At 44.9% G+C, this 63,970-nt stretch overlaps 2 protein-coding genes across 3 annotated transcripts; both read right to left on the bottom strand.

Annotated features, from left to right (window-relative positions):
* Positions 1–17,957: 17,957 nt before the first annotated feature.
* On the bottom strand, positions 17,958–31,089 carry RNF122 (ring finger protein 122; the record flags this gene model as incomplete). Of its 2 annotated transcripts, none has more annotated exons than XM_084231046.1 (6): positions 17,958–18,072; positions 18,337–18,419; positions 19,583–19,624; positions 19,907–19,952; positions 25,474–25,630; positions 31,065–31,089. In XM_084231046.1, the coding sequence occupies 6 exons, from the start codon at positions 31,087–31,089 to the stop codon at positions 17,958–17,960; spliced, it is 468 nt and encodes a 155-aa protein (XP_084087172.1). The 2 variants fall into 2 exon arrangements, with proteins under 2 accessions (XP_084087172.1, XP_084087173.1); XM_084231047.1 differs by having other exon boundaries at positions 18,337–18,416.
* A 12,814-nt stretch (positions 31,090–43,903) lies between these two features.
* Positions 43,904–46,940, bottom strand: DUSP26 (dual specificity phosphatase 26; the record flags this gene model as incomplete). Its single annotated transcript, XM_084232845.1, has 3 exons — positions 43,904–44,103; positions 45,159–45,373; positions 46,720–46,940. The coding sequence occupies 3 exons, from the start codon at positions 46,938–46,940 to the stop codon at positions 43,904–43,906; spliced, it is 636 nt and encodes a 211-aa protein (XP_084088971.1).
* Positions 46,941–63,970: the final 17,030 nt, after the last annotated feature.

Below are 63,970 nucleotides of genomic sequence, written 5' to 3'. Positions count from 1 at the left end.
ATAAATTCCAGTGATCGTGTGCTAAACATTCAGTACTACTTGTGTTTTCCAGAGAGCATATGATTAATGATTTAGGGTGAAAACCTCTTTATAAGGAAAAACAAAAGTGAGAGAAAGTAAAAAGAAACATTTGCTCCCCTTCATTCTTCTAAGAGTTCAACAACTGATGTGATTATGCCGGTATTCCAGCGACATCTTTCAAGGTTCACATGGTCTAAAAGTGGTTAATAATAGCATCTGGGAACATGCTGTAAGATAATTACTGCTTTCAGCCAAACTACTTTTGTGATTATGGGCCAAATGGAAAAATGATAGTACAATATTTACAACCCTTGAATGCCTGTGGAGAATAGGAGACCGTATATCCTTTCACATAGGAGGTGACATTTTTAGCTTCAGCTGTGAAGGCTGGTTTGAGCTAAATAATATACTAATTATTTTGAAGGTTCGCGTGTTTATAAAATGTGTAGAACAGGCACCAAATGGTTCTTTATGAACTGAAACCTTTTGATTGTGAGAGTTGCAAACAAAAGAATCTTGTAAATATGGAATAGTCATCAAAATAACATTTGACTAGGGCCTCCCTGGTGGCACAGGGGTTAAAAACAACACTGTGAAGCTATCCACAGCCTCTGTAGCACAAGTTCGATCCCTGGCCAGTGAGGGAGCTACCCACATGGCACAGCAGACCTTTCCTGTCTTGCATGCTGCTCTCCTCAGCAATGTATTTGAGTCAGTCTGCCTGCTCTGTTCCCCACTCTGTCTCTGGTGAATCCTCTCACCCCTCCCCCATGCCTCTGGCCTGTACCCCAGTTCTTGTATGCACAAATAAATAAATCTTTAAAAAAAATAACACTTGGGCCTCCCTGGTGGCGCAAGGGGTTAAGACGCAACCTATGAAGGTATCTGCAGCCACTGCAACACGAGTTCGATCCCCAGCCCAGGAGCTACCCACATGGCACAGCAGACCTCTCCTGGCTCACCTGCTGCTCCCTTCTGTCTGTTCTGTTCCGCACTCTGTCTCTGGTGAATCAACTCACCCTCTACACCTCTGGCCTGTACCCCAGTTCTTATATGCATAAATAAATAAATAAACCACTTGACTAAATGAGTTGATTTTCACCAGAATAGGAGTCTACTACATCTCCGAAGCACCTTTCTCACTTCTAAAATTCTAGGGTCACTTAGCCTCCTTTTTTTTTTTTTTAAGATTTATTTGTTTATTTATTTATACAAGCACTGGTTACATTCGGAAGCGCGGGAGGGTGAGAGAATTCACCAGAGCCGGAGCAGGGAGCAGAGCAGGCAGAAGGACCAAAGTACACTGCTGAGGGGAGCAGCGGGCGGCAGGAGAGGTCTGTGCGCCATGCGAGACCCTCCTCTGGTGGCCGGGGAGCAGCCGGGGATCAAACCGGCGCAGCAGAGGCTGCGGGCAGCTTCGCAACCCAGCACTCAACCACTGCGCCACCGGGGAGGCCGACTTAGCCTCCATTTTATATCTGCTGTCAGGTTATTGTTTCTACAAATATTTAAAAATTGTTTCATTGAGGCAACATTGGTTGACAGCCTTGTATATGACATAGGGGTGTAGGATCACCCTTCTGGTGGATATTACCACACCCTACCCACCACCAAGACGCTGAAAGTTCCAGGGGGTGTGTGGGAGAGCAAAGTGGGGAGGGGGCACAAGGTACTATAGTTTAAAAAAAAAAAAATACTAGTATATGATCTAAGATCTGACCCAACTGTTACTCTTCCCAAGGGGGGTGTGGCTTCTGTTGTGTTTTTCCTTGAGACCCTCATTCGAATGGTGTCACCTTTCTAAGCACTTTTACTCCATTATCCCTCTAGTGCTTCAGAAAGTCACTGAATATTCAGATATTCTCCCTGACCACTTCAGCATCCACCCTATTTCTTTGCTCAGCACAATGGTTTTTTGTTGTTGCTTTTTTTAAGATTTATTTATTTATTTATACAAGCACTGGGTACAGTCAGAAGCGGTACAGCCAGAAGCGCGGGAGGGTGAGAGAATTCACCAGAGCCAGAGCAGGGAGCAGAACAGGCAGAAGGACCGAAGTACATTGCTGAGGGGAGCAGCGGGCGGCCATGTGGGACCCTGGCTGGTGGCCGGGGATCGAACCGGCGCTGCAGAGGCTGCAGGCAGCTTCGCAGCCCAGCGCTCAACTGCTGCGCCACCAGGGGAGGCCCTCAGCACAATGTTTTAAAACAAAATATAGAACACAGTGTGCACAGTTCTTCAATACCCCACCTATCATTCACTTAGAATTTGTCTTATTTTGGAAAGCTTCCACCTGGTTATGTGTGTTATGTTTTTTCAACTTTATAATAGCCACCCTGTCATTTTTTAGGAAAAATAAACAAACCAAAAACAAGACCATTTGTCCTGGAAAAGGACTGAAATTCTGGATTTGGCAGTTCCTGCTCCTTAATGTCATTTAATTTATTCTTTGTTCTCCTCAGCTTTCTGTAGGGAGCCAGGGAGAGCCAGAGGCAGCATATATCAAGGATCAGTCTTGCTGGATGGGACTGTGAACTTCTCTGTCACTGGAGGATGTGATGTCCCACTTTTATTGATGATAAGACAGAGGGATCTGTTATAAGTTGCTCGTCAGTTTTTCCCCCAGGGGCTTTAACAGTCATAGATAATGATTCTTTATTCTGTAACTTCATTAGGAGTTAAAAAATGCCAATTTTCTAACTCTATTATTTCCTATTGCATTTCCTACCTGGAATTCTGCTTTAAGTAGAAGTTCCTTCCACAGCTAGTTATACAATCAAGCTCAAATGCAGGATAGATAAAGCAGGATAAATGCTTGATTTCCTCCCTCTATTTACCAACTTTTAGAATGAGTTTAGTGCCCTAGCAATGTTCAATGAATATCTGATATTTTGTTGTTCTCATTAGTTTCAGATGATCTCAAGGAATTTTATAGATTTGGTGAGGTGTTTTCTATAAAAGGGCACCAGGAGAGAAATGATCTGTGTCTTAACAGTAACAATTTGAATATTGAATGTGACCCTATACTATAGTTTTTCAAATTTACTCCAAACTCTCTGTATTATTTCTTTTGTGTGTGTGTGTGTGTGTGTGTGTGTATCTCCATAATTATCTTAGTATAAAATGTTTAATTTGAAAACATTCAACCCATTTCTACACACAATCTCAATACCCAGGGCAAGGTGTCTACATTGAAATTTGATTTCCTAGAGTGAAAAATACCGGAGACTGAATCATTCAGTTGGTGAAAAAAATAATTCTTTGGTCATCAGACCCTGTGTGCTAGACTTAGACCTAGGACCAACACCTGGATGATGTAGAAATGGGAAGACCCAGGCTTTGTTTTTTGGGATTTAATAGTACAGCTCGGAAGAGAGGGCACACCACTGGCACTCAGTACACTGCATTGAAATGGATTGTTTTGGTGTCTCTCTTTCCTACTAGAATGTGAACTTTGAAAATTTTTACTAATTTTCTATTGAATGACACATATGATGACATTATATAAGTTTCAGGTGTGCATCTGTATATATTACATTAAATTCACCACTGAAAGTCCAGGTCTATCCTTCACCATGCAATTCACCCCTCTGACCTAAATGACCTTCCCACACCTGTTCCCCTTTCTCTTCAGGTAACCACTAATTAGGTCTTCTTGTCTAAAACTTGTTTTTGTTTTATTTAGTTCATTCAATTGTTTGGTTTCTATATGAATTGAAATCACATATCATAGTAAGCTTAACAATGCACTTTAGATCTATCCATGTTGTTGCAAATGGTAGGATTTCATCAATTTAACAGGTGAGTATATATACCAAATGTTCTTTATCCAATCAACTGTCCTTGGGCACTTAGGTTGTTCCCAGCTCTTGGCTATTGTAAATCATGTGGCAGTAAACATGGGGCATATATCTCTTGAATTAGTGCTTTTGTAGTCCTCAGGTAAATATCGAGAAGTTTGATAACTGGGATCATGTGGAATGTCTATATTTAATTTTTTGAGCAATCTCCATACTGTTTTCTACTATGGCTGCACCAATTTATGTAGAATGTGAACTTTTTTTTTTTTTTAAGATTTAGTTATTTTATGCATACAAGAGCTGGGTGCAGACCAGAGGTGTGTGTGTGTGAGGGGGGGGGGGTGTCGAGAGGAATCACCAGGGACAGAGTGGGGAGCAGAACAAGCAGATTGACTGAAATACACTGCTGAGGGGAGCAGCAGGTGAGACAGGAGAGGTCTGCTGCACCATGTGGATCAGCAACTGGGACCAGGATCAAACTCTGTGCTGCAGTAGCTGCAGATAGCTTCATAGAGCTGACATTTAACCACTTGTGCCACCAGGGAGGCCCCGAAAGTGAACTTCTTGAGGGAAGAACCTGGATTTATTTTCGTCCCCTCAATTCAACTCACACCACATCCCAGTTATAAGAATACCCCGCATTTCTGAAGGTGCTCTGTTCTCTCTCTTTCAATGTTCTCCTGTAAGGGGGTGTGCACCATTCTTCTTCTCACTACCTGACCAACTTCCCCTTAGGCTTCCATTCCTCCATGAATCTTCCCGGATCCTATGAGTGCCTCTGCCTCCCATGGCACCATGAGTGTAACTTGTCACAAAATGTCACATTTACGTGTGTGACTGTTTGCACTTTCTCCCTTCCTCCCTTTGTGGGCCCTCTGCTGCACTGGACAAAGCAGTAGGTGTTTATTAAATATTTGCTGGCTGAATGAATGTGGGCCCTCACTTCTAGGGTTTTCACTATTTATTATGAGACACAGACACTCATTCTGAGGGTGGGTGGTGCTGGTGGCGTGGCCTGGGTGGTCTCTATAGTGGGAGAGAACTGAGTTGCAACTCAGGAATCAATTGCCTCTGGCAAGGATCCAGGGACCCTGAATTCTAGTTCCATCTCCACCCCTGGCTTGGTGATTATAGGCAGAGTTAAGCCCAACTCTCCCACTCCCCAGAGATTCCAATCTCTTAATTCCTGGAGCTTCTGACTATGTCACTTTATATGACAAAGGGACTTAGCAACTGTGACTATGTTAAGGATAAAATGGAGAGATAATCCTGGAATTTTTGGATGGAGCCAATCTAATTACATGGGTCCTTTAAATTGGAAAACATTTCCCACGAGAGCTGGTACTCTCTCCGAAGAATGGCGAGAGACATAACCTTGCCAAATTTGTTGAGTTTTATTCCATTGTCATTCTTTTCATACTAAAATTGCCCTATTTTTTACCAAGGGTATCTTAAAAATTTCTTTAGTATACTTTGTTTTTTAGAGTAATTTTAGGTTCATTGCAAATGAGTGGAAAGGTACAGAGATTTCCCTTATGTTTCCTGCCCCCACACATGCATGGCTCAATGGGAGTCTTCTTGTTTTGGCTCCTGTATCTTTTGACTTGGCTCGGTAGACTTGGATTGCTTCCTTGCTTTCTAGAATGGCAAGGCTGAATCAGCCACTTCTCCCAAATGCCTCTGTTCCATCTAAGGGTATATGCTATTTAAAGGCTACAATCCAAACAATGGGATGCCATTGCTCCTGAGTTTGTATTGATTTTAGACTTGTAGGTTCAATAGGAACATCTAGGAAATATGTGTTCTTTAGAAGGAGAAAATGAACCATGAACTAATTTCATTTCCTATTCAAAAGTAAGGTTTTAAACTTTTACTACTTTTTTGAGACATATTGAGACATACCTTTCTTTCATTGAACATCTTGATTTTTTTTTTAAAGATTTATTTATTTATTTATACGAGCAGAAGCACAGGAGGGTGAGAGGATTCACCAGAGAGAGAGCTGGGAACAGAACAGGCAGACTGACGAAATACACTGCTGAGGGGAGCAGCAGGCGGTGCAGGAGAGGTCTGCGCACCATGTGGGACACTCTCCGGAGATCGAACCGGTGCTGCAGAGGCTGTGGGCAGCTTTGCAGCCCAGCACTCAACCACTGCGCCACCAGGGGAGGCCCTGAACATCTTGATCTTAACAACATGAACATGATTACCTATTTGCTTTATCTGAAATATACACGTAAAGGTTTTAAAATAACAATAGTGTCATTACTAAATATTAAGATTGTTGAACACAACTTAAGATTTCGTCACCATTATTATTATATATATTTTTGGTCTTTAGGATATACCTAGAAAATAATCACAATGAAAAACTTACACTTCAAGTAACTTGAAGTAACTTTTTCTATGTGACCAGCTTGATATACCTTTAGACTCATTATTTTTTTTATTTTGTTTTGAAGGAATGATTTCTTTCTTTTGTCTCATTTGCTCCACAACATACTCAACTCTGCCTCCACAATACCAAGCCAGCAAAATTACTTTTTTTGGCCACCAAGAGCCCCGTCAGTGCCAAGGTCAGTGGACACTTTCATATTCTTCTTGCATGATCTCTAAGGAACATTTGACTCTTGATCTTTCTTGCCTTATAACTTCTTTGGGCCTCCCTGTGGTGCAGGCAGTTGAGCGCTGCACTGTGAAGCTGTCCACGGCCTCTGCAGCATGGGTTCGATCCCGGCCGGCCGGCAAGAATCCTACATGGCACAGCAGACCTCTCCTGTCTCACCTGCTGCTCCCCTCAGCAGTGTATTTTATCAGTCTGCCTGTTCTGTTCCTGGCTCTCTCTCTGGTGAATCCTGTCACCCTCCTGAGCATCTGGCCTATACCCTGGTTCTTGTATAAATAAATAAATCTTAAAAAAAAAACCTTTCTGTTCTCAGGCCTCCCTGGTGGTGCAAGGGGTTAAGACACAACCTATGAACTGTCCATAGCCACTGCAGCACAAGTTCGATCCCCGGCCAGGATCTACCCACATGGTGCAGCAGACCTCTCCTGACTCACCCGCAGCTCCCCTCAGCAGTGTATTTCAGTCAGTCTGCCTGTTCTGTTCCTCACTCTATCTTTGGTGAATCCTTTCACCGCCCCCCCCCCCCACTTCTGGCCTATACCCCAGTTCTTGTATGCATAAATAAATAAACCTTGAAAAAAAAGACCCTTCTCTTCTCTTGTATGAGATGACTATACCCTTTCTTTTCTCCTTCTACTTCTAACACTTCCATTTTCAGAGCCTCTGCTTTCTCTTGGACTTGGTAACTTGTCATGGATCCTTTCCTCATTGTGAGCCTTCTCACTGGAGGTGATTACTTGCCTTCATGGCCTTTAATACCATTGATGTTCTACTCCCTACAGTGGATGCTGAGCCCTTGACCACTTTTGAGCTTCAGAATCATACATTCAAAGTCCCACCTAATGTCTCCTTTTACACGTCACCTGGACTAAATTTAATATTTCTAAGCTGAAATTTGAATCTTCCCCTCCACAACCTTTCTACCTGTAATCTCAGCTTTTTTTTTTAATAAATAAATAAATAAATAAATAAATAAATATTTATTTATTTATTTATTTATTTATTTATTTATTTATTTATACAAGCACTGGGTATAGTTAGAACTGTGGGAGGGTGAGAGAATTCACTAGAGCTAGAGCGGGGAGCAGAACAGGCAGACTGATGAAGTACACTGCTGAGGGGAGCAGCAGGCAGCAGGAGAGGTCTGCGCGCCATGTGGGACCCTCCTCCGGTGGCCGGGGAGCAGCCGGGGATCAAAGCGGCGCTGCAGAGGTTGCAGGCAGCTTTGCAGCCCAGCACTCAACCACTGCGCCACCACCGGGGAGGCCCTGTAATCTCAGTCTTATTGAATAACCCTTCTGCCCACCAAGTCATTTAGCTAGAACTTACTAATTCCCTCTCTCCGCATACAATCTGTTAGCAAAGTCTATTGATTTTATCTCCACACATATCTCGAATCTTTCTTTGCCGCCACTATCAACAACTCAGTATTCCAAACCCGTTTTACCGTCACCACCACCGTAGCCTCATTTTAAAACTTGTTTTTTTTTTTTTTTTTTTATCATGGTTACATTGGTTAACAACACTGTATCTCATTAGGGGGAAAGATTTACACCCCTTCTGATGTGTTACCACCCCATGCCCACCACCAAAGCACCAGTAAGCCTCCACCAATTAGCCTCTTACTTCCATTCTTGTCTACCATCCTGTCTCCATTGAACATTTAACTCGGGTAATGTCACTTCACTTCTGAAATTTAAAACACTTTACTATAACAACTAGGTCCTACCCCACCTGACCCTGTGTCCCTTCAATATCATCTTGGATCTTGTTCCTCTTCTTTCACTGACTGCAGCCACATTAGATTTGTACAACAATCCAAGCTCTATTTTGCCTCAAAGTTCTCAGATATGCCTTTCTATTTGGTCTTTTCCCTTCATTCTTTTGGTCCTGTTTTAAATGCCTCTCCTTGGAAAGACCTTTCCTACCTGCACTCAGCCTTCACCCCACCCATTTCATTTAGGTGGGAACTGGTACTCTGCTATGGTCGGTCCATAGATATTTGTTTAGCATCTCTCCCCTTCTACTAAGGGCAATTTTGGATTATGTTCATTGGCTCAGTAGGCACTTAACATATATTGGTTGATGAGTATATTCTAAAATTTTAAAATATGTATTCTTCAAGGTTTGACTCTAAATATACTTCCCCGCATCAGGCTTCTCTATGAAAGGCAGGTTCAGTGGCTCTCAGCTCCACCTAGTGATGTAAAGCACACCCTGAGTCACCACCTGGGACACAGCAGGGTGCTCTGCTGCAGGAAGACAGGAAGCTGCTGCGCTCCTAAGGAGCATGAGGGGGAACACAGACACTTTCTTATTTCTTATAGACTTTTCATTTAATCCCCTTAGTTGAGGGACTAAATCCCTATGACTTTATTTTATTTTTTTTAAATATTTATTTATTTATGCATACAAGAACTGGTTATAGGCCAGAGCTGTGGGAGGGAGAGAGGATTCACCAGAGAGAGTGGGGAACAGAACGGGCAGACTGACTGAAATACACTGCTGAGGGGAGCAGCGGGCGAGGCAGGAGAGGTCTGCTGCACCATGTGGGTAGCTCCCTGGCTGGCCAGGGATCAAACTTGGGCTGCAGAGTCTGAGGATAGCTTCGCAGTGCTGTGCTTAACCCCTAGCGCCACCAGGGAGGCCCAATCCCTATGACTTTAGAAGCAAAAATAACTTATATTTGAATATGACTTTGAGTCTTATACATTTATTTATGTGCTCCTCTTAACCACACTGTGATGCAATTACTATGGTCTCCATTCTACAGAGAAAACAAGTGAGACTTGTAGAGTAAGGAAGAAGGCCAGGGTCTCCTAGCTAATGAGAGGCAGAGCTGGGCTTAAAATTCATTCTTTAGATTCCAGTGCCAGTTTTGTTTATTCCACTATACAAATTAATCTCATCATGAGGAGCAGAAGGGGAAGGATGGTGATTTCCTAAAACACAGACACATTCATTGTTGACTCTTGCCAGACACCCTTTTGTTTCTCAAATACTGAGCCTTTCTCCCTTTCAGAACTAATAACTACGAATCAAAACCATTCATTAAAAATTGCTCTTTCTTCATCTGTGTTAGCTTCATGTATTTCTCTCTATAAAGGAGACTTTAAAGGAATTACTTCTAATTGTTTTTTTTCTACAGGAATGTCTCACTTTAAGAAAAACTTATTTTATAGGAAATTGCAGTGTTTCAAAATACATAAATTAAAAAGTGAAAAAGTTCTTAGATCCCACTTGAAAGACTTCTTTAGTCATAAAAAAAACACAGAATTCCTTTAAATAATGAAGTCGCCTGGCACATTTGAGGCAATTATTCAATTCAATGTGCATAATTGCCAGAACACATAAAGCAGGGTGCCTGTAATACATTGCCTGTTTCTTGATCCGAATATATATGCTTTTAATCATACAGGCCTGTAATGAATTTGCTGGATTACAGTCTTTGCTGCATCCTCAGCATATAACAAAGGAGGAATCTGCTTCTTTGCAGAATAATAAGGGTGAGGACATTGCATTCTAACCACAGAGAAATGCAGATTTCCCCCTCCTTGATATTCTTCCTTTCAAAAAGGTTGCTTAAAGTGGTGCTTAAAAGATAATTCTAGCTTGCTAAATTTAGGGTGTGGAAAAAGTCCAAAATGAGAATATTCCATGGGTAATGGTGCAAGAAATGTTAATATGTGCAGTAAGGGGAGGATGTCCTATATTCTTTGTGCCTTTCTCTCTCAACCTCTCTCTCTCTCTTACTCACTTCAGCAAGGTCACAAGAGATGACCTCAGGCAGCAAAGAATCTTACCACCATTACTACATTTCAAATATAAAATGATTTCAATATCCAAGCTCTTTCTAAAATCACACTGAAGTCAGAGCCCCTCTTCAAAATTATCAGCAAGTTATCAGAAAATACTAATATTCTTTGTATTCAAGGCAGATTTCTATTCACTGGCAAAAAAAAAAAAGAAGTTAATTGTAAAATTTGATATAAGAAGTATACTGGTATCTGAAGCTTGTTTTGAAATGCATTGAAAATACACTTATTATGCATGGATGGATGGATATAGGATAAAACAAGTAGAGCAAACGTTTGTCAGAGAATGCAAGTGGTCCACTCTGCAAGCCTGCAACTTGACAAAAAACCTTGGGCCGGTCCCAAGGGTTGTTGAAGACCTGCACCTTAGTTCTCAAGTAGTACCCAGTGCTTTGAGGGACATGAACAAGCACTATAGGCCCCTTAGTGAGCTTGCCACATTCCAGTGATGTGCCCGCTCCGGAGCCCAGAGAACAGACAGTTCAGTGAAAAACCAAGGTGAACAGAAAGAAGGGGAGAAGGTTGATCTGTGTAAGACTGCCACTCATGAATAATTCTGGAGGAAAGAAGACTGCAGATAGGAAAAAAGTTGGTGGCTAAGGGATAAAAGCAATTTAAAGGTAAGAAAACACTGTGTGGAATGCCTGTGTTTGTGATGGAGATTCATGCTTACAACATTACATTAAAGAGCACTGCTAAGTTGCTTGCCACGTAGTGTTTATCCATCCAGATTTAAAACACTCCATTTTCATACTGCTTAGCTCTCAAAAAAGATGAACTCTTGGCATTTGTGACAATATGGATGGAACTGGAGGGGATTATGCTAAGTGAAATAAGTCAGAGGAGAAAGACAAATATCAGATGATTTCACTCACGTGGAATACAGAGAAGACAGTCAAACAACAACAATGAAACCTCAAAGGAACTGACAAAATGAAACCAAAATAAACCCTAAAAATATAACCACAGAATTGAGGATACTAGAGGGCGAGGGAGGGTGGGGTGGGACAAAGGTGAAAGGGGACACACTGGTTTCTGGACTAATGGGTGCTTGGATAGAGGGGGGTGGGTGGTAGGATGCATGAGATGAAGTGTGAGCCTATTACCCTAAACCATGTACAGTGCTATAAACCCATGGCACCTCAATAAAGGAAAAACAAGTAAATGAATAATCCATTTTCTTCCTCCCGGGACTGTCTACAATATTCCTGTTTTTCTGTTGACTAAAATAATCCAGTAGAGAATGGTTGATAGTGAAGAAGGCAGAGAGTATGAGTACAGTCCTGCTGTCACATTAGGATTTCTTTGCATTTTTTTTCTGACTTTTGCCCAACTCGACATCCACTATTCTTCCAGGTTAATTTCCCCCACACTGAAGAAAATCTCATTTTTCCTTCTTTGGAGTTTCGACTTATTGGCCTCTCTCACTTGGCTTCATGCCTTTAAGGTATTGAAGTCACCATGGATTCCATTCCTGTCTTGAAAGATAAGCAGCCAACTTTTAAGATTTAAAGAACATATACAATATTAAACAGTTTAAAACTTGGCTGGTCCCTGAAGGAGCCTACACCATGGTCTCACACCCTTAGTAACTGGTGTAGCTGTTGAACCATTAATGACAATGGCTTGGGTGTTCTCCATAATATAATAGCCTGGGAGGAAGAAAGAAAAGCATAAAGAAAGATAAGAAAGAAGAATAAGAAACGTGATGATGAATAAGAAAAATGTGCTGAGATTTATCTCCGGTGGAGCAGTGGTGAAGATTGTGAAGAGCTAGCAGGAGCTATCAAAAACATCTTCTTGTTCCTCCTGGTGCCATTAAGCTTCCCTTTCACCTCGAGAGCACAGGCTCTGGTTTGTTGTTGACATTGTCACAGAGGGACAGAACTAGAAGCCATGCCCAAGCACAAAGGTGACATTGGTCCTGCCTCCCTGTCTACATAATCTGCCCATTCATCAGAGATGGAAATAAACAGGCATGCATTTTTTGATAAGATCAGTAAGAATCCAATGTTGATGAGTGAAGAAACTAAGTAAGTGTGGTGAACAGCTTGGTTTTTTTCCATAAATGGCATTTGTTGTGCAAGCCTGCACGACTGGTCATCAGTTTGTCTTTCTTGTCTCCAGTTTGATCACATCTGACCCTCTGAATCTGAGCATGTGGCTTTAATAGCAGATTCACCTGTGCATGAGCGAGAGCTATGGTCAAGAGCACCCAGAATTTGTTCTGACATACAGAGGACAGATGGGGTATAAAAATGAAGAGGTCTGGTTGGGTGTAGGGAGGGACACGTGGCAAACTTGGGGAGGCATAACAGGCTCTAGTGAGAATGAGAAAACCCCTGAGAGAATGGGTGACTTCAAGTTGGAAGTGGAAGAACTGATGGGAGAAAAGGGGGAATGAGAGGACACACATCTTCAAGGCACCATTGTCCCAATCTATCCACGTCAGTGATTTTCAAAATCTGCTTTTTCTCACCTTTGTTTCAATTGTGTGTTTTTGTTTCTCTTTTTAAATATATATTTTTTAATTTCCCCCTTTAGATCCCCTTGACCCTTCCTACTCTCTTCCTCTTAACCTTAGAAACTCCACTTCATTTATTAGGATCTCCCAATTTTTATAAGAACTGTACTTTGTTGAACCATCTGCTATAGGTCTAATATGTCTTTGTCATTCTGACTTCCCTTACTATGCCTGATTCCCTCAAACTTCTTCCATTTTGCTGTAAATGGTAGTATTTTTATGACTGTATAGTATTCCTAGAGTGGATTTGCCACTGCTTGATCTACTCTTCTATTGAGAGACATTTAGGTTGTTTCTATGTCTAGTTATTGTAGACAGCTGGTTCTGGTTCCATGTTCTTTGGATAGAAGCCTACGAATGGGTTTGTGGGTCAGGCGGTGTTTCTATTTTTCGTTTTTTAAGGTAAATTCAGATTGTTTGCCACAAAGTCTGCTCCAGTTTATAGCCCCACAAATTGTCTAATAGAGGTCCTCTCTCACCACACCCGCCAGCACTTGTTTTTGTGGGACTTCTTAAAATGAGCCCTTCTTGTGGGTGTGAGGTGATAGCTCATTGTGGTTTTAACCTGCATCTCTCTTATTGGAAGGGATGATGAACGCTTTTCCACTATCTATTGGCTTTCTGGCTATCTTCTTCAGTGAGTTGTCTGTTTAGATCTGCTGCCCATTTATTTTCTGGGTTGCTTGTTTTTCTGTGGTTGAATTGTATACTTTTTTATATATCTTGGTATTATTGCTTTGTCAGTTATGTAACATGTAGACATCCTACCAAAAGGTAGACTGTCTTTTAAATCTACTTATATTTTACTTTGCCCTGTAAAAACTTTTTTTGTGGTAATGCCAATTGTTTGTTTTTGCTTGTATTTCCTTGCTGTAGAGGTAAAGTCTCCAAAATAATCTTTATTGTTGATGCCATGGAACATACCACCACTGTTTTCTTCTATCTATCAGGTTGTTGCAGGTCTTATCTCTAAATAAATCTTAAATCTGTTTGGAATTTATGTTTTTATGTGGGAATAGAGAGTCATCCAACTGCATTCTTTGAAACATAGCCTTCCAATTACCCATTTTGTAAATGGTGGGTCCACATATGGTTTCTTTGAAAGACATAATCCACTGTGGAGTTTTAAAAATCAGCTCTTGTATGCATAAGTAACTAAATCTTTTTTTAAAAAAAATCTAGTCCTAGATAGTGGCAAGCATACAAATCATTTGACAGTTACCTTGGCTAGCTTCCTTGTTACTTTGAACATCTTCTCGAAGAGGACTCAATCTCCAAAACTAAGTGAGGCAGCGAAGGCAACATTGAGCTCAGATCGCTATGACCTGAGTTTGTGCCTTATTGTCTGGGTAATTATGGGTAAGCCGTTCATTTACTTTTCTCAGTACTCTTTCCCTAATCTCAAACATAGAGGGGAATATACAAAAAGGAAAGCAAAATGTATTGTGTGAAAGAACTTGGTAGTAAAAGCTCATTATCTCTTGATTGAATGGTGTTTGGTTGCCATAGAGAAGATCATGTGTGTTGGAATCCGGGCATGTATGCTGATTACCCCTCTTCCTTTTACATTTTACGAATTCTTTTTCAGTAATGGAGTAATGCTTAATACACTATAGTTGCCCATGGGTATTTCATGCACAGAGAAGAAACATAATTGGCTTAGCAGCTAAATGTTACCCAGATTTTTTAAAAAGCTAATTGAGAGAAACCTCAGGATTCTCACTTTATCAAGTCCCAGGCATTTGGTATTGCACAGGGCTGTCTTGCTCCCACCTTCCCAACTCCATATGGAATTTTTTGGGCTCTCTGGCTCCCAGCTTGGCCTTGCCCGTGTCTCAGCTCAGGAATTCTTTTTTTTTTTTTTTAAAGATTTATCTAAGAACTGAGGTGTAAGCCAGAGGTACAGGGGGTGAGGTGATTCACCAGAGACAGAATGGGGAGCAGAACAGGCAGATGTACTGAAAGACACTGCTGAGGGGAGCAGCAGGCGAGACAGGAGAGGTCTGCTGCGCCATGTGGGTTGCTACCTGGCTGACCAGGGTGCGAACTCATGCTGTAGTGGCTGGTGATAGTGTGATAGCACTGTCTTTAACCCCTGTGCCACCAAGGAGGACCAAGCTCAGGTATCCTTGCAGACACCCCGGCTGTCACTTCAACCATGTTGAGATAGGGGTCTCTGCCCTGCAAGTCTACTCAAGCAAAATACAATGTGCTTCTGCCCTTTCCCAAGGGCGGACTTGGGACTATTTAACTTGTGATCGGCTTCTGTCAGTTCATCTGATCAGCGAAAAAGTATCCAGTTTCCTTTCTCAGTGTTCTGTAGTGCCATTTTTTTTTTTTTTTTTTAAATTTATACAAGCACTGGGTACAGTCAGAAGTGCGGAGGGTGAGAGAATTCACCAGAGCCAGAGCAGGGAGCAGAACAGGCAGACCGACGAAACACACTGCTGAGGGGAGCAGCAGGCGCGGCAGGAGAGGTCTGAGTGCCATGTGGGACCCTCGCAGGCGGCCGGGGATCAAACTGGCGCTGCAGAGGCTGTGGGCAGCTTTGCAGCCCAGTGCTCAACCACTGCGCCACAAGGGAGGCCCTCTACCTAACTGTATTGGAGCAGTATTTTTACCCAGTCATTTTGATTTCAGGGCATTGCGATTCAAATTTGCAAACACAGACATTTTGGTGCCTCGATTTAGTCAGACTATGTCAACAGTGATAACTTTTCTTTGAGAAGGGAAGAAGGTGAGATAGGAGCATGTAGATGGTGAACCCAACCTAGACCACCTGTTTGCCTCACTGCCTCTCTGGCACGCATCCCACGTGAGGCCTCAGCAGGAGCTACAAGGCTGGCTTTGTGTCTTGCTCAGAAAATGCATTTTACTCTCCCATAGTACAGCTAGCTAGTGGCACTAGAGGAAGAAGTGGTGCCCCCAATGAGGCAAGTTACAGCACTGGAGGGCTGGCAGCAGCAAGCTCAAGGTAGAGGCTTTAAGGAGGAACGGGGTGAAAGAGGTAGCAAAACTGGGGCACCCGTGAGCCATGAGCCCCACCAGGACAAATGGCGCCATTGTCACTCAGACCACCCAGTGCTGTCAGCTCCTCGGGTCAATCCACCATGAACCCCAACTGTGCTGACAGCCTCATGGCGGGAGGACAACGCACTTCCCCTTTAGTGCTCCTGTGGCTGTATGGGCACTTCCCATACATCTGCACCCGCCACCACACTATACTTTGCTCAACCAACGTTCCTCCAGGCTCCCTGGGCTTCTCCATCCAATAGGGGCAGGCACAGCCCAGCTGCTCTAGGCTTATGATAGCCAAGAGAATTGTTTCTAACATTCTCAGCCCACTTTGTTTACCTTTAACTAACTCAGCACCCCCTTGAGTCACTGACAGAATAAAGTTAAAGGGTGCGGGTATAAGATGACTTATAGGTATAGGCCAAATATGCCAGGGTATAAAATGTCAATCAACAGGGCCTCCCTGGTGGCGCAGCAGTTGAGCGCAGCGCTGTGAAGCTGTCCTCAGCCTCTGCAGTGCAGGTTCGATTCCTGGCTGGCCAGGGAGAAACCCACATGGCATGGCAGATCTCTCCTGTCTTGCCCTCTGCTCCCCTCAGCAGTGTTTTCTGTCATCTGCCTGTTCTGCTCCCCGGTCTGTTTCGGGTGAATTCTCTCACCCTCCTGCGTCTCTGGCCTGTACCCAAGTTCTTGCATAAATAAATAAATCTTAAAAAAAATTAAAAAAATAGCTTTAAAATGTCAATCAACACTTACCAACGTGACACAGGAGGGTAGCACTGACCGTCAGCTAGCAGGTAAGAAAAAATAAGGGAAAAAAGATCAAGCCTTGATGGGCAACAATCACACCTTTTCCACTGTGCTAAGAGTACAATTGATAGCATTACAGTAGAATTCTATTAATTTCAAGTCTCACATTGATGAAATGCTATGGTGTCAAATAGTGCCTTTCTTTAGACATATTCCAGAAATCAGACAAATAGCCTGGCTCTGATAGTCTAAAAGCACTTGACTTGGGTCCTGACCCAAGTCCTGACCTGTGTAGTCCAGGTTATACTATAACATCAATTTTTCTTTGAAAAGATCAGAATTTTTGGGTGTGCTTGTGTTTGTGTTGAGTTTAGGGAAGAAGAGGTAGGTAGAGAACTTTGCTCTGTTGGCAGAAAAGGGCCAACAGACACAGGCCACAACCACAGGCAAAAAGTTAGAGAAACCTGTTATTAAATTTAATTTTCTTTAAATACATAGTTTCCCCCCACCCTCACCCCCACATGGGGAGGGACAGAAAACCTCCACCCACTCTGTTTGGGGATCCCATGTATAAAGCCTGAGATGGTGGGGATGCAGTATAAAAATACTATTTACAAAGGGAAAGGTATCTGTTGCTACATTAACCTTCAGATACTCCCCAACCCCAGGCCCCTCTTGCTTCTTTAGAGAATGGCCCTGGGAATCCATGTAAGTGTCTATCCTTCCTTTAGAGGGAACTGGACCCCATGGAATAGGAAGCTCTGGGATTAACTGAGGAAGAGAATGAATGGATAGCACCTCAAACCCTAGCAGGGAGAAGGGCTTGCCCTTCATCACCCCATAGTCAGCAGGCCGGCTGGCCAGTCTTTTTTTCCTTAGTTCCCTGTAAACACTGGCTTTCCTTTCATATGTCCCCACTCTTGCTGACTTCCCAGAGAGCCTCCCTCACTTCCACTGGAGGCACTTGGTTCTTCAATCTTTCCTTCCTCCCTTCTAGACTTCCCATGGAAGGAGCGGGGAGTAGAGGAAAGGTTGTAGGTGGGATGGAACCCATCTTATCCCTTCCTCATTGTCAAGGTAGCTTGTCCTCCTAAGGGGGTCCCTCCAGGGGTAGACCCCAAGTTCTTGAACAGGTAGGGGTGGCTTTCCTTCCCTAGAGCAGGGATAAGGCAGGTACATAGTCCAGTACCACATACAGTGGTCTTGATGGCTGAGTCACAAGGAGGAAGGCCTCAGGAGGCAGAAAGGTGGGGAGTCTGGTCTCCCCCTGAAGGTGGTAGGCCAGCCCTGCATTGTGTCCCCTCCAGGTGAGCATGGCCATCACCACCCAACAGTCTGGTTCACTGTAGCTGTGCAGAGGGACCAGGCAGCCCCAGGACTTCTCCAGGCCTGGGTATGGCAGCAGCACTCACACCAGTTCATCCAGGAGGATCCCGATGCTCTGGGTGGCCTCCGAGGGGCCGGCAATGGGCTTGTTACACATCGGACACACACAGCGCACTTCCAGCCACTTCACAAGACACCTGAGGGCAGAAGGAGACTTGGTTTTCCCTAAGAAGATACTCCAAGCTGCTCTACTTATCTCTATTCATGGGGCCCATCTGCCGTTAGAACAAAAACATCACTGTCCTTATCCCAATACACCCGTCCAGCTTGCCTGGTGTATGGAGATGATACAGGGCAGGGGGTGGGTGGGACGTACAGGGACTGGAGGTTCTAGAAGATGCTCCCTGCTTATTTCTTCCAAAAGGCACCCCTGGACATGCATCCCCACCATGAACACTTACTTCCGGTGGAAGGCATGTTGGCATGGAAGCACGCCTAACTCATCCTTGCCCTTGAAGTCTTCCAGACAGACTGCACAGGTCTGCTGTGGAAAGGAATGGGGCAGCGTGAAAGGAGAGCAGGGAAGAATCTCATACCCATCCATGAAGACTGAGTTCCTCCAGTCTTCTCATCAGCCTAAGAAACTTCAGTCATCATCCCAAAACTGCACTGACAGTTCAGTTGCCATTAACCACATGCGACTGTTTAACCCAAATAAGATGAAATTAACAATTTATTTCCTCTGCTTCACTAGCCGTGTTTCAAGTGCTCCACAGCCACATGTGGCTAGTGGCTCCCACATGTTCAGTGCAGATAATAGAAACTTCCTTCGGACACTGCTATTCTGGAGAACTGGCTTTCAATCCTTTCCAGTCAGTACATCTGGCAAGGGTTAAGGATGGGGGACGATGTATGTGGTCAGCTATATTCTCACACCCCTGCTCCTTACCGGCTAGCCCCTTTGATCTCAGTTGATTTGCTCTTTTAGGGCAGGCATTAGGAAACATCTGAACTTGCTGAGATGTAATAGCAGACATCAAAAATAAGGATGAAACGAGGCCTTGTCTGGGGCTGCCTATGTCTGGTAATAGTGGTGATTCTATTCCTTTTCCTCTCACTCCCAGACAAGCACACATATATTCTGCGTAGGAGCGTGTGGGCATGGAAGGAGGCTTTGGGAAATGAGTTAGGTGGCCTCAAAGGCATAGGTGAGAAAGGAACAGGAAGTGGCCTATTTCTCAGAGTCAGGGTGGGGAAAGGCATGGAGGAGTGACAGGAAAGTACCACAGGAATAATGACTCAGTCAGATCCAGGCCTGTAAGACAATGTAGATGCCAGAGCAAAGCTAGGACATGGGGTCTGAACATGCAGAAAGTTAAAAGCTGGATCGTGCTTATGGCATCAACTAGGATGACCACTCTTCCCTTCAAGATTATGTAGCCCCATCTCTCTGGGGCCACGAGTCACTGCTTACTCAAACCCTTATGTGATTGATCCCTTTATAAAGTTTTCTCCTTGGCTCCAGATGTGAGTTCCACATATTGATTACCTGCTGGGTAATCAATGGCCCTGCTGGGTCTTCTTGGCCCAAGAAGACACAAAAGAGGGGACTAAAAGGTCCCTTAGAGGGTCCAAGCTGTGTGCCAGTGAGGACGCCTTGGGCCTTACCCACTGGGGCCCTCCCTTGTGCTGCTCCATTACACTCACCCCATATAATTGTGACTTCTTGGCGTCGCCTTTGAGTACCACCTGGAAAGAAATGAGAAGGCAAGGCTTCAGAAGGAAACAAGCCCAGGGACTGGAGTATCAACCCACAAAGGGATCCCTAGTCCTTCACAGTGGTACCCCCTTCTTCATGCCTCCCTATGCAGGGCTGAGCTTTGGGCACTGACTGGGCTCTGCAGACAGAGAAAGGTGTCAGAAAAGGGCAAGAGGGGAGGCCTGGGGGATTCCAGGCTTACGCTTGCTCTCCTCCCCTGTCTAGCAGGACAAACATGGAGAAGGTGTCTCAGGAAAAGCCGTGCACGTTACCTCCTTATATCCATATCGTTCACTCTGTGCCTGGTTCCGGAGTTTGCTGGGGGAGAAAGCAGGAGGGGAAAGGTTACCAGGGCTTTGCACAGGGCCTTTCAAAATTGGGAGGATGGGCTGGCTGCTTGGGCATTCTTCTGGGGTGGGGAGGGATGCTCCCCACTGGAGTGTCCCACCCCATAGACATCATGGGGTACGGTTGGACCAATCAGGTCACAGAGAATGGATTAAAGACTCAGCTCCTTACTCAGGCTCGATCACTTTGAAACTTACTGTCAGGTCCCAGAGATTAGAGAATTCTCACAGTGCATCCTGAATAGCTCTCCCTGCTGTCTCCCTAAAGTTGGTCAATTCCTTCAGACTCCCAAAATATATAGATCAGCAATCTGCCTACTGAGTACAGAGAAGTAAGATGCTGTTTAAAAGTTATTTTCATTAAGCCAGGGTGGCAGGATAAATAAATCGCTGTTGACCCTGGGGAATTTTCCATCTGGGGAACACAAGTATTCTGGAACCAAAGCACACTCTTCACTTCCCAATGCCAAGCAAATACAAACTACTCCTTTTTGTTCCTTCTTTTTCTCTCAAGCTAGTGGCCTATATACAGCCCAAGTCTCAATGCTCAAAACACAGGATGCTGTTACTTACGGCAATAGCATACTGGTTATTGAGGATTTGCTCTGCACTTCGATCCTTAAACATTCATCTATGTTCTTATTGATTCCCAACAACTTTAAAAGGAAGATACTTTTTTCTTTATAGTTGAGGAAAATGAAGTTCAAAGAAGTCAAAAAACTTGCCCAAATTTGCAAGGTGATTGGCAGATGAGTCTGAGTTTAGTCAAAGTCTATCTGAATACAGAGCCCAAACTCTAACACACAATGTGGCCTGTTTCACCTACTAGGTGAGCCACATCATAATTCTGAGAACATGATTTAGTCTTTGGAAATTGCCTTCCAATCACCAAGCCTACAACTCTCAAATGGCTTACTATGTGAATGACTGGGGCCATGATTATGCCCACACACACACACACACACACACACACACACACACACACACACTTTGTCATTTTATTTTCAGTGAGGAGACCCTGAATTCTTCAGGCAGCTCTATGGATTTCTATATATGGGAGTCAGATGTTTCCCCACTGATCATTTCTCTGTAGGTCTAGGTTATTTCTCCTCCCTCGCCAGTGGTCTGGTTATCAGAAATCCACCAAGAGTAGGAGCAGCAAACTATGGTCTGAGCACCAAATCCAGTTTACCACTTGATCAGGCCTTTGAGCCAAGAATGACATTTTTCCTTAGGTGGTTGAAAGTAGAAATCAAAAGAATATTTCATATTAAAATTATTAGAAACTCAAACACCAGCATCCATATAATTTTATTAGAAACTCAAATACCAGCATCCATATAATTTTGTTGGAACATAGTCATGCTTACACTTCACACATTGTCTATGGCTGCTTTTGCAGAGTGGGGTTGGAGAGTTGAGAGAGACAGCATATAACCGGCAAAACCTCGAATACCTGACCTTTTGTAGAAAAAGTTTGAGAACTGAGTTAGAAGCAGAGAATCTCAAGTCATGAGCCTCAATCAAATGGGGGTGAGATAAGGTGCTGCACACGCACTACAGAGAAGGTCAAACTGCTTACAAAGTGGGAGAGGAGGTGGGGGCAGAGCCACATCCCAAGCACAATCAGGAAGCAGAAAAGATCAGGCTGCCTACCACCTCACCATCCCTATCAGGAAGTCAGGGTCACAGTAGGTGGTGTGTGCCTGGAGCCTTAGGAACTCCAAGCCAGCTGGATTCCTGCCATGAGGTTGAGGCCTGGGACAGTTCGTCCATTCCCTCTCCCTCTTCCCTATTTGAGGGTTTCTAGTCATTGGTGGGTTGTGGGGCTACAGACCTAACCCAGGACTCTCACATTTCTATCCTTAACTTTGCATACAACTTCTTGGTCCAGAAAAGACTTTCATATCTGTATATATATATGTATGTTTGTATTATACATACATGCATTTCTGTCCCAACTTCCAAATGAGAGGGCAGGGGAGGATATATGGAAAGCTTCAATGAACTGCTGTTAGCAGACTGACAACAAGCTATGCTAGGAAGGAAGTGTTCTGATTGCCAGGGCACAGCTCAACCACCTTCCGAGGAGACGCTGTTGCTGCTACCAGATACACACAGTAAATAAGGAAGTGGTAAGAGTCTGCTTTTTATTTCTGGGAGAACGAGGGAACGTGCACGTCTTTGTGCCTCACTCCCTCACCGGCACCATGGCTATGATTATGCAGTGTGGTCTGTGCCTTCCTGCTTGCTGAGTTCGGGGATCATGGGCTATATCCTCCTTCGCCACCCTCATGCCTTTTGTCCTCCTGACTCCCTTGAATGGTCTTACCCAAGTGTAGGATAAATGGTTTTCAGGCTTTTCTGCCCTCCCACCATTAGGATTGCACTGCCTGATGGGGCACCTGCAGTTGTTACATTGTTGTAAGCTGTGTTTTTTAACTTCTGTGGGCCATGGCTCAGTATAGAGATATTCACAAGGGAGGTAGAGGCAGCAGAGAGAGAGAAGGGGAGAAAGAAGGCCAGAGAAGCCAAGAGTGAGGACTTGTCAGGGGGCTTGGAGGCCTGCTGGCTTCCTGCCCACCCCCACCCCGGCACCCCTGCCTGCTGTGTACCTGGTTGCTGCACTCCATGTAAAAGCTCACTAAAAGCCTGAGAAAGCCACCGAGGGCTACAGGACTCTCCTTTACCCGTCTGCTCAGATCATGGAAAATCAGCCCTGTGACCATCCTGCTCCTACACCAAAGATCGTCTGGAAGTCTGGCCCTGCGCCCAGGACTAGCTGAACAGTGAAGCGCCTCAGTGCTGCATGCAGGTTTCCAGATCAGGAAGGTATAGACGGTGATGAAATGGGCCCAAAAGGTTGCAAGGGAAACAAAGCAAAAAGCAAAACCCTGAACCATCCCAGTGGGAGAGGTAAAGCCACCAACTCTGGACAGGTGGCCTTCTCAGCTGTTGGATGAGCAAAGGAACTAAAAATACCCTCATTTTAATAAGACCATTTCTAGCCACTGCCAGCGGGCTCTCCTTTGCTTTTCTCTTTTGGAACAAACAATGCAGTCAGGCCCTGAAAATAATTATTCCTTTCCTGCCTATTTATGCTTCACTGGCCCCTCCATCCTGTGTAGGGCAGAGGTCAGCTCTTGGGAGGCTGGGGAGGAGGAGCGAGGGGGAGCTGGGAGTGGGGGTTGGCCTTGGCGGATGAGCTCACCATGTAGGGAGCAGCAGTCGTGGGCTTATTTTGGCTGAAGAGGAAACCAAGAAGCGGGGAGAGGAAGTGGCCTCTATGCTTGTGTGTCTTTCTATATATAGATATCCACAGGCTGCCACACTGGCAAGCCTCTGGAACCATGAAACTCCAGGGTCAACTGCCTCCAGGCAGCCTGCACAGCAGAGGGTGCGGTGATGGAGGCCAGATTACTGCAGGAGGGACAGGTGGTGTCACAGAGTGCCACCGTGGGGGAAGCTTTTGGTTTCATGTGGTTACTGCCCTGCACTTTCTCCAGCCAAAGAAAAGTAAGTCAGCCGTACACAGCCCCATAGCTTGTTTTCAGAGTCCCGATCACTAGCTGCAAAGGGTGGTCACATATGCCACAGTGCCACAGGTGCCCCCCACTTCCACCCGAGGAAGAAGACTCACAAAAAAATATGTAATAAGAGAAACGCAAATTACAAAACAATTAATAAAGGCACATACATGCGGAATCTGGAAAACTAGAGAATCATCACCAGACTAGCCCACCGCCCTGTCTTTGATGCACGGCCTTAGGTAGAGAGCTTTAACTGAACATGAATTTCCTCATTTATCAAGTGGTATTAGCCCTCCGAAACTGGAGAGATGTCCGAGAATTGAGTTAGACCACACTTGGCACACAAAAACCACTTGGTAAAGGGAAGCTAAAAACCCAAGTTCACGCCTTTTAGTGGCAGAATTAAGAAATGAATGCTGGTCACCCATTTATTGGCCCAGAGTGCTTTTCTGTGTTTTCTCCCTTTGACCACATTTTCATCTTGGCACATGTGTGCATTGGTGTGCATGTGAAGGAACCAAATATAGTTGGTTTTACAGACTCCTCCTAGCATCATAAATAAATCTTTGGTATTTAGTATGGCTCCATCTTTAGTCTCTGGGGAATTGCGTAAATTGCTTGGTATGGGGGGTGGGTGGGTTGTGGTCAGGCAGACAGTCTTTCAGGGGAAAAAAACTCAGGCCTGAGGAATGGGGAAGGGGTGTAGGCATACCAGAAATCTATCCTCATCCCACTCAATCATTAGACAGCAATATTAGACTCAGTTGCACAAGAGGGGAGATAATCCACCATCTCCTCTGCATAGATTTTCAAATGGAAAATTCCATTCAAATTAAAATTCTGAGAAAGAAGAGGCCCAAGGTACCAACTGCGAATAGTGAGGAGCAGGGCCTGGAGCACTTCACCTTCATACAGGGGCTCCTCTGGCTTCGGGATGTGGACAAGCCTCTGCCTTCCCCCTAATTTCCTTCCAGGCAAAGCACTCAAATACACCCAGACACTTCAGGAAAAGGGGCCAGAACTCCCTTTTCCTGCATCTTAATTTAATCTGCTTAGATGCTTTGATCAGATAGTAGCTTAGAACCCAGTTGCTATCTATCCAGGCAGGTGGTGATGTGTGTGTTTTGGGAATAGGGAAGAGCTGGAAACTGGTTATCTCAATGACTATAAGGACACTAGCATGTTCCAGGGTTCAGGGATATGCACTGTTAACCAATTTACAGCATAGTTTTGTACAATGAGGAATACTTAATGCCAATAACACACCCTACTCAGAAACGCTCACTTAATTCCTACTCTAAATACTTGTCATGCCCAAAATTTTTGGTAGAAAATAGTCACCAGTTTCTCTATCTTTTAATAGGAGGGAGGAAACAGTTCCTGGAGCTTGGCTAGCCTTTCCAAACTCAAGTCTTCCCTGGGTCCCTAGCACAATTAAGAATAAGCGACATTTTCAGTTTTTATACTCTCAAAAATCAAGAGTTTACAAGGCAGAATAGGCTAGTGGCTCTCCAGATAGCAACTTGTTAATAGTAGCATCTGGAGGGTTGACATTAGGATTTCCCAGGAGAGCAGAGGAACATGCCACTGATATAACTGATGCCCACCTAATCCTGGTCACCCAGAGGGTGTGGGTGAGGAGCAGAGAGACAGAGAAGAGACCACCAGTGGTATTACTTGGTCAGATAGTAATTCTAGACAACCTTAGAATAACTGGCCAACAGGCATCTGGAACACAGCCCAATTCATGGTGACCTTATATGCTCTGGGACAACCTGATAGGCTGATGTAAATAGAAACACCAGGTCTCAGGGGCCTGGAAAGGGCAGGCTAAGCCCTCTCCTGAAAGCAGGTCCCAGCAGGAGGCAAGGGAGTCTGCACTGGGAGTCTGGTTCAGCTAGCCCTACCCCAGGCCTCCTCCTCCTTGACTCCCTGTCCCAGGTCAGCCAGGGTGTCACTCACCTGATAAAATAGCAACAGAAGATGAGGCTCAGCATGAAGACAAAGATGCCCGTGCCAAAGATGACCATGTAGATGTTGAGAGGGAGGTCTTGGAAACTGATGGGTGGCATCGAACAGGACTTGTTGGTACTGACCAGTCCCAGGCCACAGAAACACCCTGCCAAGGAAGGGGGGAGGAAAAATATTATTATAGTTGGAAACTTACCAGAGAGCTCACACTACTCTGTGGCAGCAAGGCTGGAGAGAGAGAGAGATGGCAGACTCTGGGCTCCTAACTCTGATTTTATATCAGAGGGCTTTAGGTTTATATTGGAGCTCTAACATTTACTAGATATGTAATCTTGGGTAAACTATTTAGCAAATCTATGAAATGAGACAGTGCACATAGCACTTAAAACAGGATCCGTGCAGGGGAATCAAGGAATCTGGCAATGGGCAGAAAATGCAAAAATCCATTCTATCAGGCAGAAGCCCATATAATGCATGAGTGAAATGAAGGGTCAGGGGTGAGAAAATGTTTATTTGGGTTCCAACTCTGCCTTCTCCCTAGATATGTGACCTAAGCTTCAGTTTGTCATATGGGAACAAGAGAAAATAACACAAGGCCCCAAAATAATGGTATATGAAATATGCTTTGTAAATTGTGAAGTGCAAATGCAAAGGTCATTTGTCATATATTAAGCCACCTGCTCCAGGACCAGAATAGCAATTGTTCACTGAAAGGCTGGGCCGGCATTCCAGAAAGTGGTGGGGGACAGATGCAGGGGAGTTTGCAGCTTACTTTACTGGCTGCCTTCCCCATTTCCTGCTCAAAGACTCTGAGTACAGTCCCACCATGGCAGTGGCAACCTCCATCCCCCAATCAAGCTTGTTAGAAATGCAGACTCTCGGGTCCACCCCAGAGGAAGTGAATCAGAACCAACATTTTAACAAGTTCCCTAGGAGATGCGTCTGCATATTCAGTGTGGGGAGCATTGACTAGCCACTAAATGTTTCTCCCCCTTGCCACATAATTCAGGCAGGGGTAAACCATGGCAGTCACTTCCCCATGCCAGGGTTTGGTGTTGAGGTAGGTATGTGACTGAGTTCTGGCCTCAGAAACAAGGAGGTGGTGTGCTGGAAAAGGAAAAATTTTTCTTTCCATACCATCTCCCCAAAATACCTGGAATGGTGCAGCCAATTTGCAGCTGGAAGCAGAATAGTTTGATTTAAAGCCAATAAGAGCTGAAGGGGGCAGGAAGGACAAAGAGGAAGAATCTTCAGTTCAGCTGAGTCACTGGGTACAAATCCTAGCACCACTCTGCTATCTTAGACTACTGGTTCTGAGTACAATTTCTGTACTTTTTAACCATAAAGGGGAAAAATATAGGCTATAAATAATAACACTCGGTTGGATGTTTTTTCCTGCTTGTGGGTAAAAATCTTATGGATCCAAAAAGTAAGCAACACCACTTGGATTTCAGAAAGCGATGAGACAAAAAAACTAAAGTTTACCACATACCTGCTTCTCCCCTGGTACATGTTCATGCTATCAGCTTAACCTTTGTAATATCAAAATACAGAATGAATTTCCCCGTCGATGGGAAACTTTATAAAATCATAAAGTCATAAAATCATATCCTGTCTACAAACAGCTAAGAAGGCTCCACTCCATACACCTCTCTTCTCAAACCTCCAAAACATTAGGCACTTTTCTGACATCATGGTGCACAGCCAGAACCCTTCAAATGCTTCAGAATTCTACATGATGGTCACCAAAGTCACCACAACTCAGCAGAAGATTGACTTGAAAGACAGGAAATCATCTTTGACATTGTACATACATTGCACATATCATGGACCTTCATTCTTTACATCAATCTAGTGACCAAATAATGAGTGTCTCTTCAAACCTTTCAGACTCTGTGCCTAATGCTATTGCCAAATCCCTACCCCAAAACAGATTTTGTGCCCAATTCTATTCCAAGTCCTATTCCAGACTTCTAATTGATGTCTGGTCCCTCATCTAATTTAGCCCACATGTCTGACATATCCTCCCACTTGGTTTTTACTCTGCATTTCCCAAACTCATGACTGGCTTCAAGTCCTCCCACATATGTATGAGCTAGGTCCCCTCTCAACCACCCCTTCAGTGTCTTGCAGCTTCACCTCATGTGATCTGGTCATCTCACTATTTTTTTTTAAGATTTATTTATTTATGTACACTAGAACTGGGGTACAGGCCAGAGGTACAGGGGGTGAAAGGATTCACCAGAGACAGAGTGGGGAACAAAACAGGCAGATTGACGGAAATACACCACTGAGGGGAGCAGCCAGTAAGTCAGGAGAGGTCTGTGGCACCATGTGGGTAGTTCCCTGGCCGGGGATTGAACTCATGCTGCAGTGGCTGCAGATAGCTTCATAGGTTGCATCTTAACCCCCAGCGCCACCAGGGAGGCCCCTCACTATTTCTTGTCCCATCTTGTCCACAGCTGCATCCTTGCTTTTGTTCATGTAGCTTTCCCTGTCTGAGACAGTGACAATCTTCCTCCACCCTTTCCCGCAGTCCACCACGCCTGATCCTTGTGGAGTCCAATCCCCTCACCCCGATGCTACAGTACTCACAGTCCAAGTCACAGGGTCTGGCCTGTTCACACTTACTAATAGCCTTACATTCACAATTGTTCCTAGAATCAATTTAACTCATGCATTGAAGCATTGTTCATATGAACAAGTCCCATGATAGACAGTGAAGATTAAAAAAAAGCTAAATAAGAATGACTAGATGATTTTATCTTATGTGGAAGAAGAGAGACACAAAGTTTTTCCATACAAAGTGAAGCACCGTGGTGCAGTGTGACCATGAGCCTGACACACCTGAAAGCTTTCTGGGCCACAGACTGTGACTTGACGTGTATTCCTCTCCCCCAGGCTCGTGTTTGGCTTGTTCTCAGCAACTGGTGAAGAGGTAAATAAATCCCAGTTTTCACAAACAACATGGTATCCTTGGCAAAAACTCCTACTTCTAAGTAGGGAGACTGACATTTGGGAAAATTGCCCAGAAACTGCCCTCAGCTAATGGATGACCAGTCAACCAACAAGTATTGTTGAGGGTCTGATTTATGCACCGACCTGGCATTGTCGGGAAACAAAAGCAAAAGAAGTAGTTTTTGTGCTGAAAGATTTGCTGATCAAGTTGAAAAAATTAAGTAATTGCAGACTAAACTTTGCTGCGTCCAAAAAGAAAGTCCTTGCTTCTAGGTTCAACAGGGGTTAGAAGGAAAGTCATTTTCACCACCCCTCCGGCCTCCATTCAAATATTTTCTCTCTGTGGGCCAAAAGAGATCAATTTCTCATGAAGTCATGGACTTTCAATCTGCCCTGGAAAAGAGATCTAAGGAATCTCCTTGCAGGCAATTATGTTCTTTTTTTTTTTTTTTTTTTTGGTGGGACCCTCGCTGGTGGCCGGTAATGAACCGGCCCTGCAGAGGCTGCGGGCAGCCTTGCAGCCCAGCGCTCAACCGCTGCGCCACTAGGGGAGGCCCAGGGAACTATGTTCTTAATATCAAGGAGACCTACCTCCCCTGCAGCGGCATCAATGGCCCACCCCTGCCTCAGCATATTGATGCCATCACAGACTCTAATCCTGTGGCTCTCCCATGCACCTCTATGAGCTGAATCCAGGTATCTTTAGAGTGCCAAAGAACCTGATGTGGTTTCCTGGAAACCTGCCAAGCAGTGGTTGCAGCAGAGGGTGTGTGCAAGCATTTGGCCCCAGCAGTGCCCTCCATCAGTTATCTTGACCATCTTGTCAGACAGCAGCTTGCCTTGGGCCTCTAGGACTGAGTCAGTGAGCTTGGGGGCTTTGCATGTTAAAAAGGTGGGTGAGAATAGCTTCTGGGCCAGAAGAGATGGTCCATTTGCAAATATTAAGATTTTTTTTTTAAAAAGAAAAAAACATATACTGGCTAAAAGCTGACACGGAGTAAGTAGTTTGTCCTCTAAAACTCACAAGGGCAGGATACCAATCCTAGGAAAGAAGGGTGGAGAGAGGGATTTGCTTCTTTGCTTCTTAGTCACTTTAAGAAGCGAAAAAATAAATGAGCAATCCTCTGCTAGACCACACCTCCCGTGAGAGGGCTGCCCCCCCAAAAGCCTAGGAATACTTAAAGTCCCCTTGGTTCTTCTCTCGAAGTCTCTGTTCCATTGTCTTGGCCCACCTATGGCTGTCTTGACATCAGAATGTCTCATCTCCCTTACCAGACTGGGAGCAGGAATGACGTCAAGAGAAGGGCTGGCCGAGAAAGACCAGTGGGTCTGGGAAATGCTTCTTCCCAGCCACCGGGAATCTTTCCCAGATGCTGTGATGCACTGTTCTCTCCTCAACCCCCTTCCTCCACCCCCTATCTGGCAATGCCCGCCTATCACACACAGCTTCGTTCATTTTCAGGAAATTAGATCCTACTAGCAAGAGGAAGAGGGGGGTGGGGGACACTCATACACATGCTGCCCAAGCCCTGCCTTAAAACAAAAGACTCTTGAAATAATTAATCCAAGATCTGGCAGGAGTCTGCTCTCAGGGATGAATCTTTTTTTTTTTCTCCTACTAGCCAGCCTGCCATACTCAGAGATAAGGCCAGCTGCTCTCCTGCCCCCACCTCCCAAGCCCCGCCCTTCTCCAGAAACTCTCAAGTGTTAGAACAAGGCAGTCAAAACCCTCGGGCCATTGGAGGATATTGTATCTGAACTGACCTACTTTTCAGAAAGACCCTCTTTTATGGTCGTTTGGGTGAGGGTTCCGACCCAAGCTCTGGACCACATGAACCGCTGGGGGCGGGGGTGACAAACCTCAGGTGAGATGACTACAGCATCCCCCACACCAGGAAGCCGGTAGGGAGTAGGAGGGGTGACAGGGTCCGGAGGTGCAGTTACCACCAAGGCTCACGAGCTAGTGCCTCAGTCCAGCCTTGGCGCCAGAAGACACGGCTCCCGCCAGGTTAGCTCAGCACCCAAGGGTATCCAGGCGCCGAGATATCTGCCAGGCTTTATTAATTCCATACCGCCACGCTTTCATCCGGCGTCTTCCACAAGCACAAAGCACCCCCCTAGCAGCCGGGGGGGGGGGGGACCCCACAGAGACAGAGGCTGCTGCCCCCGCGTCCAGTCCCGCACGCTGCCTTGTATACATATTTAAAATAGCCTGCAAAGTTTCGGGCCGGGAACTTGAGCTCCCTCTAGGAGATCCCAGCCCGTGCGCGGATTTAATTCTCCTCCGACAACCACAACAAAGGACAGAGTTCGAGCGCACAAAGGCTAGGGAAGGGGGTAGAAGAGCGCAGCCGCCACACAAAGCCAGGGAACCCCTCGACTCTCACGCCCCCCGCCCGCCAAAGGTTCAGGCACCCTTCCTGACCCTCGAGTTAAACCTGGATTTTTTTTTTTTTTTTCCAAATTCCGCGCTCGGCAGAGCAGAGTTGGGCGTCTGGACGCCTCCTGGACCGTCCGATCTCATGAGAAACTTGGCTCAAGAGGGCGAGAGCGCCCTCGGTGGGATCTTTAGCCTTGCGCCCCCTCCACGTCTCTCGCCCAGCCAGCGTCCGCTCGGGACTCACCGTTACACCACTGGAAAGGGTGCATCAATGAATTCTTGGCTGGCTTCCTCGAGCGAACGAGCGCAGGCGGCGGGTATGGCTGGCGAGGTGGGCGCAGCCGGCGGGCGTGCAGGGGAGGCCGGTGCGGTCGGTCCGCGGCACCGCCTTGCTCCAAAAGTCGAACTTCCTCCGGGGTGGGGGGGCTTCGGCGAAAAACCGGTTTTAGAGCAACAAAGAGAAAAGCGGAGAAAACAAGCAAACAGAAAGTGTCCTGTATCAAAGCACCACAGAAGAAATGTAGGAAGGGCCTCGGGGCTGGGGAGGATGTGGGGCCACAGAAAGGGGCGGGAGGACCCAGAGATTCTCGGCTCGGAGAGGAGGGAAAATCATTAGGTGGAGGAGAGGCGCAGGTCCGGGGCGCGGAGGTGAGCAGAGGGGGACTAGGAAACTGACACCGGCTGCGCACACCCCCTCCCATTTACTCCCTCCCGGGAAACCCCGCCCTCACCCCCGTCACCCGCCCTCCGGCCAATTAGAAGCATCCTCCTGGCCCCCGGGGTTCTGTGCAGGCCCGCCCGCAAGGGGGGGTGGTGGGGGTTCTTGGCATTGAGGGCTCCGCCCCCTTCACCTTCCCAATCTTGAGGAAACTTATGTGCAAAGAAGCCAGCGGCGGGGTGCCAGCCACCTCCGTCTGGACCTCAAGGAAAAGGAATAATTAGTGCCACGTTGTTTTCTGCCTTCAGATCTGTTGCTATTTAGCATTTCTATAGCTCTTTGAGAAGCCAGTTCTTGGAAAGTGGTTCCCTGTCTCTGAGGTGGGCATGGACTTGGTCCTGGGTGGCGGCTAACACGTTCCTTTGATCCCTGCAAAAGGGGAAACCCAGCAAGAGGAGAGGGTAAAGCAGATGGATCACAACAGCGAGATCTGGATGAACTCTAGAAGAGAGATCTCATTTTTGGCCAACTCTTCAGCCAAGGCCTGTAGCATAGCTTTAAGGTAGATGCGTCAGGATTGCACGCTCCAGAGTGTAGAATCAAACCTGCAAATCGACCTTGCAATATGCTTTCTTTTCCTGACACTGCCGTGACTTTCTTTCTCTTTTGGGGTCTGATTTCTTTTGTCTTTCAATTATTCAGCATTTAGGGAGACTCTCCAATGGTTGTTGAGTCTGCGAGGTTTCTGCTCTCTTGGATTTGCAGTGAATGAGGGGACAGACAATAAACAAGCAAGCAAACAAATAGGAATGACTTGGTCTAATCTTCCTATTAATTTGTTAATTGAAGGTGATAAATACTTTCCCTAACTGGAGAATTTGTGACACTCAAATAAGATTATGTATATGAGTGCTTTATCATTTAAAAGTATGATGACTTAGGCATCATGTGACTTGGCCAAGCTCACACAGCAGTCTGCAGCAAATAGTTTAGCACTTAATTACCTAATTATCTTAAAACAATTTTTTTTCTTATGAGTTAGTCTGGAGCGGCATCAGGTACAGATCCAACTCATTTTATCTCATAATTGGACAATTGCAAAAGCTCCTTAATTTGCTTCTGGGGCTCTAGTCTATGAAAGACCATAGAGCCCGCCAGAATCACTGTGGAGATGTTACATATGCAGACTGCCAGGCCATAAGCCCAAAGATTCTGACAGAATATGAATAAAGGGAGGGCCCAGAAATGCTCATTTAACGTGTATTGTCCCATGAATTCACTCAGTTAGGCCGAGAGATAAAAAACAAATCTTTTCCCCAAACCCGTTCTCTCCACGGACCCCAGAGTTACCTTTCTAAAACATAACTCTGATCAGTTCCTTCTCTTAATAGCTTTTGTGAGTCCCTGGCACTGAAGGGATAAAGTAAAATTTTAGACTGTGCATGCAAGGCAGTCCAGTCTGTCCTCTGTTTTCATTACACCAAATGCACCATCTTCCCCACACACTCTTCATCAGCCACGAAGTGTCTGAACTGTTCCTTCAATGCAGTGCATTCTTTCTTGACTGCAATCTTGTACACAGCATTGCTTATATTTGGAAGGCCCTTTTCTTTCTGTGCTTCACAAACATTCTGTAAGATTTAGCTAAAAATTCACCTCTCCTGGGACTGATCATTGTCTCTTTTTTCCTCTGCATCTTTATCAACACTCTTCACCTACAGTGCAGTGTATTGTGCGACTATGAGAATGAATATGTGATTTCCTGAGTTTGAGCCCTTCAGGAGGCCTTCTTGTAAGAAAATTTTCAGGGCATGCCCCACTCTGCTGGTTCCAGCACCTGGTTCAATAAATATTCTTGGAATGGATATGTGTCCGCTCATGTGTATAAATTTTCATGCAAACAATTTAAGCCATGTTCTAGGTACAGGACAGAGATTAGAAAACACAGATAATTGCTACTTATCTAATAGTTCTTTCTATTCATTAGCTCAGGGGAAAGGTGTTGATAGGTGTGCTTAATTGCATTAAGGAGTTCCTGCTAGATGCCTCCAGGGCACAACTGTGAAGGAGGGCAAGACTTTGAAGGGAAAATCAAGACTGGAAGTGAGTAGCATCTCCCTCCTAGATTGAAGAGTGTGCCCAGGTGGGAAGACACTTGGAAGATAGGACAGAGGAAGTTCTTGTGGAGATAGACCTGGTCTGTCAGCACAGTGTACATGTCCATCACCACCACATGGACCTCAGATGAGCACAGCCATCAGAAAGAATGGTCTGCGGGCCTCTCTGGTGGCGCAGGCGGTTGAGCGCAGCGCTGTGGAGGTTCGATCCCTGCCTGCCGTGGAGCAACCCACGTGGAGGGGCAGACCTCTCCTGTCTTGCCTGCTGTTCCCCTCAGCAGTGTGTTTCAGTCTGCCTGTTGTGTTCCCCGCTCTGTCTCCGGTGAATCCTCTCACCCTCCCACACATCTGGCCTGTACCCAGGTTCTTGTATAAATAAGTAAATCTTTAAAAAAGAAAGAAAGAAAGAATGGTCTTTAACTGGGCTTAGATTTAAAAATTGTCTCCAAATTTCAGCTGTGTTGGGACAGCCTGGAACCTGCCAAATGGGGTCTTTCTGGCTTTAGAGTTTTTTCTTAGTTCTAAAACCATTTGTTCCCCAAATGACTATGACTTGTACTAAAAAGTTAAGACTACACAATTGCTATGAAAGGAATGATGTTGGGTTGGCCAATAAATGCTGACCCCCCATACATACATTGGATGATCAGGTTGTAGAATGTTATTTTATGCTGAATTTTTCTAAGCTTTTTATTTGTTTTTGAATAAAAAGAGCTAAGGTGTTACAGGGCAAACCCCGATATAAAATGGAGTTGCCTGACTGTGGGTCCTCACCCGCGGGCTTAAAGGGGACTTATTAATGCTAAACTGCAGATGTACACAAAGGTTGATAAAAGGTTTATTTACAAGGGAAGGGGAAATGGGAAATGAATAACTCAGGGAGAAATAGAGGGAGATAAGTTCATAAATGCGTCCTACCTCTTCCGACGACCTGGAATCCCACTGACCTGCCCCAGCGAGCAAAAAGAACCTAGCACACCTGGTGGCCAAGCCCGCAACTCCCCCAGCCCCCAACGCAGCCAGTTAAATACCCAAACCAAGAGCCTAGTTGCTTAACTTCACCCTCAGGTTCTCGCAACCCTCCCTTTGGCGATCATGGGATTTGTAGTTCCCAGTGTCATGGGGGTGGAGTCCACAAAGCCTGTATGGAGTTTGCTCAGGACATCCTCTCCCCCATTACCCCCAATCAGATGATAGTTCATAGCCCTGCTTTTATTAGCCTGGGAGATGTCTGGTTATTTTACCGAGGAAGGAACTGAAGCAGCAAAGAAGGCGATGGATCTTACATTCGAAGCCACTTGAGAAATCTGAAGTAGAATTATGTTTCCAAATCTCTCATAGAAAGAGGGAAAGGAAAGGCTAAGCCTCCAGAAAAATGCCTAAGGCGTGAAGGGCTCTCTTGGTCCATTGCCCCACTCTAGTATCCGTCTCCTCCCCAACATGAACCCCCTCACTTTAAGGCCTTGCAAGCACTAGAGAAACACTTTGGAAGAGAGACAGCTAATTCTGTGGAGGAGCACAGGACCAGAAAACTTAATCATCTCATTTCACCTTTAGAAAGAGACTTTCTTCCATGGACTTCAGAGACTAGCCCTAAAATATAAAAGAAAATGCTCACTGAATGGCACATATTAAAAAAACTAGCAACAACAAATGTTGGCGAGGGTGTGGAGAAAAAGGAACTCTTCTGCACTGTTGGTGGGAGTGCAAACTGGTCCAACCACTGTGGAGAGCTGTGTGGAGATTTCTGGACCTACTAAACATAGAGCTTCCATATGATCCAGCAATTCCACTCCTAGGTATTTACACAAAGGACACAGAAACATCAATTCCAAAGAGCACCTGCACCCCTATGTTTATAGCAGCACTATTTACAATAGCTAAGCTTTGGAAACAACCCAAATGCCCAAAAATAGATGAGTGGATCAAGAAGATGTGGTACATATACACCATGGAATATTACTCAGCATTCAAAAAAGATAAACACATGCAATTTGCAGCAACATGGATGGCGCTGGAAGGGATCATGCTCAGCGAAATAAGCCAAAAAGAAAAAGAAAAATACCGGATGGTCTCACTCATAGCAGGAATCTAGAAAACTTAAATAAGGGACCAGGAAAATGAATATAAGAAAGTGAAAATCAAAATCAACAAAAAACTATGAACCAGAGACACTTTTTGGGGGGTGGGGGGCGGGAGGGGAAGGATTGGGGTCAGAATGGGGCGTTTGCAATTGTATGGGGGAATATAAAAATAAAATTTATTATTTAAAAAAAAAAAAAAGAAAATGCTCACTGTGGTGATTATGAAGAAAATATAACTGGCCCCACATAAGCATGTCCTGTTTCAAAATTAGACAAACAGTACAACATTTTAATTTCTGATGAGAAGAGTTTGCAGGAGAGGAACATGAAACTCTTTGAAAGGGTGGAGAGTTCATTTCATATGTGGGGAAATGAGGTGCTTTCCTTATTTTGTTCTTAAAAGAGCTGACTTTCTCCTGTCCAGATGCCCTGGAGTGTCAGTGCCAAGAAAACTTTAGGCGATTGATGCAACTCAAGATTCATAGTCTTCCCAGCTATACCCTAGGTGACCCTCTCCTCTCCTCCTGCCCTTTCTCCCTACCTCTCCCTCTCTCTGATCACTTGCTCTGGGGGAAGTCAGTAGTCAGGTCACAAAAACACTCACCAGTGGAGAAGTCATGTCACGCGCTTTGGTCAAACCAAAGAAAAGAAGTCACGAGGAACAGAAGGTCTCTGGTAAAAGCCATGGGAAGGAGCTTGGACATGGGTATTTCAGTCTCCGTGAAACCTCACAGAATGGCAGGCCCTGCCACCACCCTGGTGGCCACGTGTTGAGAGACTTGGCGAAACTACATAGTGAGGCTGCTCTGGAATTTCTGACCCCCATAAACCCTCATAAACAAGCAGTGTTTGTTGCTTAAAGTCACTGCTTTTTGGGGTAATTTGTTACTTAGCAATAGATAAATAATATAGCTGTAAGGAGACATAAAAACATGGAGGCTGCTTTATTTCTGCTTTGTAAATATTCCAAAGAAAAGAGGGGCCAGGTGAGGAGGTGGTCCTGCTTTGTGAAACCATTCAGAGACCCGGGTTCTTTTCTTCGGCAGCCTGGCCTGGTTGTTGGTATATAGAAGCCGGTTTACCACCCTAAGTTCTGACCCCCAAGGGAGGGTGGAAAGCAAAGAAGGCCAGCTTATTCTTCGGAAGCACTAGAGCATGACTCTTGTCCCCATTCCACTGGTGAGAGCCAAAACAGTGTCACACCCTCTCGCTAGGAAGCTGGAGAGTGGAGTCTCAAGCTAGGCAGTCTCAGCTTTCGGTTGAAGCTCAGGGCTGTTCTATTAATAACAGGAAGAAATGGAGAATGGAATCTGGCAGATGCCGAGCAACCTCCCCCTACCTGAGGCATGGTGTGGGTGCCTGCTCTGTGACTTAGGCTCAGGTCTCTCCCTTGCAGAATGATTATAAAGTGAAGGGCTGGATAAGATTGGTAGTTTTCAGACCATTTGTTTTCAAAGAAGTAGAATCTTTTTATTAAGAAATATTTAAAAAGAGAAACTATGTACGAAAGTAGAAAGAAATGATCTCTCTGAATCCTGGTGGGGTTTCTCTCCACACCCTGCTTCATATGAGTGTCTCTACTAGACCTCTGTGTAAGTTCTCCAGGATTCCTACCAGTTGTGGGATTTTGGAGGTTGTGCTTATCTGACTATGTGCCCTCAGCCAGGTTGGATGACAGCCTCGTCTTGTTCAGTGGCTAGCAGCTTTCTGTCCTCAAATATTGGCAGAGCATAATGGAACCAGTTTTTGCTCTGTGTGTCCAGCCTCATCTCCTTGCTTTTCACCTCTTCCTGACCTGGTGACATCTCTGCCCCCTCCTAATATAAACGCACCGGGGCCAAGGTTCTGGCCCTGGAACTAGGAAGGAGCATAGGAGTTGGCCTGTGTAGTTTAGACTCATGCTCCACCTTTGGGTGGAGATGTGCAGATTTCTGGAGCAGACTGTCTCCCTCCCCAAGTTAATATTTTCACTAAATTTTTGTCTCCTCCTGGCTTTAGTGGCCTGAGCTGGTATGAGGAACTCAGACTCTGTCAAGGATAAATGGAGAAAGCAGACTTGCTCAGCCCTGATCCTATTTGAGGGTGAAACTCCAGGGACTAGGGAGTAGGCGCATCTCTCTGATTTTTCCTTTGTAAATTAATCACAGAATTCTCAAGGATGCAAACTGCTGCAGGAAAGTCGCCCTCCAGGGCGGGAGGAGGGTTCCTTTCTTTTAGTCTGCAGACCATCAGAAGCTGGCTCATGTGCTGATAAACATCCCCTCCCTGCTTCCCAAGGACAGGGCTGGGTCTCTTTCCACTTGCTTCCAAGGTTCCTTCCTGACAGACTGGTGGTGCCAGCCACCTTCTCCTAGTCCAGCTCCAGATGCTAAATGGGAATTTGGCATTTAAAGGATAATCCCAGGCCATTATGAAGTTCAGTGGCCACTGCCCATGAATGGAGAAAGTTCCAGAATGGCTGGGGATAGGAGGGGATTAGGAGGAGAGGTAAGGTGGGCTGCTCTGAGCTTTTCAGGATGAGAAATGTTTTCAATTTCTGGGTCGGACATTAGGAAATAGTGTAGGGGGTTGATTTTCCCCCAGGAGTAGGCAAATGATCTTGAGTGATGCAGGCTGAATAGAAGAAAATACATAATGATGAGCAGTGATTCACTGGGAAGCAGGTATTATCTTGTTGAAAGGACCACACCTACTCAGACTATTGTCATGGGCAAATGTGGGTCACCATCCCTTTCAACTTTTTAAAGAGAAATTGGAAGTCCAAATTTTGTGTAAGCTTTTCCAGTTTCTGAGATGTTGCAGGTTGAAACATGGTGCCCTCTGCTGATGCGTTTCGTCTCAGGGGGTCAGGGTCCCACTCCTGACGCAGTAAGCCCTTGCCAAGTGAATCTTCCTCCCTGTACTCCTGTGTCCTTAGTTCTCAAGTTTTAAAACAGTGTCAGAGAGGAATCCTGGTCTTTTTAACCAGTGGTTTGATGTTCACGGCAACAAAGCAACAAAGTCATGGTGGCAAGACAAGGGGCCTGTGATAGCTTACTAAAGCTATTGTAACAAATCACCACACAATAGCTTAAACAATGCAAATTTACTATCTTCCAGTTTTGTAGATCAGAAGCCTGATGCAGTTCTTTCTAGGTTAACATCAAAGTGTCAGCGGGATTGGGCTCCTTTCTGGAGGAGAACTCATTTCCTTGCCTTTCTTGCCTCCAGTGCATCCCTATTCCTTAGTTCATGGCCCCCTTCCAGTCCTCATAGCCAGCAACCGGCCCAGTCTTTTTTTTTTTTTTTTTTTATAATTTTATTTATATATGTATACAAGAGCTGGGGTGTAGGCCAGAGGTGAGGGGGTGGAAAGGGGTTAAGAGGATTCACCAGAGACAGAGTGGGGAGCAGAACAGGTGGACTGACTGAAATCTACTGCTGAGGGGGGCAGCAGGTGAGATAGGAGAGGTCTGCTGCGCCATGTGGGTCATCTCCCTGGCTGGGGATCGAACTTGTGCTGCAGTGGTTGCAGATCACTTCCTAGTGCTGACACTTAACCCCTTGTGCCACCAGGGAGAAACGGGCCCAGTCTTGGGCCCTACAGATAATCCAGTGTACTCTCCTGATCTCAAGGCTGTCCTTTTAACCACATCTGCAAAGTCCTGTTTGCAGTAGGAAAGAACAGGTTCAAGAATTAGAGTATGAACAAGGCTCTTTTCTAAACTCCTGGATCTTTTGCTCCTTGAAAATAAGTTTTGATAAACTTAGATAAACAGGGTTTATCTTTCATTATAACCTGGCCCACCCTTCCTCCATTCAGGCTTCCTTTTCTTTGCAGGAACTTCCCTAGGAGGGGCCCTTTGGTACGGCCCTCCTCCCCAGTATAACCCTCTTCTGTTCTTCCTTGGGGCTCAGAAACAGCGATTTTTCTTATCTGCCTCTCCCTGTGGAACTTCTCAGCTGGACTCAGTTGCAAGGTGAAGGATGGAGCAAGCACTCCCCACCTCCTGAGGCAACTAAGGCTGCCACCAGGATTTGAGCTGGACATGACAGTGGTGTTCAGCTGTGACAAGGACCAAGGAGCAGGGCAGGATGATAAGAACTTGGGTCAGGTGAGTCTCAGCTCTCAAGGGGTGCGGCTTAGCCATCTGGAAGCACAGGCTGAATCTAACAACAGCTAATTTATTTCAGTTGGTTTTCAAGTCCTTTGGTTGAGTTCAGATGGTCAACTGCCCAAGAACAGGCTCAATGAGATTACACTCTTAACCTGGGATTTTGTAGGTGGGAGTGAGCCCTTCCTGTGATAGGTGTAACCCCCCAGTCCCTTGGAGGAGAGGACTGATTCTATCTGATATAACCCGATGCTGGACTCCTCTTCTTGAACCACATGGGCCACACACCCACTCACGTGCGCGCGCACGTGCGCACACACACACACACACGCACACACAACCTTTACTGGAGGTACTTAAAGGAAAGCAAGGCATAGCAGTATGATGAGACACATAGATTCTGAAGACGGATCACCCAGGTTCAAATCCTTGTCCTACTTATTCTTCGTGGGAGTAACTCTTAGGGAAAATTACTTACCTCAATTTCCCTGTTCTTTAGCAATTACACCTACTTTATAGGGTTTTTATGAGGGCTAAGTGAGTTAATATCTATAAGATAGAAAGTATCTTGGGCTTAGGCACTTTAAAGTTAAATAATAAAAATACGTAATCTGCTCTGTGAAGCTTGATCTTTGGTCAAATATACTTAAGTAGTTATACTTCCTCACTAGAGGTTAGAATTAAAATTTCAAATTATTCAATTTGAGGAGTCTAGAGGGCTTAGCTGAGGCATACTCAGACTCACACATAAGGTTGTGGTAATAGGTGACATTAGCAGCAATATATTTCTAGACTAGACAAAGTAAGCTATAGTTCTGTTCTAGACTGGAAGAGCAGAGTGATAGTTTCTGTGTGAGTTGCAGTTATTTTAGGCTTATTTTTAAATTATACTTATATCCTTTGCCCACGGTTCTGAGAGGGGATCAGCGCATTTTCCTCAGAGCCAACATTCCTAATGAAGGCCTTCCTGTATCCCTCAAGTAAACTTGCCTTTCAATAGTATGAGACTGCAGCCATCTGCCCACCTGTGCCCACGCAGGTTGCTCTTTTAGCAAACCTGTCCCTTTCTGGGGCAGCTTTTTCTGCTCACTTGTGTCTATGCAAGTGTCCTTATTGTCTCCCTTTTTATAATAAACCTGCCCTTTTAGATGTAAAACAAAAAAGGTGATGAGCCATAGATCTTGCTGGCCTCCCAGCTAGGAGGGCTAGCTTGAAACATTGGGACCTGTTCTAGATGCCAGTACTGGAAAGGTGGGGAGAGATAAATTGAAACATAAGTGCAGATTCTTGGAAATAATCGGGGTTTTAGGCTAGAAATGGGAGGGGGCACAGGAGACCCCACGAGAGCTGACTCCACACCTTGGGAAGGATGGAGGGAGATGAAGAACACTGATTAAATACTGACTTGCAGGGGAGAGACAAGCACAAGGGACCATGGTGATGGTTCATGGCTGAATTGGTGGTGGGAATTTTACAGGGACTACACAATGATGTAAGAGATATAAATTAAAAAAAAATTAAAAAGATACTGACTTGCTTGGGACTTTATGTCCCATATCTCGTTAAATTCCCATGGCAACCCTGTGGAAATACACAGAAGCAGCACTGCATGTAACCAGGTGGGGAGGGAGATAAAATCCCTAATTGCCGTGTGATTGCCACGTACCCTAAAAGCTATCAGGTCCTTCAGCTTCATCTCACTACCACTGGTGTGTGTGTGTGTGTGTGTGTGTGTGTTTGTTTGTGTGTGTGTGTGTGTGTGTGTGTGTGTGTGAGAGAGAGAGAGAGAGAAAGAAAGAGATTAGAACCTTCTAATATTGAGAGATGGTAAAATGGTATGGGGATTAAGTAGTGGCTCCTGCTTTCAGAAATATCCAAGCAAATGCTTCAGGACTGTTGTCAAAGTCAGTGACAAATTTGGAGAGTAGATGTGGATCACCCACCAAGGCACCTTCCAGCTTTGAGATTCTGAGTTTCTATGCTTTGGGGAAGGATATATAGTTTGGATAAATATTAAGTGTTTTCCCTCTGTGTTTCTCCCTCTTTCTTTCATCCTATTGGGACCGGTATTTCTTTCTGGGTACATTGTTTTTTTTTTTTTTTTTAAGATTTATTTATTTATTTATGCATACAAGAACAGGGATACAGGCCAGAGGTATGGGGAGGTGAGAGGATTCACCATAGACAAGGTGGGGACCAAAACAGGTGGACTGACTGAAGCACACTGCTGAGGGGAGCAGCAGGAGAGATAGGAGAGGTCTGCTGTGCCATGTGGGTAGCTCCCTGGCCAGCTGGGGGATTGAACTCGTGCTGCAGTGGCTGTGGTTAGCTTCGTAGGTTGCATCTTAACTCCTTGCGCCACCAGGGAGGTCCCATATTGCTTTTTTTTTATGTGAGCTTTTTTTTTTTTTTTTAATTTTCTAGAGGCATGTCTTATTTATTTATTTATTTATTATTTGTTTGTTTGTTTGGTTTATACATGCACTGGGTACAGTCAGAAGCGCAGGAGGGTGAGAGAATTCACCAGAGCCAGAGCGGGGAGCAGAGCAGGCAGAAGGACCGAAGTACACTGCTGAGGGGAGCAGCGGGCAGCAGGAGAGGTCTGCTCGCCATGTGGGACACTCCTCCGGTGGCCGGGGAGCAGCCGGGGATCGAACCGGCTGCAGAGGCTGCAGGCAGCTTCGCAACCCAGCGCTCAACCGCTGCGCCACCGGGGAGGCCCCCATATTGCTTTTTTTTTAAAGGAGGGATTTGGTAGCCTGCGATCTGGCAGTTGGGATAAATAGAAAGATCATAATATTCTCTCTGGTTGTTGAATCTGATTTTTGACTAAGTTAACAGATGAGATTGTGCTATACTCCTCTGAGGTAAACCCTGAGAGATCAGAAGAAGAGAAGCAATTATATCACCTCCTTTCCTCCCTTTCAACTATTTGGTACCAGGTAACACCCAAACTCTGAATGTAAGATTTAGTACTGGGATTCATTTTAGAAAATGTTCTACTATCCCAACAGAATGGGGACCGAATATAGAAATCAGACTGACTTTTTGAAAATAAGGTTCTATATCTTACACACCTGAGCTTGTGAACAGAGACCTATTTTAAGCCTGGGAGTTGGAGGGTGGGTTGAGGGGTGTCACACAAATGACTGCCAACCAGAAGTTTTTGGTCCTCTGCTGCCCCTATGTGGACGTAGTTGGAAATGACAGTTAAAGATTTTACCTGCAGCCAGAGTGCCCAATAGGACTCAGGAGAAACCGTCCCTTAAAAGCTCCAAAGTTTCAAAAGTTGGGGTGGGGTTAGGGGAGGGGGTTGGCAGGGAGGGGTCTGACCCATATGAAGGAATTAGCAGCTGTTGCTCTCCCCAGCAAGGTTGGGGTTCTCAAGAGAGGTGTGGGGAAATCATTTAAGCTGTCAATGATTCAAGAGAACGTCTTGTCTACAATCTTTATTTTTCCTTGAGACACTGGGATCCAGTCAGCAGTGATCATACAAAGACTTCCAGTCATGCACCTCTGCAGTTTTTGGCCTCACCCGGCACCCACAGGCACAGTGCCAACTTACACGCCTCTTCTTCCTGTGTTTGGAGTAACACGTCTGTGGGTTTTCCCCTCCAGTTTCGCAGCTTTCACACCATCTCCTCACCGTCTGTCTCTACGCTGCCATCCCCACGCAGCTCTGCCCTAGCACATCCAGGCTTGCCGCACCCCAACTTATCTGCACTGCCACAGGACAGAGATGGTCCTTTTGTGTTGATAAGTGAGAGAGAGGAACACTTTAGCACAAAGAGGGGGAGGGACTGGAATCACGGGGGCACACTGGCTGGAACCTAGGGGTGTTGGCATTGCAGGGCCGACTTCAACCTATAGCCCAGCTGCTTCCTTTCCTAGCCAGGAAAGCTGCCCACCACTCTGCCCAACCTCACCTCCACCCCCTCCCGACAAACAGCAACAGGGCCCTGGGGTCACTCCAGCCCTTTCACTCTCCCCCCTACAGGAGAGGATGGGTTGGTTATCTGGGCCTCTGCTCCCTCTACCTGGACCACCTCTCTCAGCTGGGAGCCAGGGACCCAGCGCCTGGCCTGGCCTGGTCTAGCCTGACTGCCCTCCTCCTGCTCCTCCTTCTCCCCTCACGCCTCCAGACCCTGCCGCAGCCTGCGATCCAGGGCCAGGAGCTGCCTCAGGAAGCCCCGGTTGGGGATAATGCCTCGTTGGTCCTTGACCTTCTTGATGGCCTGCACAAGGGTGAAGTGGTGATACAGCATGAGGTAGGCCAGCACCAGGGTGGCGGATCGGCTCACCCCCACTGCACAGTGCACCAGGATCTTCCCTGTGAGGACAGAAACAGAGACAGCTGTGGGGTTTTTTGCTTGGGCCAGAGGAAGCTAGGGAGAGGGCCACAGTGACAGGTGCAGAGGAGGACAGGTAAGTAGATGCACATGGAAGCAGGACTGGTGGTGGGAAGAATGCAGAGCCTTGGCAAATGGTGTGCATTGGGGCTGCAGGTGGAGGGGGATTGGAGGGAGGAGAAAGAAGGAGCTAAACAGAATGAGATGGAGAACATGTAGCAGCTCAGGCCCCATGAACCAGAACAGGGCACAACGGTAGAGACTCATCACTCATGTAAAACCGAGATTCACTGTGGAGCAGGGACTCTGGTTATTCCTGAAGCATCAGTGGAAAGCACCCAGGGTCTGACCGGCTACATCTTCTGTCTTTCCACCCTTGTATCTTGCTATTTCTCTCTCTCATTTTTTTTAAGGATTTATTTACTTATTTATTTATACAAGCACTGGGTACAGTCCGAAGCGCGGAAGGGTGAGAGAATTCACCAGAGCCAGAGCGGGGAGCAGAATAGACAGATTGACGAAACACACTGCTGAGGGGAGCAGCGGGCGTGGCAGGAAAGGTCTGCGCCATGTGGGACCCTCGCCTGGGGATCAAACCGGTGCTGCGGAGGCTTCAGGCAGCTTCGCAGGCCAGCGCTCAACTGCTGTGCCACTGGGGAGGCCCTATCTTGCTATTTCTAGCAACTATTTTTTTGAGGGATGTTTACTAAATTTTAAATTATATATTTACTTTTTCTGATCACTAGAGAAAGATATGCTCAAGGTAAAAATAACTGGAAAATGTAGACATATGTAAAGGAAGCAATTTAAAAATGATTTCACCCATATTATGGGCCCTCCCCCAGCAATTTGCTAACTTCTTGGATGATTTCCTCCTTGTCTTTTAATATTTTGCTTTTTAAAGTGGCAAACAGATTATTTTTCTCTTCTGAGCATTTGTCATGTCATTAAAATCTGTCTCTCCATAGGTGACCCCTTCGGTTTTTCTTGACCTCAGCATCTGAGTCTGTCCTTCCTGCCTGCTTTCCCCTCTTACCTCCTGGCTGGCTCAGTGCCCGGTGGATGAAGTCGGCAGCCGTTTGGAAGTGGATGCTCATGTCAAAGGCTGGCGAATCGTGGGCCTCGACCCCCAAGTAGCGAATGCCCAGTCCTTCATACGCTTCGGGGGTGCCTCGCCACCTGCTGTGTGACGCATTGAGGACGTGGGTGATACCCAGGCGACGGAGTTCACGGCGGTTGTTAGCTATGTCCCTGCAGTGAGTAGAGATTAGGAGGCTGAGGAATCTGTGGGCCAGAAGTCCTTGTCCATACCTGACTGCTGCCTACATGTTTTCCCTCTCACTCCATTCCCACTCACGGCATTAGCTGCAGGTCTCTGCTTACTGAGGACCCAGCAGGGAAGACCCAGGATGGCCAGCCCTGGAGTCTTGTCCTTGAGTAATGGTTGACAGTATTGGGGATGTGTTGCCTAGAGAGGAGACTAGGGAGTTGGGTGAACAATGGCCACAGTAAAATACTGAGAGTGCTCAGAGGCAGGAGACTGTGCTTCATCTGTAAAAGGATTTATTGCATCTGCCTGTCATGTATGAAAGTACAACCCATTAGTAGAATCTAGCTGAGGGAAGGTTGGAACACTGGACGAGAATGTTTTTCCTGTCAGCAGGGGTATTCCAGCAGAGAGGCATGTGGTCAGAGATGCAGCAGAAGAGATGTGAACACCATATATTAACTTCCTGGGCAAGTTTGAAATGATATGATACTGATGTTTGCTCTCATATCTCACTCCCCCATTACTTTATACTCCCTTTGATGCAGAATCTCATGTTTTGCCATTTATTCCGTGCTCAGGCCATGTTTTCTGAAGTCACCTTCAGCTGTTCACGTGGCCCATACCTTCAGATAACAAGGTCATATCTCGGTGCAAAGGTCCTGTCCAGTGCAAACTCAAGGAGAAAGAGCACTGAACTGGAACCTCAAGTGCCCATGTGACCTTGGGCACGTCTCTGAGCTTCAGTTTCCTCATCTCTAACTTGGGGATCGTGGTACCCACCTCACAAGGCTGTTGTGAAGATTAAGAGAGAAAATGCATGTGAAAAACTCTCCATAGACTATGAAACCCTTGGGAGACAGAAGTGGCGATTTCTCTATCCTGGGGCTTTTCTCTCAAGAGCCCCATCTGGCAGGGCCTCTGTATACACTGCAGTGTGGCTTGATCAGCCCTTCAGCTTCCTACCCACTGTGCTGGCTCCCAATGTCGGCCTTTTTTCAGAGTCATACCACAATGGAGGAGAGGTCAGAGAAGGCATCTAGAGCACTGGCATACGGCAATAAATATTTGCTAAATGAATGACATTTTTACTTGAATATACTCTTTCTGGCCAGAGTTGTGTATATCAATAATACAAACTCCCCAATCCCTACCCTGCTCCCTTTCCAGCCTCCCTGCCCATGCATAGCCCCTTAATCTGCATCTTGGAGACAGCAGTGCCACCCACTGCCTCTCTGCCTCTTTCCTCCGTGTGCACGCACACGCACACATGCACACATTTACACTCACACACTCACTCAACTGTGTGCCCAGCCTGCCATATACTTACTGATCTCCAAGGTAGAGGCCTGGCCAGACCTCGTCGGCATGGTTACAGGCCGTCTTGCCTGTGTAGAGGAGCCTCTCCAACTCAAAGACATTGAGGAAGGGATGTTGAACGGTTGGCATCTCCTCCAGGGCGCCTCTAGTGCGGACAGGAGACCGGGAGCTACTCCGGGAGAAGCGGGCCATGAAAGTCATGGAGGCCCAGAGCCAGTTACCAGGGCACATCTTCAAGGTGGCAGGAATGGGGCAGCTGCAGAGTGGCTGTAGTGATGATGGGGTGAGTCTCTAGGTAGCTGTTGCTGGAAGAGGAAGGGATGTAAGACACACCCAAGTACAGGAACAGCCACTCCCCTTCCCGCCAACTGGGTTGGGCCCTGGGGAGAAGAGTCTCCAGGGAGGGAGGTGAAGTCTGGCCTTGGTAGGACCTCCGGCACTAACCTCTCCTTCAAGCTGCAGCAGCTCCTTCCTCTCTGCTCTTTGGCTCTGTCACGCAAGGAGGTGGGAGAGTCACATGTCCTTGTTTACGGGGAGAGGGAGCTGCCCAGTGGCTGGTTTCATCTCTACCACCCCACCCCCACCACACACACACACACACTCACACACACATATACACACACATTTAGTATTTGGGCAGCACTGTCCACAGCTAGAGCTCTGGCCAGTCCAAATCTGGGTCTCATCTGTTTGGGGCTATAGGCAGAGGCTAGGGAGCTGGAATGGGGGTGGGGATGGCTCTGGACCCATCCATAGAGAATTAACAGGAAGATAATAGCAGCTGAGGCCACAACATATGCCAAGCCTGCCTCTTCAGTGCCGGAGAGATGGGCTGCCTTAACCTATTCCTGCCCTGTCATTGCCTCAGAGATAGGCCTGCTGTGGGACATGTATGTCAGGAGATTGGTGAATAACAATGACAAAGAAATGTAAGGTTTTGAAAAATACTTGCCGAATACATGAGCTCATGGAAAGAAGGTGCCAGTCTGGCTGCACAATAGGCAAACCAGCCTCCTTTGACCAGAATAGAGATGATTGATTCAAACCTCATCTTTAATATGAGAATTTCTGAGTTGCAGCAGCAAAGCTGGAGTATTGTTTCTGGGTGTGTGTGGGCCGATGGGTGGAAGGGCTGGAGAGAGGGGGAGGAACGAGCAGAGTGAGGATCCTGCCAGGTGTAGGGGCTCAGAGCCTAGATTACCAGCCATATTGCTGCTGGAGTCAAGCCCTGCACCTGGGGGGCCAGTAGGGGCTTAGCAGGTGTGCTTCTGGGGACAGCAGGCCCTTCCAGAAGTGGGTCCACACCTTGAGCTGCAGACCTGGCAAAGACCAGTGTTTGAGACTTGCCCTAGGAACTTAAGGCAGAAGGGCTCCTATGCAGAGCTCCTCTCTGACAACGGTTCTGCAGGTCTGAAAAGGTGGGCTGCCCCAAAGAATCCCCTTCCCACTCCCTCCCTGTCTTGTGCGCTTGGGACCTCAACCAGAAGGCCAGCAGTGAGAGGCCATCTTGCTCCATGTCCAGCCCAGCTCAAAGCCAGGGCTAGCTCCCCTTCCCCCCAGGCCAGAGGAGACAAGCTTTTACAGGGCAGAGGAGCAAGGGTTTTAGGATCAAGACTGGGGAGGACTGGATCATAGAGTGTTTGGGGACAGCTTTTTTTCCCCCAATACAATCCTGGGTCGAAGGAGCACAGAAACATCAGCATAGCCATCCCATAGTCACCCACCACCATCACCTCCTCATCTGCCTCTCCTCCCCAGGCCCACAGACCCCGCCACTCTATTCCTGAGCAGCCTTTCCTGGAAACAGATTCTGCTGCCCGTGTGAAGCTGATAGTCAAAGGAAGCAGGAAAAAGACCAGGTGTAGGAAGGAGCTCGGCGGGACTTGTCTCCTCTGGGTGCAGAAGCCCCGTTCGGTCCAGGCTGCACCCCTCAGCAACCCCATCAGCTTTCAGGGGCCCTTGTCCGAGGCCCCCTCCTGCAGTCTGCTGTCGCGGTTGTAACAGGTTCATGGCTGTCGCCCCGGCTCCTGCCAGCCCAGACAGCCTGGCGCTGAAGGTGGAGGGAGGGAGCCCAGGAGCGCGCGGCTGGCTGGCTTCCCAAGTCCCCCTCCGGTCCCCTTCCTCCCTGCAGTCCGGAGCTGTGCACCCGTACCCCGCTAGGCAGGCTGCCCGCCCCCCTCCGCACCCCTCTACCTCTCCGAGCGCGGCGCGGGGTCTCAGTCCCCGAGGCGGATCGCGGGCGCAGGCGGCCCCACGGCCATGACTCTCCCCTGCAGGCGCGGCTGCCGCTGCGAGACGATTTGACGGATTAGCATCTATTTTTAAGCCGTGACACGCACGTCGAAGCGGGGTTCGCAGGCGTGTGTGTGCGGGTGACACGCCGGGGGGACACGGTCTCGCGCCCAGCGAGCCGAGCGGACACGCCGCGTGGGCGCGCCCGCACCCCGCGAGCCCGCGGGTGTTTACAGACCAGACCCGGGCCACGCAGCCCGCAGCTCCGCCTGCCTCGCACACTCGCTGTGTGCATGTGTTTGTCGGAGCTGCGCCAATTACGAGGCGTTTTGCCTAAAGATGACATTATGCAAGTCGTCCCAGACAGTGTCTTATGCACACACGCCCCTCCCAGACAGCATTCATTAATTGCACAGACTGGATGGTGCAGGCTCACGTTCCTCACGCTCAGGAGCACTGCGTGGTAAATAATGATAGTGGAACCCTTATGAGTATGTGCTCGTTTTAGCCTCACCGCAGTCCATGAGCTAAGTTTTATTGTTACTCGCTCCATTTCGGGGAGGAGGGAACCGAGGCAGAGCGAGGCGAAGTAATTTCCAGAATCACTCTGTAGTCACAAGCAGAGCTGGGCTCAAAACCCTGGCAGGGGGGTCTGCGCTGGCTGTGTCCTTAGCCACCTTCCACCAGTGACCCACCTCCCACGCCTCGGAGAAGACACGACGATTTCTGTCAGGAAGAGCTTTCCACCAGCTCAGCTCATAGAGAACTCCATTTTCTTGGAACTCCAGAAGAAATTCATGTTCTTACCAGTGCTACCTTTTAGTGATGCTTAGCTTCACTTGCTTTTCTTTTTAAACCACTTGTGGTTGTTTGTTTTATTGAAATAACATGCATAATGACATTACATAAGTTTCAGATGTGCATGATTAGAAACCAACATCTGTACAAACTGCTGTAAACTCACCACTAAAAGTCTAATCCTATCCTTGACCACACAATCCTCTCCTTTTACCCAGTTTACCCATCTCCCTTCCCCTCTTCCTTCTGGTAACCACTAAATTGGTCTTATGGTTTAAAAGTCTGTTTTTGTTTTATTTAGTTCATTCTTTTGTTTTATTTCTCTATGTACCAATGAGTGAAATCATCCAGTGTTTGTCTTTCTTCATCTGACTTATTTCACTAACAGTCATACCCTCAGGTCCATTCGCTTGCTCTCTCCTGTAAACATCTTGTTTATGCCAAGACTGTAAATTCTTGGATGGCAGGGACTATGCTGTGGCCCTCAGTGCCTGGCTCACTGTTTAATGGGGGAGGAAGGGGGCCCAGTGGGAAGTGGGGGTGATAATGAAAGTTATCAGATGATGCTGGAGAACCAGGCAGATTGGACTCCAGGTGAGTAAGCTCCCAGGAGCAAGGCAGGAAGTAGATAAGGTCAGGCTGGATCTGGCTGAACATCAGGATTGACTGCATTCCCTGCAGGGGTAGCAGAGCAGGCTTTGATCTCTGGGTCAGAGAAAATACTGACACCATTTCCACATCAGTTTGTGATAAAGAGAAGGTTCCATCACAAGCTGCCATGGAAGATTATTTTTCCTCCTAGCTTTTTCTTCTCTAGAGAAACACTCAGTTCCTTCCCATTTTTCATACCTCTTGGTATGACAGTTTACATAAAGAAATGAAATCATCATTTCAGACAAAGAACTGACCTGGGAAATTTGAAATATTAAATTTTAGATCCAGGAACACTGATCAAAAAATGACCACAAGTCAGATGTGAAAAAGCACATATTATCACCACAATCCTGATTTTAAGTAATGAGTCTTTAGGGTGAGGAGCTATTGGAGATGGACTTGACCTCAACCTTTAGTAAGACTTCTGCTTCCACCCTACCTTCCACGTTTTCAAAAGACTGGGAAAATATGCTTTAAAGTATATTGAGAACAATATGGGCAAATATTTATGGGTAATCACAGAAATTGTCCATGGGTTGACATTTTCATGACTGTTTTAAACTAATGCCTGTACCTCAAACCACCACAGTACACCAAAGAAAACTAACAGTAATAGATAAAACACAGCAAGTCCTACTGTTTTCCAGGCATTTAGCAGAAGTTACATTACTGTCTCACAAGAGACATGAGGAAGGCATTCTCCAGGACCCTGTCCTGCCAGCTGTGCATGGGTCAGAGGTTGAGAGCTTCAGCCTTTCAGTCTTGGAGCGTCCCCTGCTGCTCTGTGACTCTTCCCCAGAAGTAGGTAGAACTGAGCCAACCACACTGAGCTGAAAGTACCTCCATGTCCATTTTTCTTGGACTGAGCTGGAAGTTTAAATACTGCTTTCACCTAATGGCTCAAGAAGCAGAGATCAGAGCCTCCCGGATGGCGCAGCAGTTGAGCTCTGGGTTGCAAAGCTGCCCGCAGCCTCTACAGCGCCAGTTCATTCCCAGGCAGCCGGGTGAGGGTCCCACATGGCGCGCAGACCTCTCCTGCCGCCTGCTGCTCCCCTCAGCAGTGTCCTTCAGTCTGCCTGTTCTCTGGCTCTGGTGGATTCTCTCACCCTCCCGCGCTTCTGACTGTACCCAGTGCTTGTATAAACAAACAAACAAACAAACAAATAAATAAGCAAACAAACAGACAAATAAAAAAATAAATCTTAAAAAAAAAGAAGCAGAGATCACATGGTTGTGACTTTATTTAAGGATGGGAATATGGTGAGGGCAGGACAGGCAGAGAAACTTGAGGTCCACTGTTGCAGTGTTGGGGCTGATTTAGACTTCCTAATCTCCTTCTTTCCAGTTGCTGTGCTGCTCTGGTGCCTTCTGCGGCCCATATTTAGCATCTTATCTCCCCTAGGTCCAGGTCCAGACTGGTGATTCCTGTCCTTGTCCTCACAGGTGTCCACCAGGAATTTACTTGGGTGTTCATAGGAATTTACCTGCCGGGGACTGTTCAGGTCCTGAATCCTATGGGAAGGCCTTGGGTCCTTTGCACAGAGTGGAAATCTGTTGTTTTTAATTTATTTATTTATGCATACAAGAACTGGGGTGTAAGCCAGAGGTGTGGGGTGAGAGGATTCACCAGAGAAAGAGTGGGGAGCAGAACAGGTAGATCTACTGAAAAACACTGCGGAAGGGAGCAGCAGTGTATCTGGAGCAGCCAGAAAGGAGAGGTCTGCTTTGCATGGGGGTAGCTCCTGGCTGTCCAGGGATCGAACTTGTGCTGTAGTGGCTGGTGACAGCTTGATAGCACTGTGTCTTCAACCCCTGCACCACCAGGGAGGCCCTGGAAATCTGTTTTTTTGCTTCAACTCTATTCCCTTCCCTCTAATCCCTCTGCCTCTTCACCAAAGCATTTCATTTTCCCCGATTTACCTAGGGGTAAAGACTTACCATTGTGAATTTAATTTCCTTCTAAGAACCAGACATTATTGCAAGAAGCAGATATTAGCCTGACTTTGAAATGAAAAACACTCTGGGGAGACTGGTGTTCCTATAGAGACAACGTACCAGGATCATTATTTGCAAATAAACAAGATACAAAGGGAATACACAGTAAATCTCATTATTTCAAACAACAACAAAAAAGAAAAACATATATTAATACACATTTTGAAAAAGACTGAAATATAATACGCCAAATATTATGAATTAAGCTATAGCCAGAGTGGGATTACATATAATTTTTATATTTGTGCTTTAAATTGTCTACATTTCCCAAGTTTTCTTCAGTCAATATGAATTCGCTTAAATGTCAGTTTTTTAAAAATTGGTTGAAACTCCCTTAGTGGCTTTCTATGTGGTCAATTTTAGTAAATGTCCAACCTTGCTAGAAGATAATACCCCATCTCTGTTTTGGGATGCAAATTTCTACATTCTATGTCCCTTGCATAAAAGTGCTTACAATATTCAAAAATCTTTATTTTGGGATCTTATTTTACCAGCATTTGAGAGCAGTATTAAAATCTCCTATATGTCTGTGGGTTTGCTAATTTCTTCTAATTTTGTCTATTTTTGATTGGGATAGGACCAGGGCATGTTGTCAGGTACATAAAGTTAATGGGTCTTTAAACAAATATTATTTAAAAAAAATTTTAGTCAATAGGTAATATCGTCAAGACTCTTAATACTTTTTGTTTTAAATTGTGTACTATATTTAATATTAAAATATTAATATTGTATCACTTGCTTTTTGTTGTTGGTATTTATCTTGTATTAAAAAATTGCTCTATCTCTGGTTAAAAAATACAAACCTATATATTTCAATTATATTTATAAATGTAATATAAAATATAATATGTACACATATCATATATTTCATATCATATTTAATTTTTCTATTTTAAATGTAACTTTTATAAGCTTTATAGGTAGATTAAAAATCAATCTATATTTTAAAGAATGAGTCACTTTATTTTTATATTACTGGTATATTTAAAATAATTTCTGCCATCTTATTTTGTATTTTCTATTTATTGTACTTACTTTTTTCTCCTTTCCGTTCTGTGTTTTGGGTTTATCTCTTTATTGAGCTCTATTGATTTGCAAGTTAAAGTCGAAATTTAATTGGTATCTTTATACTCTTTCTGAGTAAGATATTTTAATTTCCATCAAAAATACTTTCTCTCTCATGTTGGTTAATATTATTAGCCAGCACTTTGAACCAAGCTTTAAAAACAGTAATCACATAACACCCATAATTTACAGAATCAATGCATTCTGCAATAGTTATAAAATTCGTAATCCTCTGCCCACAGTCCTCCATCTATGTCTCTCCTACCTTCTCTCACCCCCTATCAGCCCCTCATGCTCTACCCCCTGGTGGTGAAAGAAACATATTGAATAATTAACAATTTAAGGTATTTCTTTAATTTCATATATCTCACCAAAATACTTACATTGCTATTTCTGATTTTTTTCAGATTTAGGCATTATCTATTTATTTCTCACAACGTATGATGAGGGTTTATTTCTCTTTTATCCCATTCCCCAGGACATATTAAACATACCCTCTCTATGCATTTTCTTATCCATGATTTTTTTTATGTAGGTTTTTAGTATCTAAGATATTAAAACTGTATCATTACTGTTCACAATCAAACAGCATGCATACTATGATTACTTGCCCTTTTATGTGTGACTTTCTGTTTTCCCATCCATTAATTATTTTTGTTTGTTTGGTTGCATAATTTTCAATAGATAATCTCACTCATTCAGCCCCACACTTTTCTCCATTTGCAGACATCTCCTCTTGGTAAACATATTAGTTGTTCTTTCAGTATCATTTTGCTCCATGACTGTTTTCTAGAACCTTGTGACTTAACCCCACCTGGACTGGTTGCTCTGTACACTGCAGAGTTTTTATCTTGGGATCTCCTTTTACTCTCATGCTGGCAATTCCTTTTGTGTCCAGGAACATTGTTTCCGTGGAATCCTCTGTTTTCAGTGTGATATGACCGTGCTCAAATATGGCTGGTGTTCACCCACTCAGGAGACCCTCTGTTTTATTTCTTCGGAAAACAGGCTTTGGTCTTCTGCTGATTCAGGGAAGGAGCCGTTCGTTGCCTGAACGTCTGGTGATAGGATCTCTGATGGAATTTAGCTTAAACAGACTTCCAGCCAAGTCTATGTTTTCATTCTTCACACTTCCAGAGATACTTAGAGTTGCCAGTTCTCTGTCCTCTGGGTCTCTCCGATGTAAATCAGATTGTCGATATTCCTCAACTGACTTGACTTTTGCTTTTCAGCATCCAACATTTTGTTGCTATTGAAATATTTCCTGTTCTTTTCAATCTGGCAGGTTTTATGTGTTTTTTTTTTTTTGGGGGGGGGAATCTTCCTACTATCATTTTCACAGGTTTTCAGAAAGAGACAGAATTAAATGCTTGTTTTTTAATATGCTATCTTTAATGGGAATGCCAGCTGGTTTTTAAAAACACACAAAAATGATTGATATTTTAATTTTTTTCATACTCAATATTTATTTAGATTTACCAACATATTTTAACAATTCTTTTATACACTCTTGCATTTTTACCCTGTTCATTCTGTCTAGGTTAATTTTTTTTCTCAGTTAGCAGTTATTTTCATAAGGGACTTAGTGGTAAATTTATAAAGCGCGTAAATATCAAAAAATATTTAATTTGCCCTGACTCATAAATGATATTTTGCCTGACTTTAGAAATTTAGGTTTCCAGGATACTACTACTTTGTATTGAAGCACTTATTTTTGCTGATGAGAAGTCTTTTTGTTTTTTTCAGCATCTTGTTTTTTTACAATACTTTATTGTAATCTGATTTTTTCTTTGTTGGCTTTAGAATTTTCTCTTTGTCCTTGCAGAATGCTGGCTTTCCAAATACCACTATGCTAAACTCTAGATAACACAGAACTGAGTTTATTGCTTATTTGAATAAGAGAGACAGATAACTTTACAGATGGCATCTCCAAGGAGGAAGTGCAAGGCCTGAGTTATTGAGATTTGGAAATCTGGTTGAAAGTGGGTCTTTCAATATAGGGACTTGAATAATGTTGGGTAATTATGATGATCTGAGAGTTTAGGGCTCTGGAAACAACAAGGTAAGGGCTTTGAGATGAGACTTTTAAAGTGTGCTGGAATTTAAACTTATGTAGGTAATTATGTAGGAAAATGATGTAGATAATTTCTAGAGTTATTTAGTCTTTCTTACGTTCCTCTGAAGAGCAAGAAAGTTATTTGCAACTTCTACTTTCTTGGACAGTGTCTCCTGGGATAGCAAAATTATGCTGATGAAAGCAATGGAATAGTAAAGTCAAACTATGTGGGGTTCATAGTTTTGGTTTTCACTGTCCTCCCTCATGGTGATTTTTACCCCTGAGCTGACGGATAATAGGCTTTCATTTCTGTGTGTGTGGTCAGCCCAGAGCTTCACTGCTATTTGAGGTGTCATAATCATGGATCAAATTTCTGGAAATGGTTGATTCTATGCATATTTTATTTATTTATTTTTAAAGATTTATTTATTTATTTATACAAGCACTGGGTATAGTCAGAAGAGCGGGAGGGTGAGAGAATTCACCAGAGCCAGAACGGTGAACAGAACAGGCAGACTGATGAAGAAATACACTGCTGAGGGGAGCAGCGGGTGCGACAGGAGAGGTTGCTGCGCCATGTGGGACCCTTGCCTGTGGCCAGGGATGAAACCGGCACTGCAGAGGCTGCAGGCAGCTTTGCAGCCCAGCGCTCAACCGCTGCGCCATCAGGGGAGGCCTTGTGCATGTTTGTTTTAACCTCCAGGCATCAGATATTCTACTCTTTTTTGCTGGATGGTTACTGAATTATTTGAGGGGTCAGCTGCTGTGCATCAGCATTTAACACTCTGGAGACCACCATCCAAACAGTGCAACATCAACAAGTACAGTAAGAGAAGTATCATGTTTAGAGTTTGCAGTCTGCCTCTCAGCCAGGAGCCAAAAGTTTTCAAGTGTCTGCAAGTCCACACAACAGGTTATATATTCTTAATGTGAAGAGCCTCCAAAATCAGATTTGGTATTATTAGACAAATTATCTACTATCTGGGCCTCCTTGGTGGCTCAAGGGTTAAGTCTTAGTACTATCACCACTACCACCTAAGTTCAATCCCCAGTCAGTGGGCTAGCCCAAATATGGTGCATCAGACCTCTCCTGTCTCTCCCGCTGCTCCACTCAGCAGTGTGTTTCAGTAGATCCACCTGTTCTGTTCCCCACTCTGTCTCTGCTGAATCCTCTCACCCTCTGCACCTCTGGCCTACACCTCAGTTCTTCTACACAAAAATAAAATAAAATAAAAATTATCTAATTTTTGTCTGATAATTATCTTTTTAGTAACATTAAATATTCCAGAGAGTTTTGCAGAGTTGTAAGTACTATATTCTTCCCAAAAGGATAACTATTCTTACCCTTTCTTCTTCTACCACATTTTCCCATGACTCACCACTCTTTCTTAGACCTACCTAGCAGGAAAACACTCAGGTTTAGACATTTCTTTAGATGTTTATTTCCTTATGAAGCTACCATGTCACAAAAAGGATAACTATTCTCTAACAAGAAGTAAATATCTAATCTAAGACACCTCCATTCTCTATTTTAAAAAATAATAATCATTTATACCACTATCTTCTCTAATATGAAAAGTAAGCATTTTTAATGCTTTTCCAATTTCTTAGTTCTCTATGCACTTAGAAGGCTAACTTCTCAACACTGCCTGTCTAATTTCTTAAAGCTCTCAAGTGAGAAGTCCATGGTCTTGGTGACATTGTAAACTCACTGCTACTCTCTAGGAATTATTTTTTCAGGCATCGTGGAAAGCATGAAGTGGAGATTTCAACAGGAAAGAAAGCAATCTAGAATTCCCCTTAAGGGTAGTATAGGAAAGAAAAAAATATCTTTTTGCTCTAATTTCTCATATGAAACAAAATATTAACAAGAGAAAGCATATGGATTCATTTACTATAAGCTTTTCGTGACATGGTAGCTTCATAAGGAAATAAACATCTAAAGAAATGGCTAAACCTGAGTGTTTTCCTGCTAGGTCTGAGAAAGAGTGGTGAGTCATGGGAAAATGTGGTAGAACAAGAAAGGGTAAAAGTTAAAAGTATTATACAAGAAAGGGGGAAAGAGACAGGTATTTGTTTAGATTCCTTTTGGAGTTCCTTGTCTTCTGCGGAGATAGCAATGCTCCTTTCCTCCTGTACCTTTTTTTTACTTAAATTAAAAAGCAATCACCAGAACAACTTGTAAATAAGCAATGCTGGATTTACTGCTAAACCATGGTAAAGGGGAATACCACCAGGACAGAGTCAGATAGAGTGGCTGGAGGGGAGGGGGAAGGTTGGGCCAATTAAGATCTGGAAATCTGGTTTAAGATGGACCTTTCATTTTGAGACCTTGATCAGATCTGGGTAAGAGATATAATAGTGTAAGATTTGTGGAAACAGCAGGGTAAGTATTTTGAAAAAGGAAGCTCAAAGAGTCTTGGGATATAGGCTGAATTTTGATACTTTCTAGAGTTGCGGGTCTCTTGATATGATGAACAAAATTATTGCAAGTCTTTTTTACCTTTTTGGACAAGAGTCACTGGGGGATAGCAAAGTTATGCAATGAAACACATGAAAAGTAAAGTAACTTAATGTAGATAGTGAACTGTGTAGGAACAGACGGGTTAGGTTCTCAATGACCGAGTAATGTGGAAGTAGATAACTTCATTTTTCTTTCTTTGTGTTCCATAGTTTTACAAAGAAGCATCTAGATGCTCAGATATAGGTGCAACTGTCCTCAAGATATGGAAGCTGGCTTCCCCTAGTACAAGTGGGGAGAGAGAGAGAGAGAGAGAGAGAGAGAGAGAGAGAGAGAGAGAGAGAGAGAGAGAAAAGAAAGGCAAGGGTCAGCATTACCTAAATTAGAAACCATAGTCTTTTTAGAATCTAATATTAGAAGAGATACTCCTTTACTTCTGTTGTTTTTTAATTGTTTTGGAAAGTTTCACTAAGTCCAGTCTACACTGCAGGAGAGAGGAATTAATTTCTATCTCATGAAATGAGAAGTATTAAAGATTTGTGAAAATATTTTCAACACCACCACATTGAGGAAAGTTGACTTCTGTCCTCACCATCCCCGTCATTTTCTTCCCTTCTTCATTGTGTAGTGCTTTTAAAAACAATTTTTCCATTGTTTAATGTAAAAATCTATTTCTACCTTTTTTTTTTGGTTGGGGGGGATAGATAATAGCTTGCTATCTATACTTTTTCTTAAACTTCACAATATATCCTGGAGTTTATTTATTGGTAATAAAAATATTCCTAATCTATTATGTACTGATACCACAGTATATGCAACCAATTTTCCATTGATGGACACATGATTTGCTTTCAATCTCCTGCTACTATAAAGACTGCTACAAGTCCTATTCTTTAGATATTATTAAAAATCCCAGATACTGTGTTTCAGTCCATTGAATTGTGGAATGTTAGCTTCATTCAGTTTAGCTCAGGCCCTGTCTCAGGAGACAGTTCACATCTTTGTCCTGGACCGCTGTGTTGGGAAAAGTCAGGGTTCTCATCTTGCAGGGGTACAGCAAAGAGCTGGAACAAAGAAATCAACCTCAGGTCAGATGTGAGGTGGCAGGTTCTAATCATGGCAGGACGTTTCCTCTCAGCTCCAGTTCTCTGCAGGAGCTGATGTGTTTGTAGACTCAGCTCTTGTCTCTGCGCAGACGCTGAGAACCCAGCTCAGGCCACCTGTACCTGGCCTTGGCCCTGCTGTCACTCCCCTGGAGACCGCAACCTTTACCACCCCCCTAGTTTCTGGCATGTAGAGGTTTTTGGTCCTGTTGCTCAAATCTGCTTCTCTGCCCAGCAAAGGGAAGGGTTTTATATTGATTTTGGGAAGTGGAACTGAGAAAAAAGGAGTTAAATTTTATTGGCTCAAAAGTGCCTCAGGGTAAAGAAATATAGCCTTGCTGTGGCTCACTTTCATTGACTAGTTACTGGGCAGATCATACTTGGAGAAGTATTAAGAGGTTTTTCTTCAGATAAGTGGAATTTTGAATTTCTGTTGATGGGCCTCTCCCTATGGGTTGCACCCTTGCCTCATTCCGTGGTGGTGGGTCTTTAGCTTTGGTGGACTTGCGACTCAACTCAAGGTTAGTCACCTGCGTGCATTTGCAGATAAATGTCCAGGCTCTGCTGTCTGTGAGAACAAGCCTTGGGCCTCCCTGGTGGCGCAAGGCGTTGAGCACAGAGCCGTGAAGCTGTGTACAGCCCCTGTAGTGCGAATTGGATCCCCAGTTGGTCAGGGAGATACCCCCATGGCGCAGCAGACCTTTCCTGTCTCTACTGCTGCTCCCCTCAGCAGTGTGCTTCAGTCTATCTGCCTGTTCTGTTCCCCACTCTGTCTCTGGTGACTCCTCTCACCTCCCACACTTCTGGCCTGTATTCCAGTTCTTGTATGCAAAAATAAGTCTTTTTTTTTTAATTTTTTTTTAAAGATTTATTTTTTATTTATACAATAGCTGGGGTACAGGTCAGAGGCACGGGAGGGTGAGAGGATTCACCAGAGACAGAATGGAGAGCAGAACAGGCAGACTGACCAAAATACACTGCTAAGGGGAGCAGCAGGCGCGACAAGAGAGGTCTGCCATACCATGTGGGATTCTCGCCTGCCAGCCAGGATGGAACCCGCGCTGCAAAGACTGCAGACAGCTTCACAGCTTCACAGTGCTCTGTTCAACTGCCTGTGCCACCGGGGAGGCTGTAGTGGCAGGATGGCCACAGAGTAGGTTTTCTATGATCCGAGCAGATGGGCTAAAGGAGAGTCCTGGAGCTCTCAGTGGCTTTCTCAGGCTTTTATTGAGCTTTTACATGGAGTACAGCAACAAGGTACATGGCAGGCAGGGGTACTGGGGGGCCAGGAGGCCAGCAGGCTCCAAGCCCCCAGCAAGTCTTCACTCTGGGCTTCTCTGGCCTTCTTTCTCCCCTTCTCTCTCCTGTTCTTTCTTCTGCCTCTACTTCTCCTGGTGAATATCTCAATACTGCGCCATGGCCCACAGAAGTAAGTAACACAGCTTACAACAATATAACAACTGCAGGTGCACCATCAGGCAGGGCAATCCTGTTGGTGGGAGGGCAGAAAAGCCTGAAAACCATTTACTCTACAGAGGCCCATAAATCTTTTTTTTAAATAAATAAATCTTTTATAAAAACTTTTCTTTGAGGCTTGTTTTCTTTTTTTAAAAGATTTATTTATATATGTATACAAGAACTGTAGTACAGGCCAGACATGCGGGGGGTGGGGGAGGCGAGAGGGAAGGGGGGGGGCAGTGTGTGTGTGTGTGTGTGTGTGTGTGAGAGAGAGAGAGAGAGAGAGAGAGAGAGAGAGAGAGAGAGAGAGGATTCACCTGAGACAGAGGTGAGAACAGAACAGGCAGATAGACTGAAGCACACTGCTGAGGGGAGCAGGAGGCGAAGCAGGAGAGATCTGATGCACCATGTGGGTCAACTCCCTGGCTGGGGATCGAACTTGTGCTGCAGTGGCTGCGGATAGCTTCTTAGAACTGAGACTTTAACTCCTTGTGCCACCAGGGAGGCCCACAAAGAAAAGTTTAAATAAGTTTTGTTCTCTAAGATATGAGAAAAACTTAACCATTTAACCTCAGTTTCAGTAGCTCCCATGAGAAACATAGACACAGCTGTTCCCCTCACTCCCAACCAGGTTGTTTTGACTTAGGTAATGTGCTCTTGCTTGGGAGTGCCCCCCAGCAGTGATCGTAGCGAAGTGGAAGATGGGGGCTCTGCTCGCATTTCAAGGCAGTCATATATAGACTACCCCAAGTGGTTTAAAAGCAATTGAGGGGGACAGAGGGGACAAAAAGAGATGAAGGAGCAAGGAATGGAAAGGAGTGGTGGGAGAGTAAGTACTTAGCTCTCTGGAAAACTCAGCCCTTCATAATGAGTCATTTCCATACAGCCCAGCTAGCATCCAGGACTTCTTTCTAAAGATGGAATGAAGGTTTTGTAGTTAGTAAGGGAATTTCAGAGCATAGAAAGCAGGAGCAAATAAAGGAACACAGTGTTTGAGTATTGGCTCTAGGCCTTTTTACACTGAATCACTTAATCTCATTGAGTCTTAGTGATCATTTGCAAGTGGGGAATTAATACCTCTACCAGGCTCTTTTGACATCAGAGGGATGTTGTGAGATTCATAGATTACACACACACACACACACACACACACACACCCCTATAAAGTAAAATTTAAGTCAAAGGGGTTATTTTCAAGTTAAATGGTAGGGCTAGGAAGCCTTTCCCAGTCTCCTCCATCGTCACCCACCAAAACTGTGGAACATATTTACTAAGAGTATGGGCTTTGGCATCAGATACCTGGGTACAAATCCTGAATTTCTGCCTGAGTGATCTGGACAAATTACTTAAAGTCCCCAAATTCAATCAGCTTATCTATGCTGTGATTTGACTTGCTGTGAGTGTTGAATGAATTAAGATATATAAATTACTTATACTGTCTTATACAGCCATTATTATTACACCACTGTGTGTAAAGCATACACTAGCCTTTCCCTCATAAAGATTTCATTTTACATATTGATTCATTCATTTTGTGTGTTTGTGTGTATGTGTGTGTGTGTGTGTGTGTAATGTCTTGCTGTGTCTCCTCTTTTTTAAGTAGACACAAAGAAGACAGAGAAGTACTAGGGTTAATTTAAGGAGGTCATTTGTGGTGACTACCAAGAATCACAATGAACAATCCGACAAAAGCATGAGTGTACACAGTGGGGCATGGACAGGATATTTGCAATTGGGTTGCCTCAGAAAATCTTGAACTTGTAGAGGTAAATGAATTGGGAGCAAAAAGAGACCTAGGAGGAATTCACCTGATCAGCCACTGGAGGTTGCTCTGGTTTTTCTTAAAAGTAGCTCTATGCAGCAAACACGCCTTCCAAGCCAAGGAGCCTCACACTGAAAACGCAAAGTCAAAATAGGAAGGATCTGGGATCAAAGGAGGAAACTGCAGAGATGGAACTACTCATCCCTGGCAGGAGAGGGATGAATCATAAAAAGGGGGTCTCCTTTGAGGACAAAACTGTGTTATTTATGAAAGTCAGTGGGGCTGTAGGTGGGCTAAGCCATAAGACATTTGAACTTTCTGGAAGTCAGATTTCCTCCTAATTAGAGAGGATAATGGAAACCTAAGCACCTCTGGGGGAGAAATGTCAAATTCACACCGAAGTGCAAATGACTAACATCAGGCTCCTTCCTGACAGTGAACTTTTATGAGACAGAGGCAGGAAAGAAATCTATTTTCTTCTAAAATACAGTTTCTAATTATAAACATTTCCATTGTGGGAAAAATGCAAAAACACTATAAAGAAAATACATTACTCCTGGTCCTGCAGTCCAAAGATAATTTGTGCTGATACGTTGACTTTGTTTTCACTGTAGGTATCAACTTCATTTATAAGACAATACATTTGGAAACAATAATGTTAAACTCTGATATTTTAAATATTGGTTGCATTGAATTTAGCAAATACATAAAGGCAAACAAGAAAATTAAAAAAAAAAATCCAAAATTCCAAAATTCCATTCAGAGATAGAATGACAGGTTGTGATTTAGCCTTCCAGTTTTCTCCTATGTACACACATATTTTTATGAACATTAGAATCACATTGAACAAACTATTTTATAATCTGTTCTTCTCCACTTAGGAATATTGAATGCTGTTTTCCCATTCATTATTTTTTGAAACAAATTATTTTAAATGACTTCATGTTACTTCATTGTGTGAGTATATCATTGTGTAATCAGTTGGAAAGGGACATTTAAAGTAGGCAAACAAAAATTTTTCTAGTACCTTTAAGTACAGTGGGCCTAGCTGCCCCTGCCAGGTAAGACACTGGAAAGCAGCTAAGAAAAGGACCGCACACCGTGGGGCCGAAGTTTAAAGAGCCTCACACCGTGGGGCTGAAGATTTCTTGTGCCTCACACCGTGGGGCTGAAGATTAAACATCCTTTTGTTTTTTGTTCTTGGTCATAATAGAAATAATTTCTCAGAATACACATTGGGCAAATAACTGTAAGAACATATTTATACTATATATAAGTATAAGAATAATTATAAGAATATTGTAAGTACATGGCATGGAAAATTACTTGCTTAAAAGTTAAACACTGAAAAAAGTTAAACACTGAATAATTTGGCCCACTTGACAATGGGAAATAATTATTGTGCAAGGGCATGTCTGCTAAGCAACCCAGAACTGGTCATAATAATATTCCTCATGTCAAGTTCCCTAGAGAAGCCTTGTAACAAATCATGAAGTTGATTACACTAGTAGTTTCTGAGTAATAGAAAAAAGTTCTAATAACTGATTACCGGGAAGCAACTGCTCTCTAGCTGTAAGTTATATAGATAGAAGAGTCTCCTGATATTGTAGCCTTGGCGACAAGGTGGTACCAAGGATTGTTAGCTGACCTAGGTAGTTGTTTAGGCTGAAATAATGC

The sequence above is a fragment of the Talpa europaea genome (assembly GCF_964194135.1).
Source record: "Talpa europaea genome assembly, chromosome: 4".
NCBI lineage: Eukaryota > Metazoa > Chordata > Mammalia > Eulipotyphla > Talpidae > Talpa > Talpa europaea.
The sequence above is the reverse complement of the archived record's forward strand: the minus strand, read 5'-3'. Positions and strand labels throughout refer to the sequence as shown.